The 72089-nt window shown below is 36.4% G+C and overlaps 4 protein-coding genes, 4 long non-coding RNA genes and 1 pseudogene across 11 annotated transcripts in view; 2 read left to right on the forward strand and 7 right to left on the reverse strand.

Moving 5' to 3' along the window:
- Nucleotides 1-10149: 10149 nt before the first annotated feature.
- LOC118479601 (valine N-monooxygenase 1-like) lies at nucleotides 10150-11366 on the reverse strand. Its single transcript, XM_035974209.1, has 2 exons — nucleotides 10925-11366; nucleotides 10150-10782 (listed from the first exon to the last, which is right to left on the reverse strand). The coding sequence occupies exons 1-2, from the start codon at nucleotides 11276-11278 to the stop codon at nucleotides 10150-10152; spliced, it is 987 nt and encodes a 328-aa protein (XP_035830102.1). The 5' UTR covers nucleotides 11279-11366.
- Nucleotides 11367-24113: 12747 nt separating this feature from the next.
- Nucleotides 24114-33952, reverse strand: LOC110891062. The gene is made up of 3 exons (XR_004861016.1): nucleotides 32824-33952; nucleotides 31790-31877; nucleotides 24114-24460 (listed from the first exon to the last, which is right to left on the reverse strand). It is a non-coding gene; the product is annotated as an uncharacterized LOC110891062 (long non-coding RNA).
- On the reverse strand, nucleotides 26215-31765 carry LOC118479844. Its single transcript, XR_004861017.1, has 2 exons — nucleotides 27043-31765; nucleotides 26215-26954 (listed from the first exon to the last, which is right to left on the reverse strand). It is a non-coding gene; the product is annotated as an uncharacterized LOC118479844 (long non-coding RNA).
- Nucleotides 33953-36612: 2660 nt separating the features above from the next.
- LOC118479603 lies at nucleotides 36613-38396 on the reverse strand (annotated as a pseudogene).
- A 2490-nt stretch (nucleotides 38397-40886) lies between these two features.
- Nucleotides 40887-41818, reverse strand: LOC118479845. The gene is made up of 4 exons (XR_004861018.1): nucleotides 41762-41818; nucleotides 41539-41636; nucleotides 41089-41173; nucleotides 40887-40976 (listed from the first exon to the last, which is right to left on the reverse strand). It is a non-coding gene; the product is annotated as an uncharacterized LOC118479845 (long non-coding RNA).
- A 3844-nt stretch (nucleotides 41819-45662) lies between these two features.
- On the forward strand, nucleotides 45663-48250 carry LOC110891063 (RNA pseudouridine synthase 1). The gene is made up of 2 exons (XM_022138725.1): nucleotides 45663-46025; nucleotides 47346-48250. The coding sequence occupies exons 1-2, from the start codon at nucleotides 45695-45697 to the stop codon at nucleotides 47984-47986; spliced, it is 972 nt and encodes a 323-aa protein (XP_021994417.1). The 5' UTR covers nucleotides 45663-45694; the 3' UTR covers nucleotides 47987-48250.
- Nucleotides 48251-52952: 4702 nt separating this feature from the next.
- LOC110887316 (pathogenesis-related leaf protein 4) lies at nucleotides 52953-53791 on the reverse strand. Its single transcript, XM_022135024.2, has one exon. The coding sequence runs from the start codon at nucleotides 53544-53546 to the stop codon at nucleotides 53058-53060; it is 489 nt and encodes a 162-aa protein (XP_021990716.1). The 5' UTR covers nucleotides 53547-53791; the 3' UTR covers nucleotides 52953-53057.
- Nucleotides 53792-54533: 742 nt separating this feature from the next.
- LOC110891064 lies at nucleotides 54534-57467 on the forward strand. Of its 2 annotated transcripts, XR_002564977.2 has the most exons (3): nucleotides 54536-55010; nucleotides 55293-55441; nucleotides 56998-57467. It is a non-coding gene; the product is annotated as an uncharacterized LOC110891064 (long non-coding RNA). The 2 variants fall into 2 exon arrangements; XR_002564976.2 differs by lacking the exon at nucleotides 56998-57467 and having other exon boundaries at nucleotides 54534-55010; nucleotides 55293-55682.
- Nucleotides 57468-66862: 9395 nt separating this feature from the next.
- The window catches only part of LOC110891065 (auxin response factor 1), a 9808-nt gene continuing 4581 nt past the window's right edge, over nucleotides 66863-72089 (reverse strand). For all 3 annotated transcript variants that reach the window (XM_022138728.2, XM_022138727.2, XM_022138726.2), the window contains 13 exons: nucleotides 71790-71880; nucleotides 71292-71404; nucleotides 71084-71179; nucleotides 70952-71008; nucleotides 70707-70859; nucleotides 70540-70624; nucleotides 69169-69259; nucleotides 68922-69086; nucleotides 68691-68810; nucleotides 68542-68617; nucleotides 67871-68464; nucleotides 67584-67774; nucleotides 66863-67270 (listed from right to left, as the gene is read on the reverse strand). In XM_022138728.2, coding sequence (XP_021994420.1) covers nucleotides 67123-67270; nucleotides 67584-67774; nucleotides 67871-68464; nucleotides 68542-68617; nucleotides 68691-68810; nucleotides 68922-69086; nucleotides 69169-69259; nucleotides 70540-70624; nucleotides 70707-70859; nucleotides 70952-71008; nucleotides 71084-71179; nucleotides 71292-71404; nucleotides 71790-71835 — 1935 coding nt within the window. In that variant the 5' untranslated portion in view covers nucleotides 71836-71880 and the 3' untranslated portion in view covers nucleotides 66863-67122. The remainder of the gene's footprint in view (nucleotides 67271-67583; nucleotides 67775-67870; nucleotides 68465-68541; nucleotides 68618-68690; nucleotides 68811-68921; nucleotides 69087-69168; nucleotides 69260-70539; nucleotides 70625-70706; nucleotides 70860-70951; nucleotides 71009-71083; nucleotides 71180-71291; nucleotides 71405-71789; nucleotides 71881-72089) is intronic.

Below are 72089 nucleotides of genomic sequence, written 5' to 3' on the forward strand. Positions count from 1 at the left end.
GGATTTTGTTACTGGCCTGCCTAGATTCCCAGCGTGGGAATGATACTATTTGGGTGATCGTGGATCGACTCACTAAGTCTGCTCACTTCTTGGCTATCAAAGAAACGGATAAGTTCTCTACCTTAGCAAACGTCTACTTGAAAGAAGTTGTTTCGAGGCACGGAGTGCCAACCTCTATTATTTCGGATCGGGATGCACGATTCACTTCAGAACTATGGCAAGCAATGCAAAAAGCTTTTGGCTCACGGCTAGACATGAGCACAGCATATCACCCTCAGACGAATGGGCAGTCTGAGCGCACTATTCAGACGCTAGAAGACATGCTTCGGGCGTGTGTTATCGACTTCGGCAACAGCTGGGAAAAACATCTTCCGTTAGTAGAGTTCTCGTACAATAACAGTTACCACACCAGCATTCAGGCCGCTCCATTCGAGGCATTGTACGGACGTAAATGCCGGTCACCTCTCTGTTGGGCAGAGGTGGGGGGTAGTCAGATCACAAGTCCAGAAATGGTAGTTGATGCTACTGAACGGATTGCACAGATACGACAGCGCATGGCGGCAGCTCGCGACCGTCAGAAAAGTTACGCTGATAAGCGCAGGAAACCGCTCGAGTTCCAAGTTGGGGATCGAGTGCTACTCAAAGTCTCACCCTGGAAGGGTGTGGTTCGTTTTGGTAAACGAGGCAAGCTCAATCCGCGGTATGTTGGACCGTTCGAAACTGAAAGAATAGGCAAAGTAGCCTACAGACTGAACTTACCAGCAGAACTCGGTGCAGTTCACAATGTTTTTCACGTGTCGAATCTGAAGAAATGTCTGTCAGATGAGACCCTCATAGTTCCTTTGAAGGAGCTCACTATCGACGAACAGTTGCATTTCGTCGAGGAACCTGTTGAAATCACGGACCGGGATGTTAAGGTCCTCAAGAACACTAGAATACCTCTTGTGCGAGTTCGTTGGAACTCCCGTCGTGGCCCAGAGTATACCTGGGAACGAGAAGACCAAATGGAACTCAAGTATCCCCAGTTATTCGAAAACCGTGCAACCACTGCTGAGGCTGAAGCTACTACAGAATTTCGAGACGAAATTCCAAATCAACGGGGGGATGATGTGACACCCCAGGAAAACCAGTAAACGATACAACTTAACTAGCTTCCTCAGTAACCGCATGCTAAATTTCGGGACGAAATTTCTTTCAAGTTGGGGATAATGTGACAACTCGAGTTCCCGAGATTCCACTTTCGCATTTATTGCACGTTCACTATTTGTCTAGTTGCTTACTTATACAATTTGTTTGCTTTGTACCTGTATACGTTTTGATTTGATAAAGTTTTACGAATGATTTGACAAATACATGAACTTGGTGATGAAACTGTAAATTGTATGTCTTGTGCATGTTTTATGTAATAGATAATACTTAAGGGTGTTTAGTGTTAATAGTAAAAATAAAACAAAACCCTTAACCCTAATCATTCTCACTAATTTTCATCATACAGCATTTCAATTCATCCTCTATACAACCATTCTTCTTATCATTCTTGGCTATCATCTTTGGCTACACAAGTTCTCTTGCACCAATCTTGATCTTCCTATCCATCTAGAATCAATCTAAGGTCGTGTGTAACGGACCAAACCATTAATTAACACTAGAAGCAATAACATACCGAGCAAACCAAGGTGAGTTCACACTCTTACCAAGGCATGGGATTCCCGGGTTTTGGGAATGGGATTGAAGGAATAGATTTGTACTTACACTGTTACTAGACTATCTACCATCGTCCTCGGATGCACAGGATACATACGTAAAACCTACGTATACTTGTACACATCACTGTCCTCAGGTTGCGAAGGACACTTACGTAAAACCTACGTAAACTTATACTCACTACTGCCTCGGGTTGTGTCAGGCACTTACGTAAAACCTACGTAAACCCCCGCGTACCACTGTCCTTGGTTTGTGAAGGAAACTTACGTAAAACCTACGTAAATCTTGTACGTACTACTGTTCTCGGGATTAAGAAGAACACTTATGGTTACAAATAGTCTAGTGTATATGCAAACGTGGGAAGCCCCCACCAATAGAACATACTATCGGCCCAATAGAGCCACGCGTTACGAAACGAACTTACTATTACGAACTTACTTTCTGTGAACTCGCTCAACTAGTCGTTGACTCTCTGTTACATGCCTTGCAGGTCATTAGGTATACCTGAAGCTTGCACTGGGAGGCGCGGTCGTTGTGGACAAAGATCGTGAATGCTTTGATTAAACATTATGACATTACATACTTTATTTATGTTGTGCTTTTACTTATATGCTTCCGCTAAACGTTGAATCTATACTATGTTTTGAACACCTTTCATATGGATTGGTTTGGTTAAATGACATTACTTTTACTATTTACATTGTTCTATATGATTGGTGGCTTGATCCTGGTCAGTCACGCCTCCAAGCGGTAATACGTCGCGGGTGGATTTTGGGGGTGTGACACGTCCCAAGTGGGGGGGGGTGCCTAGTTGGGTTGTGATGGGTGGTTAGTTGATTTAGTTAGAAATCAAGTGTTTAGTTAGTGGGTTTTGGTGTGTTATGAAGTATATACTGTGTTAGGGTGTTCGGGGACCCTAACTAGCTTAGAAAAATAAAAACAATGTGTTTGACAATATTTTTGTGTTCCGGGTAAAGTCCGGTTGTTCGGTTGGGTGTTGTTCCGTTAAAGTGCTTAATTAATCCGTACTGTGTCTTTTATAATACTTTTTGTGACACAATTAATTCCTGACACTTTGGAGAGTATCTAGGACCATTTTGTCAAGTTTTTGCACATTACTAGCATAATTAAATGCTGAATTTTGTTATTAAGTGCAAAATCCTGCATTTAGAGTGTGTTTTAGGCACTTCCCGGCACTATAACTATCACCTAGTGACGCAGTTTTATGGTACTCACTTCCCTACACTCCCTACTAGTGTAGTATTCTATCTCTGGCTCATACTGGCCTCAAAAACATTGTCTGTCTAGGTGCTGGCACTATTAGCATGTCTCTGGGTTATCCGCTCACTGTGCTAACTGTGCTTTGTGCATCAAGTTTGTCACTAAGGTTTGTGTGTAATAAATAGAGTGACAGTATGAAATGTGATGCATATGTATATATGTAACAGAAATCAGAAAGTAGTTTAATCACAGTTGTAATCAAGCACAGTCATTAAGCACAAATTAAATATTAATTAATTGTGAGGGTTGTCACACTTAAATTGATAGCGATATTAGCATTCATATATTTATATATACAAATAAGTAAAGGAAACAATCCTATATAAACATAAAATAGTTAAAAGATATATAATAAGCGAATCACGCAAGAACTTTTAGAATTGCTCACAAGTTAAGCTCAAATTCTACACATAAATAATACTTGAATGAGTCCAGTTAAAACTTTATTAAGTTGAACAGGCTTAACTCTGCTTTACACTGCTCAAAATCAAGAAATCATGTTAGCAAAGAGAGAGCAAAATGAAAAGAAACATAGTTATAATTACAATTGCTTTGTAATATTTGGTTGTGCTTCAAGCTTCAGGTACCATGCTCGTATTACTAACTTACTTGAATTGGGAAAAAATACAAAATACAGAAAAAAGGTGTAATAATTTATGTTTGATGTTAACACCTCATTATGTTAAGTAAAACTATATCGTTATTGTAATAGTTAGGGGTGTGTTCGAGGAGATTCGATTCGACTTTGACTTTGAGCACTAAGCGAAATCAAAGTTATCGATAAAACAAAAAAGGTTTTTAAAACCATCCGGCTTCTGTTAACTGAGTATTAGTAATGTGGTTCAGTTCAGTTTCGGTTAATAACCGAAGTGTTTTTTGCTTGGGCTAAACTTTTGATAGGAATCAAACCCAACTGAACTAAATGTTAAAATTCACTTAATGTATACAATATGAATTGTGAAAGCCTATAGTGGATACTCAATTTCTCTTCAATGGCCAACTATCAAAACCAAGAAATAGTTACTACTCATCTCATATCTTTGAATATGTTGCCTGGACCGAACTTGTGTACCTTATTTCGTTTAATATGTCAAAATACAAGAACAATCATTCTACACACAAATTAGGTTCTAACATGATAATGTCGCACTGAAACCATTAGAAAAGTGGAGAGACTGATTTGATTAGTTTAAAGATGCAAAATACTGAATAAGGACATTTTAAGTTATATAACAGTTTACCTTTGATCAGTAACATCCATTCAAAACCATGATAGCAACAGCAGAGAAAACCATGTAGTACACCAGATCAACAGCTATATCTACATAAAGAAGATGATCGATATAAAGAAAAGAAAACCCGGTAAACAACCATTATTCATTCATGAGTTAAGAGGCTTTAATTGATGAAAAGATGATTGGTAAATCAAGATTATAAAACTCTTAAACATGAATAATAAAAAATAAATCTTACCTTGTTGATGAGATTAGAGATCAAAGAACATGTTGGCGGCGACTGAGAACTGAAGGGTTTCTTCAAGAGCTGCTTGCATAAGATTCAGTCATATGGAAGAGATTGTTTGTGGTTTAATTTATCTCAATTTCTGCGTCTCCTGGATTCCGACAGATCTGACAAACGTCCTCTTCTCCTTATGCTACTAATTGTGGAAATACTCTCGTTTTGTTGTTTTTTATTTGATTTGTGTTTTTGAAACCCTAATTTTGAGTTTGTTGGGTTTGGATTTGGGTTTGAATTGATATTTGAGAGAGAGAATAATTAAAGCTCTGATGACATTAAATGCAAATTACATATCCCTATAAGTTTTAAATTTCAAATTACCCTCCCATTTTAATGAAACATCAGTGATTTGAATTTAGTGGTTTGAATTTTGAATGAACATCAGTGATTTCATAATTGAATGTGGTTCAGACCTTTGAAATTTGAAAGTGGGACAGTGGTTTGATGGCCGATCTTTGAATTATGATGTCACTATGCTCCCTCTATGGCTGCCACCTCATCGTTGATGACATAAGAAAAGCATTGTTGGACAGCCTCTCTGGTTGACACATCAGCTTTTCTTATGTCATTGGGATTTCTCCTTTTATATAAAGTATAGATAGATATATAAGTAAAGTTGGGTCCCGTGGTTTAACATATAAGCAGATAAAATGAAAATAAAAGAAAATGGAAAATGACGCCTTTACCCTTTATTAAACAAGAACTTTTAATTGAGATTTGTTTTTTTGACTGAAATGACACGTTTCAAGTATGTCAAGGAGGAAATAGATACAATTTTGAAAATGGGCCCAAAATAAAAAAAAGTTGACAAACGATAAGGACGTAAATGTCATTTAAGTCGGTTAAACAATTTCTGCTTAATATTTCTTATAACCATGGCCCAAAATGACAAAAGTTGACAAACGATAAGGACATAAATGTCACTTAACTCGGTTAAACAATTTCTGCTTATTATTTCTTATAACCATATATGCCACACTTTTCTTCTTTTTACGTCTGTACTGTCTTGAGTTCCTCTATTGTTTCTTTTAGGGTAGAATTAAATGCCATTTTAGTTTTTGTGGTTTCGGTCATTTTGACAGTTTAGTCCAAAGGTTTCATTTTTCAGATGTGGTTCCAAAAAGGTTTGACCATTGCCATTTTAGTCCACTAGGTTAATTTCATCCATTTTTTCTGTTAACGAGAAGGACAATTCGGTTATTTTATATGGCCGAATTTACCTTCTAGTTAACAGAATTACATATAAAATGATCAAATTGCTCTTCTTGTTAACAGAAAAAATAGATGAAGTTAACCCAGTGAACTAAAATGGTAACGGTGAAACCTTTTTGAACTCATAGGCGAAAAATGAAAGCTTTAGACTAAAGTGCCAAAATGACCCAATCTTTTAAATGCTAAAATGGCATTTAACTCTTTAAGGTATTTGCATTAATGGATTTTAAATGCTCAATGACCCTTTATTTTAAATGCTCAAGGACTCTTTACTTAGGCTATAGGGTGTGGTTGGAGCCCTCAAGGGGCTTTATCAGTCCACCTCAGCTCCACGTCAGCGTCATGTCACCCTTGAGGCTTTATCACACCCCTCTTAACTTGTATGGTGTGGATGAAGCCCCCTGTTAATAAAAATTAAAAAAAAAAAAGATTTCATTGGGTGAATTTACATGGGCCCCACCTGATAAAGCCCTTTGAGCTCGTTACCATGGTGGCGAGAGTTCAATGGCGGCGCCTGGCGCCGGGGGGCGCTATAGATGCCCAGTGGGGTTAATTTCATCCATTTTTTCTGTTAACGAGAAGGGAAACTCGGTTATTTTATATGGCCGAATTGACCTTCTAGTTAACAGAATTACATATAAAACGATCAAATTGCTCTTGTTGTTAACAGAAAAAATAGATGAAGTTAACCCAGTGAACTAAAATAGTAACGATGAAACCTTTTTGAACTCATTGGCGAAAAATGAAAGCTTTAGACTAAAGTGCCAAAATACCCAAACTTTTAAATGCTAAAATGGCATTTAACTCTTTAAGGTATTTGCATTAATGGATTTTAAATGCTCAATGACCCTTTAGTTAGGTCATTCTGAAAGGAGAGCCATATTGAATGAAACAAATGAGGTACACTTTCTCTTGCAAAGCTTATAATTTGACCAAGCAAATCAAGATAACTATCCTTGTTTTCTTCTAATTGAGTTTGTTGGAGACAAAGTTGCATATGCCCTTTCTCAAGGTCATTGGTAGGAATAACAACAGATCAATTGTTTAAAATAGTTATATTTGCTGTTTGAGAAGAATAATATTTCGTTTGCATCCAACAAGCGTCTTTAATAATATTTTGAGATTTCATTTTACTTTCTATGTAGGTTTTGGATCTTGGTAGAGGTGGACAAATTTGGGAGGAGCTTGCAAGTGCAATTTAGTTATTACTGTAATAACATAGTAGTGTAATCATGTTTCACATATTGATTTTGGTTTTATTTAGAACAAAAAGGAAGCAGAAGTTTTTTTTGTTTATGAAGAATTGCAAGTCGAACCAATCTGACCTGACATATAAGAACTGTTTATTTTTGTTGGTATCATCGTCATCGGAAACCCAGGACCATTCGGAACGGACGGTGTTGTGACCGCACACACAATCGTTTTCAAACAACCCACAATAATCACAGTGCATCATTATGAATCGAACAAAAACAAACTTCTGAATGATAACAAACTAACCGAATATAACTTGATCGAACTTGAAACTTTGAATAACAATAACTTGTAAATACAGAAACTTTACTAACTGAACGAACGAAGAACAAATGGATTTGCAGCCGGCTTTATACGCGATGAACGGGTACGTCTCCAAACGTCACAACGTTTCAACGAAGAGATATGTTGTTCCATGATAACCGCTCATGCGGTTATTTACATTGAAACGTACCGGTTCATAAAGCTCTCGGCCCAACCCGCTTGTTCTCTAATCACTACATAACCTAACTGGACTTTGACATATCGTTCGACCCACTAGACTTGGCCTCCGGCCCAAATACATAATATAGACATAAACAGTTTTGACCCATTATAACTAAAACAAATTAATAAAACGATACCGGCCCGAAAACCGTTTCTTCTTCTCGGATGGACTTGATTAAACTTCGTTCTTCATTCACCGCCCTAAGCAAGAACATCCGAGTCTCCGGCCGTGATCACTCCTTGCGATTGTTGGTGACCTCTATCTTGACCACCACTTCGTCGTCGCTTGATTCGTCGAGCCAACCGCAATTGTTGCTTGAATTTCCAGTCATACCATCTTCCTTTCTCTCACGCTCTTTCTTCATGTAGTCGAAGTACCACTCGACTAGTTCCAAGTAATAGATGTAGGCGACTTTCATCTCGTATGCATCATCCGGTTCGTAACCATACTTGGCCGCAATCACGTCCCACATATTTTTCTCCATCACTTCTTTGAACCCTCAGTTGTGCTTTACAATGCGATGTAACAATATGAGACTAAGGTCTCGGCCACCGATCAGTTCTGGCGGCATTGCTTTCTCACATACGATCCCGAGGAAATCCGTAATGAACCAAACCAAGACTTCTTCGAACGGTGCATCGAAGAACCTTTGGTGTTTCTTTATTTCCTCGTGCAATGTAATAAGATCTCCCGGTTCCACACAACTTTCCATAATCATGTTTCTTTCAATGGCGTCCTCCTCGAGTTGTGAGAGAATTAACGCTCGTTCCCGAAGTGTTTCTCTTGATTGACGCGGGTTATCTTTTTCGCCTTCAATGTAAATCAAAAGCGCCTTTTTCGCTTTCTTGGAATACACAATTTCCTTCTTTTTAGCCTTTGAATTTTCACCGTACACTTTCTTCTTGTTTCTTGCTTTCTCGAATTCCCTTTCGTAGTATTCACCCAAACACTCTTGGAATTCTTTCTTTTCCTTCTTGTAGCCGTTATCAACCCCAAGATTATCGTAGAATGCATTGAGATAATCTTGTTCCAAGTCGACTTCCGACTTGTCTTCATAAATGTCGAACCCTTTCGACCGACAACCAAACATTTTCTTTAACACACACGTATCCCCCATGGTAACTGTTTCTATCCCTTGAAACAAGAGTTGTTCTAGACTTAGAACATTCTTGTCTAGACTTGGTGCATAACTTACGCACGGGATCGTCTTGTCTTTGTCGTCCACCGGCACTCTCACTTCTCCAATACCATGTACAAACGAAAAGTCTTTCCTACTTTCGTTTGTCACAACCCCAAAGTGTCTCTTGAAACACTTAAACATATTCCGGTTTCCCGTCATATGTGTTTTGAACGTAGGATCAACAACCCATATTGAATCCCATTTGCCACCACAAGTATCTTTCACAACATAATCACTTTCAATTGGTAACGGTGATAACTTGATATACTTACTTGGGCAAATTGATGCGATATGACCGAATTCCTTGCATTTGAAACACCGGATCCCCGGTTTCCTCGGCCTACCCACTGGTGCATTTGATTTCTTACCGGACTTCTTCACGAAACCCTTTGGAAACACTTTCCTTCGAAACTTCTTCTTCGGTGATTTCCCGGTTCGCATGGTTGGCTTCCCCTGCGCATACTCATCCTCTTCCGCCGCCCGGCCGCACTTTCCACTACGAACAATAACATCTTCACCGTGATCGGTTTCCACCGATTTTCCTTTGTTTCCACAAACCCGGTTCCCATCTTGATCACAACTCCTTCCGCTTCCTGTTAAACCTTTGGCTCTGATACCAATGTTGGTATCATCGTCATCGGAAACCCAGGACCATTCAGAACGGATGGTGTTGTGACCGCACACACAATCGTTTTCAAACAACCCACAATAATCACAGTGCATCATTATGAATCGAACAAAAACAAACTTCTGAATGATAACAAACTAACCGAATATAACTTGATCGAACTTGAAACTTTGAATAACAATAACTTGTAAATACAGAAACTTTACTAACTGAACGAACGAAGAACAAATGGATTTGCAGCCGGCTTTATACGCGATGAACGGGTACGTCTCCAAACGTCACAACGTTTCAACAAAGAGATATGTTGTTCCATGATAACCGCTCATGCGGTTATTTACATTGAAACGTACCGGTTCATAAAGCTCTCGGCCCAACCCGCTTGTTCTCTAATCACTACATAACCTAACTGGACTTTGACATATCGTTCGACCCACTAGACTTGGCCTCCGGCCCAAATACATAATATAGACATAAACAGTTTTGACCCATTATAACTAAAACAAATTAATAAAACGATACCGGCCCGAAAACCGTTTCTTCTTCTCGGATGGACTTGATTAAACTTCGTTCTTCAATTTTTTCATCTATTAATTTATATCAGTAAGGTTTTAGACATGTTTTTTTTCGCACAGTTTCACTTCGCTTTGTCCATAGTTAAATTAAAATTTGATATATACGATTTGTGTTTGTTTCTTATAATTATTTTTTCATTTAAATTTTTTATTAACCCAAGGACGTGTAGCACATGGGATTCTAACCTAGTAAAGTTATATAAAAATCAAACAACTTTATTTAGGTATATAGGTATGAAGATAAATCTGAATCATAATAAAATGACTGCTCTTAGTTATGGCATCTCATAGTACGTTTAAGATAGCCTTCTCCTTAATATGTAGGGTATATGTACCCTGGCAACCGTGGCTTAGCAATTGCCACAAGCGGTGTAGCCAAGCAAATGTCATCGTGACTTTCAACAAGCTCAACTGATCGCTCATTATCCGGTGCCTCCCAGGTGAAACCCTGGACCATCCTTGCTAACAACATTGTAGTCATGATTGTGCCTAACATTATTCCAGGACAACCACGTTTCCCCGTGCTAAATGAGATCAACCTAAGGTTATTATCTGAAAGAACCACATGTTTTTCTTCCCCATGTAGATGTCGATCTGGGTTAAAGCGCAACGGGTCTGCCCACACATTGGGATTCCTTCCTACCCCATATCGACTCAGTATAACATGGCTACCCTTAGGTATGAAGTAACCAGCAACTGTAGTATCCATCATAGAAACATGTGGCGGAAGAAAAGATACAAACGGGTGCAACCTAAAAGCTTCCTTGATGCATGCCTTTATGTAATTGAGTTGGGGTACATCATGCTCTTCGACTAGCCTTTGGTGACCTACTATATGCTCCAACTCCTCAACTGCTCTCTTCAGGATCATAGGTTCATTGATCATCTCACCAATCGTCCATTCTACCGCATTATACGTGTTATCAATTGTGGCCATCATCAGTTCCTAGAATTTGATAAGTGATAAAGAAAACTTTAGACAAATATAATTATGCAAACGTAAGTAAAACGTGTAAAATCAAAACTATAAAGTCTAAACCACCAAAGAAAATAATCGTGAAAATAGTAATTAATGGCGAGAGACTTACAACAATTTCGGCTTTAATCTCCTCTGGCGTAAGCTTAGGATTTTCAAGTGTGATAAGAACATCAAGTATATCAGATTTTTCCTTTCTATCTCCATTGTTCCACATTTGAATGCGTTCATCGACCAATGGATCCTGATACTTTCGAACATTTTCGATTGCAGTCCGAATTATCTTTTCATGTCCATCAAAGTCTGTCTTCCCTCTTAACCATGGGAAGTAATCAGTGATACAAAACGCATAAAGGTACTTGAGCAAGACAAAAAGTGCAGCAACATGTTCAGTTTCTTCTTCACCTGGCCCTCCATCTTCAGTTCCTTGCCCAAAGAATCGTTTCCCGAAAATAATATTCCTCATTGTGTTTGCAAAGAAATGTTGGCTCAGAGCGCGAACGTTTATTAACGCGCCATCAACTATAGAGTCTTGTTTCTTTATTTGGTTACATATGTACCTGAGAACTTGATCAGCTTCTTCGTCACGTTTAGGTTGAAGCCATTTCTGTATTGGTGGTGAAAGAATATCCCGATTTATAATTCTTTTCATCTTCCTCCATTGTTCTCCATACGGGGACATGACTGCAGTACGGTATCCACCACTTATTAGATAGGCTGAAAGGACATCAGGCCTTGACATGAATATTTCATCTTGTTTCTTGAGGAACTCACATGCTATGTCTGGCGATGAAACCGCAATGACGTGGGTTGATGGCCCTAGACGGAGGCAAAGGATTGGGGTGTCAAACTTGTCCATAAGCTTATCAATCCACCGGAAAGTCGGTTTATTTAGGAGCATTTGGATAGCGCATCCAAAAAACGGCAAAGGTGTTGGACCAGGTGGTAATGGACACGATGAGCGGCTTGTAGATTTCTTGTATAGAAACCTACCAACAAATATGAACATGATGACAAGGAAGATGATGGTTAAAGACATGGTTACTGATCCTGAAGATAAAAGATGTTGAAATATGAATTTGAAAACATGTTTTTGGGATGGTTTAAATAATGCGAAGTACCGGGAAGAAACATGAACATGAAAACTAGATAAAATGTAAACATGAGGATTGGGATAAAATATATGATATCAATCTCAGCAGCACTAGAATAATTTATTTTTGGTAACGTTATGAATTTTGTATCATTTATTTCACATTATTCTCTCTATTAAATTTACTACCATATCCATTTACTAATTCATACATGTATTTTGAAAATTATTATATTATGTATGCAAGCTAAACCCCAACGATAAATAGTGTATCTGTTTTTTTTTTTTTTTCCAACTATGAACTTTAATTAATATAATTAGCAACTTTGTTGACAATTAGGAACTTTACTTAATACAATTAGCAACTTTGTTGAATAGTAATTTTATTTTTGACTTTTTTAAGTTTTGACTAAAAGTTGTTTTTGAATTTTGTTTTTGTTTTATTTTATTTTTATATTTCAGTCACATATGTTTTTAACCTAATAGTTATATTTTTTTAATATATGTCTTTAACATGATAGTTATATTTTTTAATAACTTTCTTTCTTTAGTTTTTTTATAAAAACTAAATATGTGATTGCGTTAAATTTGTTTCTTGACATTCCGATATAAATTTTATTTAAAGAAGATTTGAATTTGAAATAATGATACATTGACAATGGATGTAAAACATGACGTATACAATTTTTATGGTGTTCGATATGCATTGACGATGGATGTAAAACATGGCGTATGGTGTTCGATCGATGTAAAACACGACTTTATTTTTTGAGTTACATAATACAACTTTTGTATAATAAAAGTATTGTAAATGTAAATATTACTACACCAACTCGGTTCGTGACCATACTGTTATTATACCTATATACATTTTAGCAAGAGGAGAATAAATGTTTTATCTTCTAATGACTTTATTATAGTTGCATCCTTTGCACTCTTACATTTCTACCCTGAATTTTAATAGAGTTATCATAATATGTTTTTAGTTCGGAACTTTAATAGAGTTGTTATATGACTGCTAAAGTTTATTTTGCTTTTCGCTTATAAATTTTAAGATACTTTTTTTCCCCAATATAGCGTTAAGACATGCTTATTTTATCTACGATTCAATAACAATTTTATTCGAAAGAGTTAAATATAGTTGATTTTTTTACCATGAGGAACCAAACAACTACCATCTAAACAACATCGGTATCATTAACGTATTTGTTTAACGGTTTTCTTAATGTAGCGGTATGATATTCGCAATAGAGTATTTTCTTGATACCGTAAACTATAGCGAGTGCCGGTACCATAACAAACTGAACCCATACCAGTCGAACAATGTCGATATTGGTATTGGTATTCGTTTTTATAGTTTTTGATCAATGTAAAATACATGTGATATCCTCTTAGGCTAACACTTTTCATTTGCTATATCGAGTGTTGATACCGCACCGTACAAAACTGATATAGACCGAAAGCCCAGAAAAGAGCACGGGTAATCCTGCTAGTTTATAATTATTTTCATTTAACAATATAAAGTGTTTTTAATATTCTTCTAGTTTTTAATGGCTGACTTTTCATTTAATAACATAAATTGTTTGCAACATTCTTTTCTATTTTTTAGAGATATTGGATATAGGTAACTTCAATTTTCATCAATTAGTGGATTGTACTTCTAACTTTTTATTTGTATCAAAACACTCCTAACTTTACACTTATTTTCCTCTCGTACTCCCAAACTAACCAAACCCTAACCTTGCTTGCTGACGCCAGACGCAACGTCACTAATCAAGTGCCACATCAGATGCCACGTCAGCAAAGAGTGCCATGTCAGATGCCACGTCAGCAAAAAAACAAAAAACTAACTGGGTTATGGTTTAGTTAGTTTGGGAGTGTTAGAGGAAAATAAGTTGAATGTTAGGAATGTTGTGGTTTAACTTGAAAATTGAAAGTGCTATTGATCAATTGGTGAAAGTTGAGTTATTCAAAGATAATATCCCATTTTTCAATGGCTAACTTTTCATACAATAGTAATCGGATTTTTTATTGTCCAACTAAAGTCACTCTAGTATTTTTAGATGTTTAAATAAATTTAATTGAGGAAAATAAAACATATGTGAATTGTAATTAATATTTTGTGATTATATTTTTTCTAATTAGACTTAAGTTGACACTTGGTTAACTTATTTCATGTTATTACCTTTTACTTTTACTTTTTTTTGAACAGCAAAAAATCTCACATGTAAACCTATTCTGTTCGGGGCTATGTTCAAGGTCGACTCCTCGATCTTCATGAGGCCATCCGCCATACTGTAAGTGTAGTAATATGTCGGGTAATTGTGGCTTTATCAATTCTGTGAAAAATCCAAGATCTAAAGTCAAAGTCAAAGTTGTTAAGAAATGTTATAAGTTCTGGACAACTTTGTAACTTGAGGGTATTTGTATAATCCTGAAGATAGTCCGGAATACATAATGTATGTGTGTGATAGGATTGTTCCAAGGAAACTCATGGTTTCCCGGAACACATCTAGTTCCGTAGTACTTGTATTATTTTTGGACTATGTGTAGTTGTCTGGAAGTTTGATCTAGCCTATAAATATAGGTTTGTAGGTTAGATTCAATACACTTTTAAATAGACTTTTTGACAGACTTTTGGAGAGTTCTTGGTGAGATTAGTTTAGAGAGGCAGAAAGTGTGGGTTTAGGTCTTTGTGACCTAAACCAGTTGGTGAAGATGATGTATACTCTTTCGGTTATCAATCTGTGATGAATAATATGAAAGAGTTCAATTTACATCTTGTTTCTTCTACACTTTCTTGTTTGTATTATGTTCTACTGATCAAGAAATAAGCAAATATTGAACCAGTCTCTCCCCAAAGATAGTGAATCTTGAACACCTACTCAGAACATCTGTTCAAGAGCATGGCTAACATCTGATGAAGACTTAGAACCGTTGTTCAAGAGTACAAGCATCTGTTAAAGGCTAGCATCTATTGAAGACCAAAGCCCTGATCAAGCCAAGGTCTGTTGAAGAAGACCAAACAGATGTTAGGCCAAACAGATGTTTGGACCACTGCAACAGAGGATAGCTTAGATAATGTTTTCTCAATGCAACAGTACTTATTTTATCAGTGTTTGCAAACATCTGAGAATCTTTTCTGTTAGGAATGTTAGATGTCACTATCAGGGTAACGTCAACCAATCACTGAACAGAGTTTTCATACTTGTATAAATAGATCACACCTGTTAGTGATCTATTTATCACACACACTCACATTTTCTCTTGTACGAACTTATCTGTTCATGTGATCAACTAAGGGGGAGTATGTAAAATCAATCGTTTGTAAAACATTTGAATCTTGATGATTAATGAAAAGCAATTGTTAATAATGACTTCCAGTTTGTGATTATCATTGTGATAATCCATACTTGTTTGCGAACAAAGAAACTCAGTTTCTAACAAAATTACCCCATAAAAACAAGTACTTTATTTTCTTTAATTTGAGTATAGTATTACTATAGTTTTTAGTTAAAAAATTGACATGTTACGTGATTAACAGTGTCTAAGGGTGAGAAAAACTAAATCTTTAACTGAAACCGAAAACAGACGAAACCGAAACCGAACCAAAATCAACCAAAAACTGAATTTGCTGAAAACCGATTAATCGAAACCCGACTTAACAAAACCTGTTATCGATTTTTTTGTACCCTCCTTTAACCATAATTAATCGAAACGAATCAAACCATTCATCTTTTTATATACTTTAGCTTTTATACCTTCAATTCATGTAGTTTATGTTTTATACAAAGTTGGAGAACTCCCTAGTCACTAGTCGGCCGGTGAGGTGGAGACTAACGACTACTCGGGATTACTCGGATCGGGTTTTTTTATATGTAATTTTTAGTTTTATGTATACATATACATATTTTTATAGGTAAATATTTTAAGTAGCTAGGTTTTAACTCTTACTCAACTCATTTTTTTAAGTATACAAGATTAATTGTTGGAATTCACATTGTTTGGTTGGAAACTGGCTGGAATTTAGAGGTTTTGGTCGGAATAAACAGGTTTTTTGCCGGATTCTGGCCGGAATCGCCGATTTTTGGTTGGCCGACTAGGTTCGACTAGGTCCGACTAGGCCTGACTAGCAATTAAGGGACTGATTAACGAAAAATTACTCAGTTACTGGCCGACTAGCGATTAATCGCCGACTAGTCGCCCTCTAGTGGCAATTTTTACAACACTGGTTTTATAAATCCATTTTATACATTTATACTTCTATTTCATGCATTTATACATTTAGAGTGGGGTTCCTGCGGATAGTGTGTTTTTCCTAGAAAGTGTAGGAAGCGATCTGGGCCATCAGATGAGTGTGTTTAATGGTTGAGATCATTTTGTTGGCATTTTGGTAATATACATGTCTTTAAAATAGGCTAATTTAATTGATTAGGGATAAATGTGTCATTTAGGTTGTTTTAAATAAGGAAATAACTACCAATCATAAAACCACCTCCAAAAATGTCACAATTTTTTTCTCTCTCTCTCTCTAATCCCTCACATTTGAAAACACCAAATCATACAAAAAATAACGTTAAATCAGATCTAGATGTGTTCATAGTAGTCTGTTTTAGCGATAAAACACAATGTGACGAACTAGTGACTGACTGCTAAAACACAACATCAAGAATGCCAAAATCATATCAACCAGTAACTAATAAAACACATTATGATGAAACTCTGGAACCAGTAAGTAACTGATAAAAACACATTGAGATAAAACCAGTAACTGATAAAACACAACATCAAGAATGCCAAAATCACATCAGCCAGTAACTGGTAAAACACATTGTGATGAAACGGTAGATAAAATACAAAAGAACATGCCATTCATGAATCATAACTGGTATAACACATTGTGATGAAACCGGTAATTGATAAAACACAACATCAAGAATGCCAAAAATCATATCAACCAGTAACTGATAAAACACATTGTGAAGAAACAGTAACTGAAACCAGTAACTGCTAAAACACATTGTGATGAAACCAGTAACTGATAAAACACAACATCAAGAATGCCGAAATCACATCAACTAGTAAATGATAGAACACATTGTGATGAAACAGTAACTGAAACCAGTAGTTGTTAAAACACATTGTGATGAAACCAGTAACTGATAAAACACAACGTGAACCAGTAACTGATAAAACACAACATCAAGAATGCCAAAAATCATATCAACCAGTAACTGATAAAACACATTGTGATGAAACAGTAACTGAAACCAGTAACTGCTAACACACATTGTGATGAACCCAGTAACTGATAAAACACAACGTGAAGAAATTGTTAATGATTTGAACTTTGTAATTTAAAGTAATTGCCCTTTTAAGATCGTAATGATTTGAAATTGTCAAAGAGATATACGTTTCTATAAATATCTGGATAGTTAGTTTAGGATATATAATGCTAGGTTATAACCTCGTGCATTACACGGGTTGAATAAATAAATTTTATATACTAAATAATAAAATAATTTAGTGAGTCGAAGATTTATTTCCCCTCTTATTTCACTCTCTTTCAGATTATATGTCACACCCCCAAAATCCACCTGCGGATGACACCCGCTTCGAGGGCGTGACTGACCAGGATCCAGCCACCAATTATACTGACTAATTAAATTGATAACAAAAAGTAATACTTACTAACCATAAGATTAGCAAATATCAAGTTCAGAGTTTAAAGTTTCAAGTTTAAACAGTAATAAGTAGCGGAAGCATAAATAAATAGTTTTAAGCATTGTTCATAAGGTAAGCATGATAAATGCCCAACACACGGGCAGACGACCACTACACATCCCAAGCAGCTGCTCCAGTCACTGGCCACCTGCAAAGCATGCAGTAAGGGGTCAACAATAATGCTGAGTGAGTTCACTAGTTGTCCAGTTTTAATTACCAAAAACTTGTTTCACCAGTTAATTTATCCGTTTATACATGCCATGGGGAGCTACCCCAAAAGTTAGCGACTAAACTGTTTTTCCAATACCGAACACTAGGTAACCGTTTGCGTTTCCGCAGGATGCCCCGATGTCAATGTTCTATCATCATTGACGGATGCCTGAGTACATTAGTTCACGACCGATCCCATACCATGGCACGGTGTGAGGTTGGTAAAACCTAAATAGCGCTATCAACTAATAACCCGTTCGCCTGGCCCCGGCGACTAATCGGTATTATGTAGTAGGGACTTGAGTGATAGAGTTGCGTTTAGTGCCGTTGGTTGCATTCCGTATAAACAGTAATTAACTAAAAAGGTTTCCCAACTCAAGGGAAGGTAAAGTAAGTTTGTTCCCAGTAACCAGGGAAGGAATGTAAATGGTATCCCCTTTACAAGGGGATAGGGTTGTTCTAGTCTCGTGTCCCAAACCACCGGGACGCATGCTTTTAAGTTGTGAACTCACCTTGGGTTGCTCGGTAGATGTTTTTACCCGGTCAAGTATGTTGGTCACCACGTCCTAACATGGTTACCAAATATGGGTCAAGTCGGGTACTAGTAAACACATAGTGAGCACGTATGACAATACAAGGCAATCACGTATAACATGCAATACACAAACAGTGGGGTATTGGGCCTAAACAGTAACAGATACACAAGAAATCCAGTTAACAGTAAGCCCAACAGTCAAAAGCCCAATAACCCTAAAACAGTCCAGTCGAGACAAGAGTGACTCGCAACCAAGGTTGCGACTCGCAACCGAGGTCTCGGTTCATCACGTTTTGGTTACGAGTCGCAACCAGAGGTTACGACTCGCAACTAGCGGTTCCGACAAAGCAGCAGTGGTTACGACTCGCAGCCGGACTCGATACGCGTCGATTACGACTCGCAACCGGGAGGTCTCGACAAATCCTGCTGTGGTCTCGAGTCGCAACCAAAGGTTCCGACTCGCAACCGTGATTACGTGCACAGAAATCCTTCTAGAACCTGCAAACAGTACTGGCCAATAGAATTGCAATTTCATGAAATCAGGTTGTACTATGCCACTAAAACATGTTTTCTTGTCTAACCCTTGTCTAAAATGGATCAAACACACATATTTTGAATATACAAACCATCTTCAAACTGTTCATCACAAAATCAAACAATATTCGAACCACATTCATCATTTAAGCACAAAACCATAAGATCAAAGAACACATATTTAACACAATCTGTTTTAACATAATCGGCATTATTATTCTCGGTTCCTAGTCTAGCATGCTTCATCATAAATCACAACTCGTGAGATCAAGCAAATCATGCATATTATTCGGTCAAAATCATTCAAACAAGCATCTAACATTAACCGAATAACAAAACTATTTATCACAAAATCGGATCATTTTCATTAAGACACAAGATTCATTTCAAGCAACCACTTTTATCACCAAACAAGCATTTCATAACTACTACATCAACAATCAAGCACTAACCAATAACAATGCTATCTAACATACCACTATTAATCAACCGAGAACCATATTAACCAACAAAACACTAACCGGTTGATGTAGAGGGTGTGAAGATCCGATGAACCGACTTTCGGATGGTGATCTTGAGCTCGATCCGGGGGCCTTGGTGTCTCCGGTTGGTTCCGAGTAGGAAGAGGAGATGAGAGGAGGTTGATGATCTTAGGGTTTTAGGGTTTAGTGAGAGGAGATGAGAGGAGAGTAGGAAAGTGTTGTAAAAATGGTTAAGGGAGGGGTGGGTTGGTTTATATAGGATCTCGAGTGGGCTTAGGGGTGTTCCGGGTTGGGTTCTCGACCACAAGGCCTTAATCGGCCCAAACCAAACAACCGGCCCCCTTTTGTTGTTCACGGTTCACTCGAGACCGGGTGGTCTCGAGTCGGGTTTGCGGGTCTCGGCTCACATATATATAATACACACTCATGCCTATATATGTATATACATATCATACATACACACAATGCAAGGATCACATAGAACATCAAAACAATACACAACTTTTTCATTTAATATATAAGTCATATATATATATATACAAGTAGGTTGAATACAGGAATGGTTGTCCGGGAAAATCCGAAGTGTCACATTATATACCTATGGGGACACGTAGTGGAATCAATGAAATATTAAATAGTTAGTAATAAGAAGTGAAAATAAAAGAAATAGTTAAGAAATGAAATATTAAAGTATATAAAGTATACTTGTTCTCTCTAAATACTGATTTAACCAGGTTTATAATCCAGGTTCAAACTCTAAATATATAATAAAACTAAGTTATATCTTCATCAAACAAATATATATATATAGAGTAGGGTTCGCACGGAAAGTGTGTTTTTCCTAGAAAGTCTAGGAAGCGACCTGGTCCATCCGATTGATGTGTTTAAGGGTTGAGATTAAATCAATGGCAATCTTGTAATATTTGAGTTTAATTAATTGATTGTTTTAAATGAGTAGGGGCAATTTTGTCATTGGCCGTGTTTTAAATCAATTAGATAACCGCCCAGTTCCTAAATTTAAGCGATTTTCCCCCTCTCTCTCTCTCTCTCCAAACCCATCTTGGAAACCCCAATCCCTACCAAAAATAACTACAATCATGGAAGAAGATAACTTTAGAAACGATGGAGAGCACCGGATCAAATTAAAACACTTCTCCATCTCCACCATCTCCGAGTTCATCATCACCATTCAAATATTGTTCTTATCATCTCCGTTTTCTTGACGATGTGTTTTAACAGCAAGCAAATTAATACAGTTGTGTTTTAGCAGCAAGCAGATTCATACAGTTGTGGTTTAGCATCCAGATTCATACAGATGTGTTTTAACAGCAAGCAGATTCATACAGCTGTGTTTTAGCATTCAGATTCATACATATGTGTTTTAACAGCAAACAGATTCATACAGTTCTGTTTTAACAGCAAGCAGATTCATACAGATGTGTTTTAACAGCAAGCAGATTCATACAGTTGTGTTTTAGCATTCAGATTCATACAGTTATGTTTTAGCATCCAGATTCATACAAATGTGTTTTGATAGCAAGCAGATTCATATAGTTGTGTTTTAGCATTCAGATTCATACAGTTGTGTTTTAATAGCAAACAGATTCATACAGTTGTGTTTTAACAGCAATCAGATTCATACAGTTGTGTTTTAACAACAATCAGATTCATACCTCCTGTGTTTTACCATCTTTATATTGTGGGATCTATAAAAAATTGACTTTAGCCCTGTAAACTGTTAAAACACAACACCAAGAACATGCTGATAAATTCCAGTAATCTTCTGAACAATGGAATATGCGATGTAATGTGACATGGAATTTTAGTTAATGAACACATTGACTTCCAGATTTGAATTCGAAAATAATAAAAATTCCGAAAATCATGGAATTTTAGTTAATGAAGATACATTCCAAAAATAAAATTAAAATGTGAAATTACATGATAGCCCTTCTACTTAAAATCCCTTAATGACACATGTCCAATTCTTATTCCTTCCTAGACTTTCTAGGAAAAATAGACTTTTCACATATATATATATATATATATATATATATATATATACCCATATAGTGGAGGGTTCAAATGAGAAGAAATTCTTTGTAAGAAGAAAAAAGAAGAAATTTCAACCAATAAGAATGCTTCATTAGACTTCATTTAATATTTGTACTTAATGTAACTATAAGGGTATATTGGTAAAGTTACATACATCATTAATTGGTAGTTTCATCTTTAATAACTAATTATATTAAATTTGTAACATATTTTTAAGATATATATTTTCTCAAAAAATAAAAATAAAAATTAATTTATAGTGTAGGATAAATACGAGGCGTGTAGGATAAATTACTAGTTGTGTAGGACAAATTTCAATATGTGTAGGATAAATTTCGAAATGTGTATGTTAACTTTTGATGTGTGTAGGGAAAAAATTTTAGTGTGGAGGATGATAGTCTTAATGACTAATTAATTAGTCAAACATAATAGTAAATGAGATAAGAAAAAAACTATTTAATGTTTTACAATCATACCCTTTTGTTCTTTTTCTTCTCTATAAAATTATATTCTCAAATGAACCTTCCCCTATATATATATATATATATATATATATATATATATATATATTTCAAACTTTGTGGTTTTACAATATTTTCAAAAGTTATTTTAATAGCTTATTATAAAAAAAACACAAATTAACCTTATTAGTTATTACTAAGGATGTTAACAATTCGATTTAAAACCGTGAAACCGATCAAAATAGTCATCGGTTTCATTTCACGGTCGAGTTTGTTATTAACTTTCGATTTATGTATTAAGTTTACTAATATATTACTTCCGGATTCAAATTTAAAATTTTAATTAAAAAAATTAATAATATCTTATTGCAAAAACCGTATGTAGTTACTAAGTATATTTATTTTATTCAACCCATGTAATACACAGGGTTCTAACCTAGTTAATATTATAAATGATAAGTATGCATTAAATTTAAAATAAATAATAATTATCTATAGTTAAGTAAAAGAGATTAAACAAAATAATATTTAGTAGGAGAGTTATCTATAATTAGTTAGAAGAGATTAAATTAATAGTAATTATCCATAAGATATTAAACTAAATAATATTTAATAGGATGATTATCTATAATTAATTATTAATTAAAATAGATTAAATTAAAATAATAATTATCTATAAGAGAAAGCCTAATATGATGACAAGTCCCTAGTATGGTTTCTTTTATTATATGTACTAGGTGGACACCCGCCCGACGGGCGCGAATACATCGTAAACATTGAATGTAAGCCTTCGTTTATATGTAAAATATGATGTGAAATTATTTAATGAATTCACATTCGCGTTATACTTAAGAATACATTAATAACGTTTATATGTAAACCTAACCGAAGTACGAAAAAGCCCCTACGGATTCTGTCATTCCCAACTTGTCGACTAATTAAGTTTAGACACAAGAGAAACATAACGAACCCACAAAACATGTTTACTAACACAAATATTCTTTGTTTATAAATTTAGTCCAAGCCCAAACCTTGTTTACTAAATGTGGTCCAAGTCCAAAACCTGTTTATTAAATCTGGTCCAAGCCCAAGCCCATATGTTGAAAACTAAATATTTGTTCAGTAGCATTGGGTTTTGTAAAAATCATCGACGATTGAATATCTTCATAACCCTTACACAAGTTCTATCGATTCAGAGGGAAGAATCAAAATACCCAGAAAATGAACGGAGATCAATCGATACCGGATAATCATCGCCGAATCCACTACAGTATTCTCTTCACCTTCAATTTCATGTTTTACTATTTTAGTATGTTTGGTTGATTTGATCGAAAAAATTCTTATCATTTGGCTTTCTTTTTACGTTGTATGAGTCAATGTTGTTGATTATTTACATGTAGATTCTGTCGATTTTGTCTATTTATGATACTTAATCGGAAGATTATAACTGTTTTTTGACAGTGACGTTGTTTGGGTATAGATATTAAACATGTTTTGTTGATAGAATTTAGATTTTTAGTGTTTAAGAAATTTAGATTGTAGTATATGTATGTAATATTTGATAAATTAGGACTATGTTAAAAAACTACTTTTTTTAATGTTTGCTTGTTTTGTTTTTGTTCTATGCTATCGTAGTAGTATTAAAACAGAAGGTTTGTTTGTGAAGTTTTTGTGAAAATATTGTTTGTTCTTCGAAGGTTTCTATTACCTACTTTGTTTAATGTTTGCTTGTTTTGTTTTTGTTCTATGCTATCGTAATAGTATCAAAACAGAAGGTTTGTTTGTGAAGTTTTTGATACTATTACGATAGCATAGATTATAATACATCATTTAATTGTTTGTATTTAGTTACATATCTTTATAAAACAATGTTAAAGCCAATATGTGTTAGAACATAAAAATTTTATTACTGTGTTACGAAAAAATTATTAGCTAAGTTTTGATATAGAAATAACCTAACTAATTGATAATATGTTGTCTAAAATGAAAGCATGACCTAATTTTATGTTGTCTAATAATAAAAAGATGACCTAATTTAAATAAGTTAATGTTATTGAACAATTCAATAAAGCCCATATATTTGATCCTATTAACATTAATAATGGGTTAGAGTTTAAAAGGCCATTATTAATATACCAACTGAATTGAAAAATGAAATATTTAGTGTACTACAACTGTAAATAACTCAGTTTCCTTATTAAAAAAAGAAAAGAGATCCATTTATAAAATTTCTTAATAAATAACAAAAAATTTATTTCCAAAAAAAAGAGTGATTATAAATCAAATATTAAAATATTGATTAGTTAAATAACTCTTTAATTAAAATCCTGATTAAATACCTCAAATCCATCTATCGATCATCATCATCATCACACTTCTCAAAAAATCTCCAAATCTCTCTCTCAACTCTCAACACCGCATCATCTTCATCCATCTTCATCTTCATCTTCTTCATCCATCTTCAAATCTTGTGAACCTTACTTTTTCTGTTTTACACCGACCATCATCATCTTCATCCATCTTCATCATCTTCATCCGTCTTCATCATCTTCATCTTCAAAACAGAGGTTTGGATCATCATCTTATCTATATATGTTTTTGATATTTGTGATGTTTTTGTGAAAAAACAGAGGGTTGATTTGGGTATTTTGGTTTCAGTTTTTGATAATGATAATCTGAATGCCGCATGATGATGATGATAATCAGTTATTTGTGAATGTTTTTGTGAAAAAACAGAGTGTTGATTTGGGTATTTTGGTTTCAATTTTTGATAATGATAATCTAAATGTCACATGATGATGATGATGATAATCAGTTTTTTTTGTGAATGTTTTTGTGAAAAAACAGAGGGTTGATGATGATGATAATCATTTTTTGTTAAAAAACAGAGGGTTGATTTGGGTATTTTGGTTTCAGTTTTTGATAATGATATCTGAATGTCGCATGATGATGATGTTGATAATCAGTTTTTCGTGAAAAAACAGAGGGTTGATTTGGGTATTTTGGTTTCAGTTTTTGATAATGATAATCTGAATGCCACATGATGATGATGATGATTTTAAGATTTTTTTGTGAATGGGTTGATTTGGAGTATTTTGGTTTCAGTTTTTCAGGTTTGTTTGTGATGTTTTTGTTGAAAGAAAAGGGGGACATGGTCTCACTGAGTTGTCTCGTTTTTCGTACGCAGGCCAACCCAGTCCCGTTGTTGTAACTAGGACATTCTCGTCACTAGTCATGAAAATCATGCATGTTTTGTAAAACCGGTATGTTTAGTATAATCGTTCGTTAACCATTCAAGTTCATTGAAAATCATTTGCAACATGGTTTATAAATATGTGTTTTCGTTCATCGAAATAGTGTTTTCTTTTGCAAAAACTTGCATGTCTTTCCACCCCCGAAAACATTTATAAAAATATAAAACAGTAAAAAGTGGGGGTTATGAACTCATCTTGACATTCCTGTGCAAAGCTAGCCTAGCGTGATTTCGTAGTGTCATTCCAAGAATGTGAACTCGCTAGCGTGCAACTAGAGCATTCCTAATCAAGGAATAATTATAAGTTTCTAATTAAACAACGTAGTTAAACTACGTGTCCGAGCTCTACCGAATCATTAACTAAACGATTCTATAAAGGTGTCATTATTTTGGTTTAAAATAACCAAATTATTGTTAGTTGATCCCGTTTATAATCAGAATAAAACTAAGTCTCGAGATCGAGATTAAGATATATATTTATATGTATCCAAATATAAATATATACCTGCGATGTCGTGTTGGTCGTCTTATAAGAATATTCAGACTCTAAATAATTGAAAGTAATATAAATAACTATATTTACTTCATAAGATTTCCGAATACTAAACGTTCGAAATAAATATAAAAATTATGTTTAGTTCTTTAGAAGTTTAAAGTCGACGTTTAAGATAAATATAAACCGTTATATTTATTTTGTAAAGATATTCGAAAGTATTCGAATTATCAATGTTTTGAAATATAAATAATCATATTCATTTTGTATAGGTAATTGGGTTTCGATGTTTCTAAACGTTGGAAGTAAATATAATTGATCATATTTATTTTATAGAAATCCTCAAGTTTCGTTAAGTAATAAGTCACCCACAATAAATATATCCGTATATGTATTTTATAATAAAAACTCGGATTTTTCAACAAGTGTCGTTTTTATGACAATATACGTTTCGTAAACCAAGTTTTATTTTTTTTAACGAAAATCGGGCAGAGTTTCCTCTGTTTTTGGAATAACCCGATAATAAAAAGTTGTCGTTATTTTGTCAAAATTCAACAATGTATTCAACAAACAATATATATCTAAAATTTTCGTTAAATGTAAAAGCGTAAATAATCACTAATGTATAAACTATGTTACGGGGGTTCGAGCTCGGTTCGCGTAATCTAAAATCTAAAAATAACGAAATATAATGATCTCGCGACGTTAAAATCTTGTTACCGGGCCTTTGAGTTGACTGTTTTGACTGTCGTTGACCAAGTTTGACCGTTGACTTTTGTTTACCGCAATGGATCCGAACACCGAATCGAAATGTGAACCGGGTTGACCAGTTTTTGCTGTGTTGACTGCTGCTGACCCGAGTTGACTCGGGTTTGACCGAGTCTTTGACTCGCGTTGACTGGTTCTGACCATCTTTGACCGAACCGTTGACCAGTTGACCGTGTCCCGAAACGAGCCCCGAACCAAAACTGAAATGTGACCCGAGACTGAACAAAGACCCGAACCTGTTGAACCATGCCATAACTGAACCAAGTTCACATCTTGAACCGAAACCCAATCTGATCCGACATAGAACCGAACAAGACCCAAAACGTTGAACCAAACTGACCCGCTTAAAACCGAGAACCGAAACTCGAACCACTGTGAATCTAATACTCGAAATGAAGCTTGAACCGATTTGAAACGGAGCTGTCACGGCTCTGGCGGTTGCTGTTGCCATTAATTCCGGAAACCGAGCACCGCCGTCGGCGACCTTCGACCTCACCATCATCATTAATCATCTTCATTATCATCTGTCTTCACCTGAAACAACCCTCAATCGGCCGGAAAATCACTGATCTTTCCAGATCTAGGAGAAGAAGGAAGATGGATGAGAGTTAGAGAGACTTACCGGAGAAGAACATTAAAAATCGCGGCTGCCGGTGTTCGTAACTGCCATCTCTGTTGCTCGTATGGTAAAATAGTGCCCAGAAACGAGTTTAGAGGGTATGATTTAGTGGGGGTACACCAGTGAACCACCGCCGAAAAACCACCTCATCGCCGCCATAGCGGCGGCGCCGCCGTGAACCACCACCGTCCTCCGCCGCGCTCCGGCCAGAGCTCCGGTGGCCGGACCCAAGTAAGAGAGAGAGAATTAAGGGGGTGTCGGCTGAATGTTGAAGCAAAATGAGGGTTTGATTGAGAAGGGGAGTATAAAACTTGCCTTTTATGTATTTTAGTAAATGACCAAAAGGGGTTTGGGGTTTGGTTGCGAGCTCAACAGAGGGGAGGAAGAGTGAATGTTTATTTGAAAATGAGTGAATGATAGTTTTGTAATCTAATAATACAATACGTCTGCCAACATACTCAATTTACTGCCATGCTTGTGCACTTATTTTTCAACCAATCCAATCACAAGGACAAGAGTGTGGTGGTGTGGTCTAGACGTATGGGAGGGATGGATGGTTTGGTAAGACTTGTTTACTTTTATTGTTTGCAAAAGTGAACTTCTAGATATTTAGGCAATTAAACTATTCGGGTGATTAGAGTTTTGTTAACACACTAATCTTGTCTAGTATTACTAGACAAAAATAAAAATTTCATAATAACATATTGTTTCGCAAGAAACCCCAAGTATAGATGTTAAAACGAAATCGAACTTACATTTATGCGATAAACCGAAAGAATACGATACTTTTCTTATCCGTAATAAGTTTGATCTATTTTTTTTTTCGCCGAACGTATAATAATAATAATGGCATAAATTTTAAAGTTCCAGGCATATTGGAACCGTGTCAGCATCCTTTTTTTTTTGTATAGTCTACCGGATAATCCACCAACGCTCGTTTTTTTATACACTTTTATCGCTACACGATAAGGTGATACCAACGACAATAAATGTGAACCCATGCATTTAACTGGACCTTGCTAGACCTTATGGACCCAATTAATTATATAATTAAGTCTAAATGCACGCAATTAACTAAATAAATAGTGATTAAGTCGTACGTATTAACCCGGAAATTTGTCAGTTGTCACATTCTCCCCCTGTTACAGAAATTTCGTCCTCGAAATTTAGACGATGTTATCTCCTCAGAGTTATATCATTCCTAGGTAAGTCCGAGTAATACCAAAGTAAATGACCGCGTAATCGAATCAAGACTTATTCAGATTACGTGAGTGTAAGGACATTCTGCATCAATAAGAAACCAATGGTTCAACTGATTTTGTTCCAGAAATCGGTGCCAAGTGAACGAAGCGTTGTGATACTATCACCAATGTGACTAGGTTTACTAGGTTCAACAAAATAGGAAATTCAACCAGTGGAATTCCAAATGAACGTTCACTAACTGCAAATCAATTTTTGAAACAATAGAATTTACTACCAACGGAATCTAGCGTTGGTTGTTGCATAAGTGAAACTCGAATTCAACAAACTCAAATAAGTAGAATCATAAAAATGAGTTATCAACTCTCGAACCATTAAATGAATAAAATCAACGTGTTGCAAGGATACACCAAAATGGAATACAACCGAACCTGGTGTATCATCGTCTTAATACATAGTTGCATTAAGACTATTTAAATGATTAGCCAAGCAAAGAGCGTACGTAGTTTTGCATGAAATGATCGATCATGATTAGCGCAAGCTACAAGTTTATACCGACACCACAAGGTGTTGTAGTGATTCAAATATTTCAATAACGGTGATCAAACAAGTTCACCGTGGTTGAATTCAACTGAAGGTTCAACGAAGTAAATCTGAATGTTTGTTTCAAACAAATCTCATAGGATTTTCAATTGAAAATGAAACAAGGAAATAATGTTTTCGATCGAAAATGAAAAAGCAATGAATATCACAAAATGTTCGATCGATGCTGAAAGAACCGTTAAGAGGTACACTAAAATACGAAATGAATTTGTGTACCATTATCTTAACACACGAGTGTATTAAGATTGCTTTAATATGACAAATCAACAAAGCAGATTTAATATCAATAAACAAATAGATAAATAATTAAATCCGTACATGATGTGTGTAAACGAGGTTAGCGCAAGCTTCAAATTTGTGAAAATGTCACCACAAGGTGATCGTGATCAAAGAAACGATTCAATGAAGTCAAAGACCAAACAAGCTTGTTATGGTTCAAAGCAAATGAAGTGCTTGTTGGGATTATTTCGAATATGATGGCTTCAATCCATCATATGGAATCTTGAATCGAATATATATAACGAGCAAGTTTAATCAATTGAACTTGGGTTAAGCGCAATTCAACAATGATTACATGTATCAACAAGAAAGTTTTGCCATGGTTACAACGAAAAACCATGTATGTAGCTTGAAAAGAAAGGAGTTTCAACGAGTTTCGTTGACTCGATATCAAAGAGTCAACATTATGCAATAATGTGGTTTAGCTAGATCACAATGCAAGGAGTGAAGATACCGAAATAATATTTGAACTTGATAAAGCAACAATTTCAAGTGAAGCCACATGCTTAACAAATAACGCATGTGTAACATATGAATTCGTCAAGAATGAAGCAAATGAGTATTCGCTATTATGAAAGAAAATTTTCGGGATGCAAGGATCATTAGGGGGAGTAGAAATACCAAAACCTACTCACTATATGCAAATGTCGGAATTTCAACAAAAGAATTTTGAGGACTTTACATGGAATTTCGTGTGATAACTTTTGTTAAGTGACATTACCATGGAATGTCGAACATTGTGTAATTGCCATAAATGAAATAGGGGGATGTGAAGACCTGTGACTTCTTTTGCAGCGCCAACAACTGTGAGTCTCTTTTAGACTAAGTACCGGCCGTTGTGAAATCTTGTTCTAACGTACCTCAGCGAGATTCGTGTCGTTTGCATGATCACGTGGCAAAGTGCTACATTGTAGTTGGAAGTTCTCCCGCTGTCGGGATTAGCATCGTTGCTATCGTGCCCAATCATGTTTTCCCAAGGCCTTGTCTCGAAAGTCGTGTGTGATATACTTTGACGTCCGCTGACGTGTAGTTTAAGTTTCATGTATACTTGTGCACTGGCGTTTCGTTCTGCGTAGAATGTGATGTGCTCCGACATCCATTGACGTATAATTTGAGTTTCATGTATCCTTGTGCACTAGCGTTTTGTTCCGCGTAGGTTACCTGCTCGGGTAAGTGAAATAGCATAGACGACATAATATGATGGCGTTTGCCCGAGTTAATAGTCATAGTTCCTACGTGAGGACCTTTAATGAATTTCGACATAAGTTTTCCAGAGGTCCTAAATGTGTGTTACCACAACTCTCACTGTCTTGCTTTATGTGTGTAATTGTTTCATGTACTGTGTATCGACACAACATTTGTATATGTTTAAAATCAAAACAGTTGACTCATTGTTCTTGGCAACGGTTGGAACCCATATTCGAATCCTATGCGTTCAATACGTATTCAATGTCTTAAAAATCTAAGTCCCCAGAGGGAAAGTGAGGTTAAAGCCTAGGTATCTCTACACAGAAACCTAATTCGCTGAAACCTATAGCTCTGATACCAATCTGTCACACCCCGAAATATCAGAGCTGGCGTGACTGGACCGATATCTTCATTGCACAGCGGAAGCTAATAATGCTAAGACTTCTAGAAAGTGAACGCCACTAAGTACTCAAATTCCCATGGGTTCTCCTATTCCAACCGTTCCATAGCTTTGAAAACGCAACCTGAGAAAGAACATGCGAAAAAGTCAACATAAAGTTGAGCGAGTTCATAGTTTGTTTTGAAAAAGATTTTAAACAAATCCTTTTATTTTTTTTACCGGTTTAAAAGTTGTTGAGAAAGTATAGGAAAATCATTTTCTCGGCATGATATATGAATGTTGTGAGTCTAGCCCATAAGAGTCTTTGTAAGCAAGACCAACTCGTCCTCTTACTTGTACATAAGTTGAAAACGTTACCAAAGTTTGTAAAACCATGTATTTGTGAGTTTGTGTCAAATGAATCTTAAAGACATTTGAAAGTTATAGTGTTGTAAGTTGGTATGAAAAGCGTCTATGAACATGTTGATCATTAATGTTTCGCGAGGACATTAATATATGCGACGACATAGGAGGTACTCAACCCGCGTAGGCAATTTAATTGTCGAACTCTCGACGCTGGACACAACAGCACTCTAAGTGGTCACCCATGGACCGTGAGTGGGGCTCGCCCGTACCCATTAGATCTAACCTTTGTTCCTTGGTCCTCAAAAGGATTAATGGCACCTCAGTTACAGCCTATGCTCACATGATCTAAGAGTTCATTCCATAACTTAATCATACCTAAGTTTGACATGTATTTCCCCCTGAAAGTTGTTAACCGAAACGTTGAAAGAAAAGGGGGACATGGTCTCACTGAGTTGTCTCGTTTTTCGTACGCAGGCCAACCCAGTCCCGTTGTTGTAACTAGGACATTCTCGTCACTAGTCATGAAAATCATGCATGTTTTGTAAAACCGGTATGTTTAGTATAATCGTTCGTAAACCATTCAAGTTCATTGAAAATCATTTGCGACATGGTTTATAAATATGTGTTTTCGTTCATCGAAATAGTGTTTTCTTTTGCAAAAACTTGCATGTCTTTCCACCCCCGAAAACATTTATAAAAATGTAAAACAGTAAAAAGTGGGGGTTATGAACTCACCTTGACATTCCTGTGCAAAGCTAGCCTAGCGTGATTCCGTAGTGTCATTCCAAGAATGTGAACTCGCTAGCGTGCAACTAGAGCATTCCTAATCAAGGAATAATTATAAGTTTCTAATTAAACAACGTAGTTAAACTACGTGTCCGAGCTCTACCGAATCGTTAACTAAACGATTCTATAAAGGTGTCATTATTTTGGTTTAAAATAACCAAATTATTGTTAGTTGATCCCGTTTATAATCAGGATAAAACTAAGTCTCGAGATCGACTTAGTTTTCGAGTGATTAAGATATATATTTATATGTATCCAAATATAAATATATACCTGCGATGTCGTGTTGGTCGTCTTATAAGAATATTCAGACTCTAAATAATTGAAAGTAATATAAATAACTATATTTACTTCATAAGATTTCCGAATACTAAACGTTCGAAATAAATATAAAAATTATATTTAGTTCTTTAGAAGTTTAAAGTCGACGTTTAAGATAAATATAAACCGTTATATTTATTTTGTAAAGATATTCGAAAGTATTCGAATTATCAATGTTTTGAAATATAAATAATCATATTCATTTTGTATAGGTAATTGGGTTTCGATGTTTCTAAACGTTGGAAGTAAATATAATTGATCATATTTATTTTATAGAAATCCTCAAGTTTCGTTAAGTAATAAGTCACCCACAATAAATATATCCGTATATGTATTTTATAATAAAAACTCGGATTTTTCAACAAGTGTCGTTTTTATGACAATATACGTTTCGTAAACCAAGTTTTTTTTTTTTTTTTAACGAAAATCGGGCAGAGTTTCCTCTGTTTTTGGAATAACCCGACAATAAAAAGTTGTCGTTATTTTGTCAAAATTCAACAATGTATTCAACAAACAATATATATCTAAAATTTTCGTTAAATGTAAAAGCGTAAATAATCACTAATGTATAAACTATGTTACGGGGTTCGAGCTCGGTTCGCGTAATCTAAAATCTAAAAATAACGAAATATAATGATCTCGCGACGTTAAAATCTTGTTACCGGGCCTTTGAGTTGACTGTTTTGACTGTCGTTGACCAAGTTTGACCGTTGACTTTTGTTTACCGCAATGGATCCGAACACCGAATCGAAAATGTGAACCGGGTTGACCAGTTTTTGCTGTGTTGACTGCTGCTGACCCGAGTTGACTCGGGTTTGACCGAGTCTTTGACTCGCGTTGACTGGTTCTGACCATCTTTGACCGAACCGTTGACCAGTTGACCGTGTCCCGAAACGAGCCCCGAACCAAAACTGAAATGTGACCCGAGACTGAACAAAGACTCGAACCTGTTGAACCATGCCATAACTGAACCAAGTTCACATCTTGAACCGAAACCCAATCTGATCCGACATAGAACCGAACAAGACCCAAAACGTTGAACCAAACTGACCCGCTTAAAACCGAGACCCGAAACTCGAACCACTGTGAATCTAATACTCGAAATGAAGCTTGAACCGATTTGAAACGGAGCTGTCACGGCTCTGGCGGTTGCTGTTGCCATTAATTCCGGCAACCGAGCGCCGCCGTCGGCGACCTTCGACCTCACCATCATCATTAATGATCTTCATTATCATCTGTCTTCACCTGAAACAACCCTCAATCGGCCGGAAAATCACTGATCTTTCCAGATCTAGGAGAAGAAGGAAGATGGATGAGAGTTAGAGAGACTTACCGGAGAAGAACATTAAAAATCGCGGCTGTCGGTGTTCGTAACTGCCATCTCTGTTGCTCGTATGGTAAAATAGTGCCCAGAAACGAGTTTAGAGGGTATGATTTAGTGGGGGTACACCAGTGAACCACCGCCGAAAACCACCTCATCGCCGCCATAGCGGTGGCGCCGCCGTGAACCACCACCGTCCTCCGCCGCGCTCCGGCCAGAGCTCCGGTGGCCGGACCCAAGTAAGAGAGAGAGAATTAAGGGGGTGTCGGCTGAATGTTGAAGCAAAATGAGGGTTTGATTGAGAAGGGGAGTATAAAACTTGCCTTTTATGTATTTTAGTAAATGACCAAAAGGGGTTTGGGGTTTGGTCGCGAGCTCAACAGAGGGGAGGAAGAGTGAATGTTTATTTGAAAATGAGTGAATGATAGTTTTGTAATCTAATAATACAATACGTCTGCCAACATACTCAATTTACTGCCATGCTTGTGCACTTATTTTTCAACCAATCCAATGACAAGGACAAGAGTGTGGTGGTGTGGTCTAGACATATGGGAGGGATGGATGGTTTGGTAAGACTTGTTTACTTTTATTGTTTGCAAAAGTGAACTTCTAGATATTTAGGCAATTAAACTATTCGGGTGATTAGAGTTTTGTTAACACACTAATCTTGTCTAATGTTACTAGACAAAAATAAAAATTTCATAATAACATATTGTTTCGCAAGAAACCCCAAGTATAGATGTTAAAACGAAATCGAACTTACATTTATGCGATAAACCGAAAGAATACGATACTTTTCTTATCCGTAATAAGTTTGATCTATTTTTTTTTTCGCCGAACGTATAATAATAATAATGGCATAAATTTTAAAGTTCCAGGCATATTGGAACCGTGTCAGCATCCTTTTTTTTTGTATAGTCTACCGGATAATCCACCAACGCTCGTTTTTTTTTTTATACACTTTTATCGCTACACGATAAGGTGATACCAACGACAATAAATGTGAACCCATGCATTTAACTGGACCTTGCTAGACCTTATGGACCCAATTAATTATATAATTAAGTCTAAATGCACGTAATTAACTAAATAAATAGTGATTAAGTCCTACGTATTAACCCGGAAATTTGTCAGTTGTCACATTTGTTCTGTTTTTGTGATGTTTTTTGTGAATGTTTTTGTGAAAAAATAGAGGGTTGATGATGGTGATAATCAATTTTTTGTTAAAAAACAGAGGGTTGATTTGGGTATTTTGGTTTCAGTTTTTGATAATGATATCTGAATGTCGCATGATGATGATGTTGATAATCAGTTTTTTGTGAAAAAACAGAGGGTTGATTTGGGTATTTTAGTTTCAGTTTTTGATAATTTTAATCTGAATGCCGCATGATGATGATAATGATAATCAGTTTTTTGTGAATGGGTTGATTTGGAGTATTTTGGTTTCAGTTTTTCAGGTTTGTTTATGATGTTTTTGTTCTGTTTGTTTGTTTTGTTTTTGTTCTGCTTTGTTATGTTTGTTTGTTTTGTTTGTTTTGCTTTGCAAAAACAGAGGGTTGATTTGTTTTGCTTTGTTCAGGTTTGTTTGTGATGTCTTTTGTGAAAATATTGTACAGAATGGCTGCGGATGTAAAGATACGCAAAACACCAACTACGAAGGCGAGAACACTTGACAACCTCCTAGAAGATGGTGCGGTGCACATAAGGAAGTGATTGATCAAAACGATCAATTGCATATGAATGAATACAACCCCAGTGGCAGATATGTAATTAGCGAGCTCTGGACTTTCAAGGAAAATTGAAGAGCTACACTGGGGTTATATTCATTCATATGAATGAATATAACCCTAGTGGCAGATATGTAATTAGCTACACTGGGGTTATATTCATTCATATCTGCTACATTCCGAAGTGCACCCGTCAGTAAAGATCCACAATTGGTTGTGGTGGTATGACGTTTTGTCTCTGTATTGTATGTTACGGTCTTTTGTTATCGAGTCTGTAAGTTCCGTCAAGTCTACGAAGTTGGTATGAAGTTTTGTCTATGTATTGTATGTATTAAAAGTTTACATTTAATATACAATTTAGGCTTTAATAATTTGTTATATATAGTATACATTTAATTATTAGATTGCATTTATTTAAAAAGAGTTAATTATTAGATTGCATTTATTTTTAGACAATTAATTTAAATTATTAAATCAATAATTTCTTAACAAAAAAGCAAGAAAAGAATTTAGGGGCTCAGTTTGATGTTTCACACAAACCACAGGGACATGGGTAAGTTTAACACACGGGTAAGTTTAATAACCATCGAAATCAAATATTAAAAAAATAGATTATAATACATCATTTAAAATTTAAATTGTTTGTGTTTAGTTACATATCTTTATAAAAGTTTTTGTCTTTTTTACCTGGATGTTGCATTATATCATCACAGGCTCCTACTTTCAAACAATTAAAAGCAGGAAAAAAAAGTAAAGCAAACAGAACCTCATTCACTTGATCAAAACACAATATAAGAAAATGATCAGAAGATCAAAGGGTAAAATGGAGGTTATTACAAGAAACCCTCACACTCTCAACAGAGTTTCATTCACTTGATCAAAACACAATATACCAAACGCCTCAGATTTGTTATCGCAAGTTGTTGTCGAAAACCGCAATGCCTGCAATCAACTTTTCATGTGTCAAATACATACATACTGAATTGCCTTACATAATGAAAGGGTGTAAACTCCCTCAAAGACTTAAGAAAAGAGCCACAAAATGATTCAAAGAACCTTACTTGCAATGGAGGTAGAAGACAAGTGTGTTATTACTCATGTTCAAGATAACCACTTCCGCAATAGAGAGTTTCTTCTTATTACGTGAACCTGTATCATCTAAACCGTTTTGACCCATCCTTTGTGTCTTCCTCTCTTCTTGCTCACATGAACACGAAAGAGGTTAACTTGAACATGAATAATAACACACCTATAAAAAATGTTAAAAAAAGTATGTGTTAATATTATAAGCTTATTAACAAATGAGACCATATTAATTTAAAATTTAACCTTATGATAACCAAGAGGCAATCTTCATATAGTCTGAAACATAAAGCATCCTTGAACATGGGTCATCGGCCAAATCAAATACTAAAAAGCAGATTATATCCCTGCATGAAAAACAAAATCGATAAATTTAAGGAAATTGATTTTGAAAGATGATAACCCAACAGTAGAGGATCTAATTCTACAACTCCGATAAATGCAAGGGTGTTCTTAAATAATGGTTCATAGATGTTTGAAAACCAACAAAGAACGACAAATCTCCCCAGTGTTGCTTCGTTGGACATTTGTCGGTCTTCAAACATCTAGGAAGCCTTATTTGAAAACACCTACCGAAGCTGTAGAATTAGATCCTCCACTATTACGTTATCATCTTTCAATCACCTTATTTGAAAACACACCATCAAAAAAGTAAACCACATTACGGATGAAAACGTTCTGCAATGGGTAGATGCTAGATGTTGCTTTCTCAATTTCTCTACCAGTTGATTCAGGAATGAACTTTTGAACCAACTCCTTTAGATCGCATCTTTGAACTTGTGACACCATGATCTCCCCCATCTTCCTACGGATCTGTAACAATATGAAACAATCAGATTAGACATGACAAACTGCCTCATTGTTGTCATATGCAAACCGGACAAGCTTCATACCTGCTTGATTTTGCTAGATTGTGCATAGCAGGTCCTTTTCACCTGATTAGCACGCTTCTTAGTGAACCCAATGCAAAACATCCTCAATGTGTAGTTGTCGGTTGTCTTAACATCAACATGTACTTCGATCAAAGACTGCCATTTCTTCACAAGCGACCTGAGCTTATCGGTGGTAAAATCCATACCCTGGAAACAAAAAATGCAAATATTAACATTTAAACGCCGTTCATTATATTAAATGTGGGAAAAAATAATGTAAATATTGTATCATACCCAGAAATTGATCAAAACATTCTTCCTTGAACATCTTCAGCTCTCAAGCGGATCTTTCTGTAGGAATGATCTTCATCATTCTGAAGATCAGCCAAAGACACCTCAAACACCCGATGTTTCAATCCCTCGAAAGCAATCTGATATTAGATGACAACATTTAGCTATCAATTTCTAAATAGGGGTGTTATCTTGATTTCATGTTTTTGCCCACTGTCTTGTTATCTTGATTTATATTATTATTCGAATCAAGCCTTACTTGACCTCATATATTCACAATATTCACATTAGTTGGTTAAATGTTTTTAAATCCATTTACTTTGAACATATCCATAAAGTGTATTTTCACTTTAACAGTTCTAACAATATGTTTGGCCACCAAGTATTTTTGCTACTTTAACATTGCAGTTTAGTTTAAATATTAGTGAACTTTGAAATCGATTTTCTATTAAAATGTCGATGTATTGATAACTTTTGTTTTAAAATTTAGGTAAAGCAATCCCATATCTGATGCAATATTAATAGCAATTTTAACCTACACTTTTTTGAAAGGTCTTGTTTAACATACTAATTTTAATATCTTTGGAAAGGTCTTGTTAAGACGAATCCAAAGATAAACCAAATCCACATTACACATAATACGATCTTTATAAAAACTAAATCATTAGTTGAGCAGTGTTGTTCGGCGTAATCGCTGAAATATTTTACAGTTGTAGTTGAGCCAATTTTTATAGACCTTTACCTTAAGAACTTTTAAGTTTAACAACAAGTCTTACCGGTTGTGATTGCGCATTACTGAAACCGTCATCATCCCGTAAAATGTGAAGTACGTAAAGAAAAGAAATCAACTTGACAGCTGTCCACTCGAATCCAATCATCACATATACGATAACCCAATAGATGATAGTCTGAACAAAGATGTACGGAATCTTAATCATCATCTATTAACACAAAATTCATAAGGATCAAATGGTATTGGTTATATAAGTATTGGTTTACTGCTTTCCTTTATCAGTTCTTTATTTCTCCTGTAGTGTCACCAAAAACGTAAATTAGAATGCGCATGTTGGTTATATAAGTATCAACAGATGAAGTCACCATACTTGTACAATTCTGATTTTTTGTAGACTTCTGCAAAGTTAACCCCGAGAGTTGCTTCCTGACCGGTTGAATTTACCTTTAACATCAAAGTTGCATCGATTCTCTTAATTTTAAAAGATTAGATTTACGTTATTTTTAAAGTTAACAAAACTCAAGGAAACATTAAAACTTTTCAATGTTAACTACACTGACCTCAAAGTACTTGAAACATGTTCACTAAACTATAACAAAACTCAAGGAAACATTAAAACTTTTCAATGTTAACTACACTGACCTAAAAGTACTTGAAACATGTTCACTAAACTATAACTAACCATCAGGTAACGCTAATGAATTAATCGTAGGATACAAAGAAAACTTACTCGATAGTACTAAAATTAATGAAACTCCAGCGAACTAAGCACCAACTCTAACCTCAAAGTACACTGACCTCAAAGTACTTGAAACATGTTCACAAAGAAAACTTGTATTTGGAAATTGTTTTGTTATTATTGAAACTGGTAAAAGTGAAATTGCAAAATTCTGATTTTGAAACTTTTAACCACTCTTCATTCAATATTAAATAGTATTACAAAATTCTGATTTTGAAAAATATTAAAAATTAAAAATTATACATTACAATTAACACTTAATAGGATATCTCGTTCTCCCGCCTTCTTCCATGCAATTTCATTATTTGTTTTAATTTGCAGATCAGCAAGCATATCACAGGTCTTCTGATCCTGTTTCAGCAGATGTGTGATAAACTCTTCTGCTTTTTCTTTAAACTCTGATGGAGGAGAACAGACAACTTCATCCAGCAGTGCAATGCTACTCCAGGTTTGCTTATAATATTTATCACTCACCATAGCCACTTTTTTGTTGAGTTCTTCATCTTTTCTCTGTTCTTCGAGTGACCATCTTGAAAATTCAATTTTAAGATCGGCTGTTTCAGACCAGTGGTAGAAGCTTTTGCTTGCCATTTAGAAAGAGTGTTAGTGTTTCTTGGACAGTTTGTTTTAGGGTGAAGGGTTTTTTAAAAATGAAGTGTTGATGTTTTCAAGTAAACTAATCATGATCCTTTATAGTGTGTAAAATGTTTGATAGGGTAAATGAACAGACATGTACTAATTATGATAACCTTTTTTGAAGGTTTAAATTTTGTTATTTGGTTTTCTAGATATTTAATTTTACTTGTTTTCCCATTAAATCATTAAATGTACATGGTTTTTAAATATATATTTATACACGTTTTCCCATTAAATCATTAAATGTACATAGTTTTTAAATATAAATTTTTATTTAATGGTTGCATTTAAATCTGACCTTTGGGCTGTCACAGATTCTATATAATACCATTGCCAATTCTGATGTTGTTTCATCATACCCAGATTCATTCACTGAAAGCAGAAGATCAACTGTTATTGTTTGTTTTAGTTCTTATAAATACATTAAAATGGAGTCATATTCTGAGGATTTCAAGCAACGATTTATTAAACAAATCGAAGAGCAAGTTTTGGCTGATAGGTCTACTCTTCAAGAGTTGATGAGGTGTTTTAACGGACTACAACTTGGTCTGCTGACAAGAGACCAGGTTTCGAGAGACCTGAGGGCGATGCCGAATACTTCCGTTCGTGACCTATGTATTGCGAGTAATATAGAGTGTGGAGACAGAGAACTGGAGTTCATGAGAAAGATCAATGACATACATCGAGAAGTTCAGTGCTCCATGGAGTTGAAGTTAAAGTTTCTTGATTCTTGCTATTAGAGTTTAAGTGTCTGATTAGTTTTCTTTTTTATATGTAATTGTTACTTTTTTAACACTTTATATGGATGATCGTATTAATGTTTCTTATCACAGTTTATTTTTAATTCTTTTTATGAGTTTGAAGATAAAATGGCAATTTTAGTCAAACCTCAGGGACTAAAATGGCAATTTACTCTATAAAAGTTATTTCATGACATACGAGAAGATCTCAACATTGATACGAGATAACATGTTTAATTACGGGCCTATAAAAGTTGTTTGAATTTAATTTATAAATCAAGAAGAAAAATGAATATGATACCTCGGGTTTAATCACATCCGGTTCTGACATTATGCAGCAGTAGCACTACCATTGGCCGATTGTTCATCAAGTTTGACCCCAAACTCCTTTTGGATTTCCTTGAAAGATACAGTAGTAGATCCACGTCGCTCGGCTTTCTGTTGAGACTCATGTTTTCTCCACCCAGTCATATATATCATCTGACCAAAACATGTGACGAAATGCTATAATCAGTGAAAGAACGAAAATAATTGTTTAAATGGAATTATATTTAATAATGAAGATTTTAAAAAAAAAAATCACCTGGAAAATTGCAGGGATGGTGCCATCTTCTGTTGCAAACATGGATTTATAAATAACTGTTGTGGCTAGAGTAGTGTCCTTTTTTAAGAACTAAAGCCATTCGTGCAAAAAAAAATTGAAAAAAAAACATACGTGAAATAAGATGAATGGCTAAAAGATTACAAACAAAGAAGAGAAGAAACGAATAATAAAAACTTCTCACTTTGACTCTATATTTCTATTTACCAGCACATTAGTTTCACCCATTGCACGCAAATGTTTCACCCCTGCCCTAGTCACCAGCTTTCCTGCACCTCACACCAAAAGACAAATTTATGCTTTAAACCCTCCTACCAACTGCAATTACCTTTTTGAGTACAATAGTCAAATGTGAAACTCCAGCTGAAAATCAATACTCGAACTAATAGTTAAGGGTGTGCAAACTTCGGTGCGGTTCGGTTATTAGCCTCAACCGAAACCGAAGTCTTCAGTTAATCTATTTTATTAACCATTCGGTTTTTGGTTACTTGGTCTGGTTTATTGGGTTAATTTGTCAGTTTTTGGTTAGGTTAAGTTCGGCCAGTTTCAGTTAATAAACAAAACCAAGCTTGGTCTAAATTTTTTCTTAGAAATACATGAAATAGAAGTATGAATATAACCACCAAAATAATACCTTGCTGAAATCGGCTCTTTCTTCATCAAAATCACCAGCCTCTATGTAAGCCATTCTTCTTCGATACAATGGTTTATCTTGAACAAGATTAACATCTACTACTTGCACAATAGAAAAACAATCGTCCAGGTGCCTTCAGTTACTATCCATTAAAATCAACCAGCAAAATATGCAAAATATTCTGATCATAGTGTAAAAAAACATAAAAAATAAAGAAACTTACTTTATTAGACGTCTCCATTGACCTTCATGTTCAGGTAGCATGCAACCACATTTAGATTATTTTTCACTAAAAAGGTTAAAAAGAAACAGAGGATTAGGAAGGGGTTGTTAATGCCAGTGTAGTTTAGTTGATAAATAGACCTTTGAGACATATAACTTGTCTTGTTAAATAACATTCAGTCTAGTCCATCGGTTTGGTTAGAATATTTCTTCACTGGAACCAAACCAAACCGAATGAATATTTTCATCAACTTTTACCATAATCTGTTATTGGGTTGGGCTAAACAGACTCAGCCAAAACTTTGGGCTGAATAAAATAACCATTATTTAATTGAAATTTGGTTTATTCTATTCAAACAAATGTCGAAAACCAAACCGAAAACCGAATATGTAATTTGATGAAGCATTTTTTATAGTTACACTTTACTTCACCTTTCAATTTAAAACTGTACAATAAACGCACCTAAATCAAACCATTACAAAACAAACCAAGTTTTTGTAATGCATACCCTCACTAATTGTGTTTAAATCTTCACATTTAAGAGCTTTCTCATTATTGGTATCACTAATGCATACAACCTCCTAAATTACTTTATGAAAAAAAAACTTGTAAGTGTTACTTGAAGGAACATAAGATATTTATGATGATAAATTACTTAATAGTCCTTGTATGTATGTTACATCAGAATAGTACAATATCGTTAGCTCCATCATATGTACTTGATGTCTAAATAGTGGCTTGTAATGACCATCCAACTTGTTCATCTGGCAGCCACTAATGGTATGAAGCTATTGAAGCTGTCATTAACTCTATTTTATAGTTCAGCCATGGTTTGTTAGTATATAGATTATATGTTTATAGATGTAACTTACACTTATGTGACTCTCGAAAGACAAAATAAATGTATTCAACTATTTTCATAGATAGACCCAAATTTAGAAGGTTTTATCCGTATGTGTGTGTGTGTATAAGATTATAACTTTAAAAAGATAAATATGTATACTTGTAATTCGAATCAAATGGAATTGAAAATCATAAAGTCGTATGCGATTCGAATTCGATTACTTAATTCGAACTCGAATCGAAATCAAATTGAGTCGAATTTCAAATCCGAATCAATACTGAACACCCCTAAGTTAAAGGCCACCCATGTATCGATTTGGTTTCATTAATCCCAATTTATGTCATAAGATCTTGCCTAAAAGACTGTATAATGAAAAATATATACCTCAAGTCTCAATTTACTCGAACAAATCAACTCAAGATAGATTTTCAAAACATTTTTTGAAAAGATTCAGGGGTACTTTTGTCAATTTATAACTCAGGTAGACTATGGGCATTTTGTAATATTACAATCTTCCAACAAATATCTTGCTGGGCTAGAAATTGATACATGGGTGGCCTCTAAAGTAGTTTTATACTTGGGTTACTTAAGTAAAAACTTTTGAATTCATCGGTGGTCCATCTATATAAGATCACTGATTTGTATTTAACTGCAGTTTAAATTTGTATTTAACTTACCTCTCTTTGACGTATTGCTGCCTCTTTCATGTGGAAACATATTTTGTATCATGTTCTAAATGTTACGCATAAAAAACTGATGACATGCTCGCAAATCAAATTTTATTATCTGCTCAGCAATTTGGCCTCTAAAGATACTCCTTCTCCTAGAGAAGCGACCTATATGATACAAGTTTTGTAGATGAACATAGTTATGTGTATAATCAAAATTGTTAAAGACCCAACTTATACAACAATGTGAATAACGTTGACTGTATACCTGTTTCTCCAACTCCCAGGCCTGGGCCTCTACTTCTTCACGTTTTTCTTTTACACGGCGAAACTGAAAAAGAAATATAACTAATTTGTCACACAGTTACCTATATGTATATGATATAACCAATAAATAAATCAGATAGATGGACTCGCCTTATCTATAACAATGTCATGTTTTTCTTGTAACATATCAAGCTGCAATTAAGTGTCAAATTAAATTAGCCAACACTTGTAAAATTCGTGTGAATGTAAGCTTAACACTTACATCTTGATCAATATGACAATATGTCCGTTAATTATCATAACAATCAATAACAAATTCATTTTATAATTTTGAAAAGACATTCATACTTCATCGCGATGTGCAGATGCCTCATGTTGATCTCCCATATCTTTGCTGTGTCCACTGTCTGGTGTAAACCTACAAAATTACAATCAATCAATAAATAAATACTCCCTTAATTATTTTAGCAAGTATAAAACGAAATATCTCTTAAGCTCACTTTCATTTACGTATAGGTTATGGAACTGCCCTGCTTTCTGGCTTGCAGTTCATAACTTGCAGCCTTCATTCCATCTTATGCAACTGGTTTATACAACTTTTTCACCATTTTCCTGCATTCTGCATACATCATATCAATTTTGTCATCACATGCAAGGAAAGGAAAACTTTCAATCAATGCTTCTTGATCACTCCAAAGAATGTGTCTTTACTTTAGTATTGTCCTCAAAAGAGTATGGTCATGTAACGAAACAAAGGATTCAGTATTTATCAAGCAATTGGAAGACCTCAAAAGAGTATGATTATGTAATTATGTAATGAAACGAAGGATAAAACGATTACCTGGTTCTCTATTCTTGAAGCTTGATAATAAGAATCAATGGTCCGTTGAGAGTGAATTCTAAGTATTCGAAATCTCATAAAACTTTCAAAATGCACATCAAAACACCCTCCAGATCAGTAATGCCTCAATCTTGCATTTGATTTATATGTACATACATATAAACATAAAAACTCATTTAATGGATTTGTACTTTTAACCTCAAAGTATGGGCAAACACAAAATCATTTAAACTGCAGAATCAAAGAACCTGATTTTATTACTAAACTGCACATTTAAACTGCAGAATCATAAAGACTCGCCTAGATGAAGAACCCCAATCTAAAAACATTATTTGATAATAAACCAAACAATTAACCTCAAATCACCGCACGAATATTGAGATGGAATCTACATTTGGCGTTGCAGAGTATGGAGATGCAGGCTTAGAAACCCTCAACACTCACTGATTCTCAATTCACTTTCATGTTTCTGAATCCTCTCTTCAGCTATAAGAGAGCATCTTCTTCTTCTATAACCGTAGTCTAATCCGCAGATGGTTGAATCATCATCTAGTGAGAGAGAAAGAGAGCATATGAATTTGAAATGTGAGGGTTTGGAGATGTGAATTTCATACAGATCGTAGAGAGAGAGAGAGAGAGAGGGGATATAGAGAGTGAAATCAGTTTGAATTTGATGATGATATTCAGAATCATTAAATGCAATAACCTTTCCCCATACAATTCAAATTTCCCCCCAATCTACTTATTATTATTTAATTTCGAAAATTGCAAACTAAATACAATATCTATTAATCTTTAACATTTTAATTGATATATTTATGACATCATCAAATCCTATGTGGCATGCCTCTATGATTGACAAGTACCCAAATTTACATCATCCTTACTTCTCCTCTTATAGATAAGTAGATAGATTCCAAAATTAAATTAATAATCAAATTACCATCATGCCCTTTTGAATAAAAAAACTAAAAACACATGTCAACTCCCTATTGCTTCCTAGACCTTCTATTAAACTTAGGTTTTCTAGCCAGCTCCCACTCTATACATTTATTTCATGTATTTATATCTCAATATTATGTATTGTTAAACAAAATTTGCTAACTAAAAAACCAAATAATTAATAAAATAGACTCAAACTAAAAACAATCAATTAACCGAATAAACCAAACCAATTAACTAACCAACCAAGAAATCCACACCCTAAAAGTTAGTTTAAGTTAACGTAAAAGGGACATTTAGCAAAATATAATAATATAAAATAAATAATAAACCTTCCAAACCAAAATTGTGTAATCCATCGTGTGACCGTAATGCCCGTCTGCCCCCTGCCCTCAATTCCGTCGATCTCCCCACCATCAACCACCGTCTTCCGGTCTCCATTCATGGCGGCCCACCACCACTGCGATTCTATGGATAACTATCCGGTGCCACTGTCCCCACCATTGCCGCTCATATCGAAAGACATAGAGCTGAACAGAGCCATGTCTGCTTCTTCTAAATCGAGCCTCTTTTCTCTGTCTAGAAGTGATGTGCTTCACGAAGACGAGTGGCTCATTGCTTTGAACAAACCCCAGGGGGTTTATTGTGAGACCATTTTGAGTTCTGTTCAGAGTCTCGTCAACGATTGTGTTTGTCGATCAGGTGAACATTTATTTTGCCTTTTGACTGTTTTGAAATTGGTCAGATTGATTATGATTTGGTTGGAGGATGATCCACCATGTAGGCGTCACGTAGGATGGATGTGAGGATGGGCAAAGGGGACGAAAGTAAGGAAATGGGGGATGAACCTAATATATATATATATATATATATATATATATATATATATAAGTTGTATGTATAGGTGTGTGAGAGAGGGGGAGGACCGTCCTAAACGGCCTGGTGGAGACGTGGAGGACGCCGGAGCTGGGGGGCGAGATGGGAGGCGGTGCGGCGCCGATCCGGGACGTCCCTAGGACGATGCCCATACCGTAAAGCCTTATAGTTAGCTGTATCAAAACATGCGGATTTGGACTTGTAGTCCTACGTTGTTTACTTTGTTATCTGATGGTATTATATATGTTTCGGATTTGGTTCATGAATGGATGTCATTGTTTTTGATTTTCTCTTTTAGCGAAATCGATATTGTTTTAGATGCTTGATTTTAATCCTGGGATTTGAGATTAGAGTTAAAAAGGCTCAATTAGTGATCTTACTTTTCAGTTTCATGTTGTTAGGTTAATCACTTTATACCAATGCCATACCCGATGACAGGTTATGGTTTAGTATATCTGAATGATAGAATCCCCCGGCTCAATTAGCCTGATAACCATTTAGCATTGAACAATATAAACATTCAAAACTAGTATATTTGAATCCCGAAATATACTAGTTTTACGGAGACGTAGGAATGTAGGATACAGATTTTAGGGGAGTTGTATGGAGCTGTCCTGGCTTGTCCAACTTCATATACTTACCGTGTAGGTGTTTCATGACGCTTTTCTGTCTTTCCTTTTCTTTTTCTTTTTTTTCTCTTCTACTGCTAGTTTGCCCTCGGTGATCTCACCCTCCTCGGGCCCCACCTTACAATGGGGACTTTACTGGGTATATTTGTTTATTTGTAATTTCTTAATTCCTAAGATCAAGAATGGACACTGTTCTTGCCATAGAGGGGGTACTAGATGATGCTTTGTTTTCTTATGCATATAATGTATGCGCTTCAATGCATGCTCCGTTCTTGAAGATTGAACCTAAATGGGTTGCATCTAGGATGTGAAAAATGCCAAGGATATTGTGTGTTAGTTCTATTTTTAGGGACCGTGCTTTCAAAATCATTATTTAAGGGTCCTTGTTTTATCATATAAGAAGAGACATGGGGGGGAGTTGGGGGGGGGGGGATTCTTTTTACATTCCTTTTACTTGCAGTTTGAGCTACTGTACACCATTGAAAACAATTTTTGGTAATCATGTCTTTATTTATAGGTACCCAGTCCAAGAAGACGGAGTTCCATCTTGCAAATAGACTTGATCGGGATACAAGTGGTGTGATATTAGTCACAAAATTACATAAAGTGGCTGCAAAGCTTGTTAAGGCTTTCACAGATCACAAAGTGAGAAAAACATACATTGCTAGTTGTGTTGGGCAGGCTCCAAAATGGAAAAAGATGACTATTAAATCAGGTCATGGTCGGTCAAAGTTTGGAGCTTGGCGCGTGTATGCTGCGAAAGATGTGGGCAGGACGTTACCAGGTGGATCTTCCGTTAGAGACATGGAAACTTTATTTGAAGTGTTATCAATCAATGGTGACCAATGTAACCAAGAGTCGAGCGAAATAGATATTGTGGTTGAAGAGAAATCATCGGTTGAACTTGTGGGAAATAAAGTTGCGGTTTTGGTGAGGGCGTATCCTAGAAGTGGAAGGACACATCAAATTCGGTTGCATTGTCAATATCTTGGGATTCCTGTAAAAGGAGATGTGAAATATGAGGGTGTTTATGAGTGGAATGGGAGAGTTTATGATGGTCATCAACTTCATGCCGAGAGTTTGTCTTTTGAGCATCCTGTGACGGGTTCTTCTATCGTCATTAACGCGCCTTTGCCATCATGGGCTACTCAAGGTTGATGGTGTCATCCTCTTCTAAGTCAGACCGGTTATCGCGTATGCGAAACATGGATTCAAGGCTTTCCGGTACTGTCTATTGGCACTCTCTTCATATTAGAGTTAGACATATTTTTATTTGTGCACTTGCAAGTTTTTATTTAATTATCACTTAGGGCTGTGATAGTTAATCCGTAGAGTGGATCAAGCTCCAAGAATTCAAGAAGAGAGGACAATATTTGAGGCAATTTTCTCTATATTAATTCAATGCAAAGAACATAATTTAAATATGCAGTGGGTCAAGGGTTCATCACCCATGATCCTTATTTCCAGCCATTACTTCCTAACATGCACCACTACTTCTATCGTGACAAAATGTAAACATGCAGTACCAAAAAGAAACGTGCAAAAATAACTGAAATAATTAAACATGCAATCAACTGGGCTCATTCAACTAATCGGGCTGGCTTCTTGCTGTCGCGTTTGGGCCTTCCCTGCTGTACTGGTTCAGGTAACTGATGGGCCTGGCCCGTATCAGGCTGCTTAACCAGCCTCCTAGGAGTTAAAACTCCTTTATAGAATCAAGCCCAAGTTGGAGTCCCCTTTCTCCACATGTCATCACTAGTATGTAGGCCGGCTTTGAGAATTCATGTACCCTGTTCGAGGTAGAAAAAATGTGCCCTTAGGCCTTAATGAAATATATAATGTAAACTAATTTTATTACAACCATTAACGCCTAAATAATTGACAAAATTTCTAACAAATTAAGTTAACGTCTAAATAATTAAAATTTATAAGTTGGTATTTTACTAAAAAACATCCTTTTTATAAATATTTAAAGTTTATATTTAAATTTTATAAAAGAAATGAAGTTTTATATAGTTTATAAAATTTTAATATATAAGTTAAAAAAGAAAAAAAACTAAAGGAGTAAACTTGACTTTTTGTAAAGTTAAACAAAACATATAATTAATTCCAAATCTGTTTTGTAAATAATTATAATTGCAGGGACCATTTGTGTGAATCACGAAACAAAAAAATAGCCGCCTTTCTGATGTCTTCTCCGGCGGTTTCGTTGGAATTCCGGCAACTTCAAAGGTCTTTAATCCACTCGTTTTAACCAACCATTTTATATGATAACACTTATCTCCATCTTTATCTTAACTACCATTTGAGTTTAATCCCTTAAAACGTTGAGAATCATGCTCAATCCGATAACCCATAACACCCGAAAAGCCATACTCCGGCCAAAGCTCCACTCGCATCACTCTGAACATCTTCGGTAAAACGTGCCTTTCGAAATCTCGGACCCTGGCCGGTGGTCCTCCCCGCACACCCTCAGGGCCGCCCATGCTAGTATGTAGCTTGTAACTACAGTTGTACAATGGACGGGTTGGGTAACTGGTCAAAAAAATTATTTTTTTTTTTTCATTTTTTATATATTTAAGCTTGTAACTAGAGGTTGTAAAATGGATGGGTCGGGTAACTTGTTAACATGATTTATTTTTTCTACAGCTGCCAAGATTTCTTTTATCTATGTTTTTTTAATTATTAAAGTAGTTACTAGAATTAACTGTTTGAATAAATCGATTTAGATGGTTGAAAATATTTGAGTAACAATTTGGGTGACTTTCAACTCATTGTAAATGCTTGACTTCTTTTATTATTTGGGTAAGTTTTAAAATTTATTAACTGGAGATGTTCACAATAGGCGGATACTGATTGTTGAGAAACATTTATCCTTGTGGTAAAGCCAACCGCCATTTAAAGTGTTCTTAGCATTGTGGCTTTGAAATCGTTGGCCTATTTGTTAATTGGATTTAAAGAATGCTTTCCTCCACGAGAAACTCAACGGCACGGTCTATAAGGCTCAACCTATAGCGTTTCTAAATGCACAATTTTCAATTCTTGTGTAGGGTTAAAACAAAACTGTTGTGAATGTTCGGTATTCGTATTTCACCATGGGTAGGACACAACCTATATCTTGCTCTATGTCAATGTAATTTTATTGGTTACCTCTTTTGATGAACTATGACATCCATTCATGAACCTTTTGGCAAATGTGTTCGCCATGAAGGAACTTGGCCTTATCCGTTATTTCCTTGATGTGGCAGTCCCTCTGTATCCTATCAGTCCTTATGTTTAGGCCAACAAAACTATGATGTTGGGATCCTTGAGCGTGCGGGTGTGGCTACTTGGAATCCCTCAGTCACCCCGGTTGATAGCAATCACCAAATGAGTTCTTCACATGAAACTCCTCTTGATACCACAACTGAATATTGACAACTTTGTGGGGCTCTGAAGTATCTCACATTTACGACGCCTGACTATTGCAGTTTAGAAGGTCTGCATGCACCCGGATTCACCCATGTGGCTACCCTTAGATGCATTTTGCATTACATTCAAGGGACTATTAATTTTGGACTCACCATATATCGGTCGGATACTCGTTCCCTCGTTTCATACATCGACATTGATTGGGCCGGGTGCTCGGATACACAATGATCAATCTCAGGTTACCGCGTTTACATGGGAGGCAATTTCTTTTCATGGTCTTCCAACAGACAGCCTATGTTATCATGTTCCAGTACGGAAGCGGAATATAGGAGCGTTGCAAATGTGGTGCCTGAAACTTCTTGGGTGCAAAACCAACTAGGCTAGCTACATTGCTCTCCATCGAAAGCAACGCTTGTTAATTGCGACAATGTAATCGTGATTTATTTATCAACAAACCCGGTCCACCACCAAAGAACGAAGCATATCGAGATGGACATTTATTCCATACACGTGAAGGTCACTCGGGGAGAAGTCCAGGGTCTCAATATTCCATCACGCTTCTAGAATGCTGATATATTCACAAAGGGTCTTCCACGTGTGTTATATGAAGATTTCAGATCCAATCTCAACATTTGGCCTCCTCCCATTCCAATTGCGGGGGGTATTAGCAATATATTGTGATATCTTGTATTGTTAGAAACATATTTGGTAGTCAATGTTGAATATTAACCAAATATAGATTTGGCCCTCTTGTACTATATATATTACGGTTGAGAATGTGAATAACATAAGAAGATTTGTCGCCAAAAATGAAACATGCCACTTCCTCTCCTATTTATTAGTAGTTTTTCTTAACGGCAATACCAAGCACTATATAAAAGCTCAAAAGGACTTCTTATCAAAGGGGCTAAGAAGACCACACTACAAAAAGAAACAACAATAACAGCAAAACAGGTGCAACTATTACATTACATTGGAATAACAAAATTGCACTAATCTTCCTGACATACTCCTCCGTACTTTGATCTATGTATGTAACCATTCAAATGAGATTTTGTAAATGCAGTACGTGATGACTGATGATTATCAGTCTCTCACAGAGTTGATAGCAACAGTTAAGTGGGAGTCTGTAAGTGTAATAACCTGCAAGTAACTACGGCTTTATCAATTCTGGTCAACAAAGGTGTGGATTAAACCCTCACAAGGCATGAGGGATTAAACCCTGACATGTCCATGGGGGATTAAACCCGACAAATACCAGATTAAACCCTCACAAGGTGGCATGAAATTGAGGGTTTAGTAAAAATGGATTAGGATCAAATACAAAGGATCCTAATTGTAAGAAGTGTAAGAAAGATTTATAGAGTGACAAGTGTCCAATAACCTAAAACTAAACCCACTACACAAAAAAACCCCACTACAAAAAAAAAAAAAAAAAAAAAAAAAAAAAACTTAAACATCCACCACCACCAATTAGAAGCATTTGTAGAATAACTTGACCCTAGTGGGTTTAGTTTTAGGTTATTGGACACTTGTAACTCTATAAATTCTTCTTATACTTCTTACAATTAGAAGCATTTGTAGAATAACTTGACCCTAGTAAAAAGTGTAAGTTGTCAGGATTTATGTGTTTCTAGCCTATACATTTGTTATGTTAGGTTAGATTAAAAAATTCATTGAAGTACAGAGAGTTTTAGAGAGAGAAAGTGTAGGTTTAGATCTTGGTAACCTAAATCAGTATGATAATCTCTGATGATTAATGAAAGAGTTACATCTTACTATCTTCTCTACTTTCTTGTATGCTTTATGTTTATGTCTCTATCAAGTGCAATGTTTGTGGTGTTATTGATCCAGTGGGTTTTGGGGACTTTCAGATATAATTTATTAGTAGTTGTTTGTTTAAATATTTAGTTAAATTTGAATATTATTTTTATCTCTTTACTCCTTTTCAATTCATTTCAGTTTATTTCAATAGCAATTGCTAATTATAAGAACATATATATTCAAGTTAGCCAACGTTAAAAGATGAAGTCGAAGAGTTACTTGTTGGATGGTTGGTTCAAGCTCATATGATTAAGCAATCTAGTTAAAATTTAGTATATCACAAGATTTATTAAGGGGTAGGGATGGTCATCACTCATCACTCACTCACAACTTCCAATCAAGTTCCGCCATGTCATCAAGCATTATTCCATCACTAGAGATGGATTTTAGTGGAAATGTCCATCACTCACCACCAAACCCAACAATTTCCCTCAAAACCAACAATTTCTCTCACCACCCAAGACCCTATCACGCGTCAAAAATACCACGCCTTCTAAAATTGACGCGTTATTAAATTGAGTGGCGGTGGTGTAAAAAATTCCACCCCGGGTCCCATGGCCGGCCCCGAGGGTGGGCGGGGAGGACCACCGGCCAAGGCCCGATATTTCGAAGGGCACGTTATTTTTAAAAAAATCCTATATGTATATGTAAAAAAAATTAATAGGGTATACTCATACAAACACCAACATATGCCCACTTACAAAACTATTTTTATGGTTTAGATTAGTTATTAGCTCATTGCATTAGGTTTAGACCTTTAGTGAGCCCAATACCCAACTTCGTTAAGGCCTAAGGGTTTTTTTGAGCTCGAACAGGGTATACGAATTCTCAGGGCCGGCCCTGCCGGGTCCCCTTATAACGTGATGTTTTGTAACCTGCAAATTATAAATTAATGTTTAAAACTCGTTTTTATTTCTTATCACTTGAAAATACATGCAATTCATAATGCAATGTTTATTCATAAGTTGTATTTATTAGCAACAACATATATTAACTAGTAAGGAGACTGGCCAATGTAGTTTCCTCGAGGATAACAGCTGCAAATAACGAACCACCAACCATTATTAGTGCACTGAACCCTAGCACACCCAAGTTGAACCGAATTACGCCACACTACTTGAGTATAGTGTCCACAGACATGTCCGCTAGCACACGTATTTGTCGTATAATCATAATAAGTTTTCTCGGCTACCCATAAGTTAACAGCTACAGTACCAGTGAAGGTTCCACTACCCTCGGCAAGGTTCTCGCCATAAGGTCCACCAGAGTGGACAAGGTTGCAGTCCCCTATCCTCTGGTTAGCATAGTTCTGAGCATAAGCAGCAACAGTGGCGTTCCATACCATGTTTCCGACGCCAACTTGGGCACGTGCCGCATTGTGAGCATCTAAGTAATCTTGCTGGGAATTTTGTGCATGGGTGATGTGAAATTTGGCGAGAGTGATGAAACAGATAAGTGCAAATGAGACTTTGGATGACCCCATAACTAGCTAGAAGAAGGTTAATAATTGGTACGTGTCTGATGATGCATCGCTAAAAGGCTATTTATAGAATGTTATGTGCTATTATAATAACTATTTAATTGACATGTGGAAAGGTCAGTAAGTTAAGCGTACTAATCTAAGCAAAGTCAATTACAAATCTTTCCCTTTGCGCATTAGTGCATTATGGCCTTTGCTTCAATTCGTAAAATTACACAAGTTGGTGGCAGATTCATTCCCCATTTGGCAACTGCTACTTTTGCTCACTTGAAAATATACAAAACAAATATAAGTAGTTTTTATAAGAGAAATTTACGAAAATAGCCAAGAAAATGTTTGACTTACCAAAATGGCCAGCTCATGCGTCGATGGAGTAGGGCATCGCTGATTACAAGAGAGCTTATGCGTCTGCAGGGCTCATTCATGCGTCCGCCAATGTATAAGTGACACGTGTCTCAGTGACATCATGCGTCTGTGACTCATAAAATTTACTTTTAGAAGCTTTGAGGCATCCCAATGCGTCCGTGACTCATCCCATCATCCCATGCGTCTGTTTGAGGCATCTCATGCGTCCGTGACTCATCCCATGCGTCCGTGACTCATCCCATGCATCCCATTTTCGTACTTGCTGCTTCATCCATACACGCATCCATTTAAAGAACTAAGGACACATAAGAGGGATGATGCCCCATTCCAACGACGCATAGAGCTAGCTATTTTGGTAAGTCAACTTTATTCTTGGCCATTTTCGTAAATTCCTCCTTTTATAATATGGGTGATAAAAGGTATGGTTTGGATAACAGGTATGGATGCAACGTATGTAGATTCTCTGTATTAAAACCTATACATTAAAACCTACAAATTAGCATTAATTTTGAGCTTAGGTTGATTGTACACTTAGCTTTGGGTGATTTTCAAAAAAAAAAAAAAAAAATTGGAATATGTGGTTGTGCTTTATACACATGTCTAGGCGGTGGATGATTCATTACCATCTAAATATATGATTTGTGAGAAAACCCTCTTCCTATTTGGACCATATTTCCTCCTTGCTCCGTTCACCGAAGTTAAGAACGACGCGCTCCTATGAACCAAGAGAGATAGAGAGGCTAAGAGAGAGAAAGTGCATATACAGAGAAAGACACAGGGAGATTGAGAGGCATAGGGTGGAGGTACGCGGCGGCGTTTAGGGTTCTGATGAAGTCACTTGATTCGGGCCAAGAAACATCTCTGGTGACTCAATATAGGGTTCCGACCAAGAGAACCAGGGTTCCGACGGTAGCTGTGACGAAAAACTTGGCAGCGGCATCAACAGAAACAGATTACGGCGAAAGCTAGGGTTCCGAGGAAGATCTGGTAACCCCCCCCCCCCCCCCCGCATGCTCCTTTTCGGTTAGATCGACGATCAATGATGTCTCATAGGTTGAATTTTATTGGACCGGCGAATATGCGACTTTCAGTTAAACTCTGGTGAGAATATTTAGAGGCCATGAGCCCCCTGCCGTGCTGTTCATATTGTTACTTTTAGAGGCTATGTAAAGTTTCTGAAAGCCATTATCACACTCACATAAATGAGTACATAGAGAGAGAGAGAGAGAGAGAGAGTTGGGGAGAGATTTATCACATATGATTAGGTTATTAGATCCATTTGCATTTTGTTATAGAACTGTTTATTAGTGATAATCTCGCTATATTATTGTTTTAGAAGTGAATTTTGTGTTGTTGGTTACTGATCGAAAGTTCTTTTGTTAGATATGCGGCGTGCTCTCCTCCTCCCGTAACGAAGATGTCACTTTGAGGCCTTGTACAACGGTAGTGTAGCTGCAGCATCCGCTGGAGCATTCTTGGGGTAGTTCTATGCGCCTTCTTTACACTTTCTCCACCATTGAAGAGTTCTGGAGGTAGTTGTTTATATTTAATTTGTTGTTGTTTGTTTCTTGATGTAATTATTTGTGTTATGATATAAACTTAATTTAATAGTTAATTTTATTTTAAGAGTTGTTGAATCAAGTTTTTGATTTGAGGTAATTTGTTAATGTTGAAAAAGTTTGTATTGATGGTGCACACAACCTGTTTGATAAATTGCTTTAGAGAGCACATGAAAAACAATTCAGCAGTGGTAACAAAAACTCCTTGGTCAAATCACTTATTTGTCAATGGAATTGTCAGTGGCATACTGTTATATTGATATTGTTAAACCGTACGTTTTTAGATTTTGATTGTTGTACTGAATCATTCAGGATTTGTTGTTTTTCTTTGGTATCGATAGTTCATTTTGATTAAGTTTTGTGGGCGATTTTCATTGTTTGGCCTATGTTTTAAAGCGATTGCTATGCTGGTATTCTTTTTGTGGAAGAAACAACAAATCAGCTCTCGACTTTCATTTGATGTTGGATATGAGCTATGTTGTCAAAGACGCAAGGCGCAGGCGAGGCGCATCGGCCTCGCCCGGAGCCTAGGTGCAAGGCGCAAAAAAAACGTGGGCTTTTTTTAAGAAAAGCGCACATAGAGAAAAAAAAATATAAAAAATATGTTATGCTTTGAAAATAAATAAGATTCCACATATAAAATTAAAAAAAAAAACTATTATATATGCCATTTAAGATCATGTAACTAATAGTTAGTAGCAAAAGTTTAGGACTTATATGTTGTAAGTTTAGGGTGTGTGAATAAAAGTCTCAAAAGGTGGTAAACACTTTGTCCCACATTGGTGTGGGAACAAAGTGAGTGGTTGTTTATAAGGTAAAGCCTTTACTACTCCATTGTAGCTTTATGATATGTTTTACCACAAGTCCTACCCGCGCGCAGGGGGGGGTGTAAAAATGAGTTTCTGAGCTGGAATTTGGTTGAACTCGTGCGTGCCCGCACGAATGCAGCTCCGAAAACCCCGGGCCCGCGTGAGGCAGTTTTTGCACGCACTCGGTTTCGTTTTTAATGGTCATTTGTATTGTTTTGCCTTTTTCCTGCGCCTTAATTAACAATGTTTTTTGCGCCTAGGTGCGCGCGCTTTTTGCGCCTCGGCACCGGTTTTTCAAAAAAAATCCCATTTTTGCGCCTAGGCTACCACCAGGCGCTATAGGTGCGCCTCGCTGCGCCCAGGGCGCCTAGGCGCGCGCTTTTTGTGCTTTTGACAACATAGGATATGAGGTCTAAAACACAGGTAAGAAACAACAAATTAGCACTCGACTTCCATTTGATGTTGGATATGAGGTCTAAAAACAGGTAGCGTAAATTTTATTGTTACTCTGTTTTTGATTATTTGCTTGGGTATGTTGCCACCCTGGCCCTTCTGTTTAAATGAGTCTTAGGGTTTCTGTGTACCTTCGATTACAAATAGTATTCAATGTAATATCGAATACCTACGAGGATTTCATTCTTATATTTAGCATAAACCTAGATCATATAGAAGACAAAGCAAAACATATAATGATTATAATGAATTTGTGTCAATAACCAGGGATCAATGGTTGCAAATGTTATTTGGTGAAGGTTCCGGAGAAAGATAAAGATTTGATTTTTACTTCAATTTCATTTTGGTGAAGGAAAATATAGAGAAAAAAGATTGCAGAATGATTGCCCGTATAAAAAGAGTATCATGTGCATATGATTCGTTTTTAATGAATTCGTTAGTCTAGGTATTTATGGGCAAAGTGCATATGGTTTACTGGTTTAGAGATAAATCGAGGCATGTATCTTAGATGCCCCTGATATGATTTAGAATGCTGATATATTCACAAAGGGTCTTCCACGTGTGTTATATGAAGATTTCAGATCCTATCTCAACATTCGGCCTCCTCCCATTTCGATTGCGTGTGGGTATTAGAAATATATTGTGATATCCTGTATTGTTAGAAACATATTTGGTAGTCAATGTGAAATATATATTACGGTTGAGAATGTGAATAACATAAGAAGATTGCTTTACCATACTTTGAGTTTGTATTATGTGAGGGTTGGTAAAAGTTGTCAAGGGTAAAAACAGTTTAGAAACCGTTTCCATCTCCTATTTATTAGTAATTTTTTCTTAACGGCAACACCAAGCACTATATAAAAGCTCAAAAGGACTTCTTGTCAAAGGGGCTAAGAAGACCACGCTACAAAAAGAAACAACAATAACAGCTTAACAGGTACAACTATTACAATGGAATAACAAAATTGCACCAATCTTCCTGACATACTCCTCCGTACTTTGATCTATATATGTAACCATGCAAATGAGATTTTTTAAATGTAGTACGTGATGACTGATGATTATCAGTCTCTCACAGAATTAATAGCAAAGTTAAGGGGGAGTCTGTAAGTGCAATCACCTGCAAGTAACTGCGGCTTTATTAATTCTGGTCAAAAAAGGTGTGGATTAAACCCTCACAAGGCGAGGGATTTAACCCTGACATGTCCATGGGGGATAAAACCCTCACAACCTATGAGGGATTAAACCCGAAAAATGCCAGATCAAACCCTCACAAGGTGGCATAAAATTGTCAGGGTTTAGTAAAAAGTGTAAGTTGCCACGGTTTAGGTATTTCTAGCCTATACATTTGTTATGTTAGGTTAGATTAAAAAAATTCATTGAAGTAAGATTCAATTCAGAGAGTTTTATATAGAGAAAGTGTGGGTTTAGGTCTTGGTAACCTAAACCAGTTTGTAAAGATGTGTACTCTTTTGGTTTATGATAATCTGTGATGATTAATGAAAGAGTAAGCTTACATCTTACCATTTTCTCTACTTTCTTGTATGCTTTATGTTTATGTCTCTATCAATTGCAATGTTTGTGGTGTTTGTAATCGATTAGGGGGTCCCGGGGACTTTCAGATATAATTTATTAGTAGTTGTTTGTTTAAACATTTAGTTAAATTTGAATATTATTTTTATCTCTTTACACGTTTTCAATTCATTTCAGTTTATTTCAATAGCAATTGCTAATTATGTGAACGTATATTTTCAAGTTAGCCAAAGTTAAAAGATGAAGTCGAAGAGTTACTTGTTGGATGGTTGGTTCAAGCTCATATGATTAAGCGTTTTACTTAAAATTTAGTATATCATAAAGATTTATTATAACATGATGTTTTGTAACCTGCAAATTATAAATTAATGTTTCAAACTCATTTTTATTTCTTATCACCTGGAAATACATGCAATTCATAATGCAATGTTTATTCATAAGTTGTATTTGTGAGCAACAACATACATGTCTGCTAGCACACGTATTTGTCGTATAATCATAATAAGTTTTCTCGGCTACCCATAAGTTAACATCAGTACCAGTGAAGGTTCCACTACCGTCTGCAAGGTTATCGCCATAAGGTCATGTTTCCAACGAGAACTGGGCACGTGCCACAGTGGCGGATTTCAGGAATTTTTTCCACTGGGTTCCTTTTGGTAAATTTTCACTAATTTTTCCAAATCATACAATGTTCTCGCTATTTTTTTCTAATTTTTTCAAACCTAATGGGTTCCTGGGAACCCACAAATATGGGCTAGATCCGCCCCTGACGTGCCACATTGTGAGCATCTAAGTAATCTTGCTGGAGTTTTGTGCATGGGTGATGTGAAATTTGGCGAGAGTGATGAAACAGATAAGTGCAAATGAGAGTTTGAATGACCCCATAACTAGCTAGAAGGTTAATAATTGGTACGTGTTGGATGATGCATAGCTAAAAGGCTATTTATAGAATGTTATGTGCTATTATATTTAATTGGCATGTGGAAAGGTCAGTAAGTTTAAGCCTACTATTCTAAGCAAAGTCAATTACAAAACTTTCCCTTTGCGCATTACTGCATTATGGCCTTTGCTTCAATTCTTAAAATCACACAAGTTGGTGGCAGATTCATTCCCCAATTGGCAACTAGTAGTTGGAACCCGAAGAATGGCGAATAAAGAGACCCAAATCTGTGGTCCCCTTCATGTACCGGAGTATCCGTTTTACTGCCGACCAATGATTTTCTGTTGGAGAATGCATGAATTGACATACATGGTTAACAGCAAAAGCAATATATGGGCGAGATAGAGTAGCATACTGTAAGGCGCCAACGACTTGACGATATTTCACCGGATCGGAGAGAAGTGGGCTGTCATCAATGGTCAACACTTGGGACGTGCTCATTGGAGTATTTATCGGTTTGCAAGTAGAGAGGCCGAAACATTGAAGGACATCTAGAATATATTTTTGTTGTGATAGAACGATGTCTTTCTTATGATAAACCACTCCAATTCCCAAAAAAGAATGAAGCTTTCCAAGGTCTTTGATGGCAAATATGGAACTCAGGCGGTGAACAAGGCCATGCAGAGTCGTTGTTGCCCGTAATTATAATGTCGTCTACATAAACAAGAACATAAACAAGAGTGCCACTGGAGTTAAAGATAAACAGTGAGGGATCAGTTTTTGATAGCCAAGTTCAACTAGAGCTCCTGATAAGCGATTAAACCAGGCCCGAGGAGATTGCTTGAGCCCATAAAGAGATTTGTGAAGAAGGCACACATGATTTGGTTTTTGTGGTCAACAAAACCAGGTGGTTGTTTCATGTAAATAGTTTCTTTTAAATCCCCATATAAGAAAGCGTTTTGCATGTCGAACCGATGTAAAGACCAGTTGCATGTCACGGAAAAAGACAAGAGAACCCGAAGAGTAGTTGCCTTTATTACCAGACTGAATGTCTCATGATAATCAAGACCGGGTTGTTGAGTAAAACCCTTTGCAACAAGGGTGACATTGCCTTGTGCTTCTTTCTTTAACCTGTACACCCACTTACAATCAATAACATTAGTGTTGTTGACATAGGGAACTAAAGGCCATGTTCCGTTCTTATGTAAAGCTTGAAACTCCTCAAACATGGCATGACGCCACTTCGGGGATTTGTTGGCAACGGTAAAGGATGAAGGCTCAATGGAAGATGAAGAACATGTAGCCGTAAGTAAAAGCCGATGGATCATATCGAGTGGTTTGTTTAGGATTTTGTCGAAGGTGAGAAGGTCGAGGCCGAGTGGGGGGGGGGGGATAGGAGCTGACAGGGGCGGATCCAGCATGGTACAAGGGGAAACCCATGCTACGGCTTGGCGCTCCGGCGGTAGTGTAAAATTAGTGTAATTTTTGGAAAAATTTGACGTTTTTCGATTTCGTTACCGCTTTTTTATAAAACGTTACGGCTTGGCGGATTTTCTAGATCCGCCACTGGGAGCTGAGTTGGGTGACGTTTTTTGTGATGGTGATGACTGATGTGGGGAAGGAGGTGACTTTGGTGGTGGTTGCTGGGAAGAAAAAACTGCATCAGCAGTTTGTTTGTCCGAAGTGGTGGAAGAATAAGAAGGGTCTAGTGAAGAAAGGTGAGGAGGGCTTGGCGGTTCGTTTTGTGCGGAGTCAGTGGGAAGAGATGGAGCTGGTGTAGGGTAAACAGAAACATATGGGGTAGACACGGGAATGGATGATTGAGGAGCGGGAGTTTGGAAAGGAAAGACATCCTCATTGAATCGAACATGCCTTGCGATATATATATGTTCAGTAACTGGAGCAAAGCAACGATAGCCATGATGATTCGTGCTATAACCAAGAAAGACACAAGGGAGAGAGCGGAAGTCCATTTTGTGACGCTCATATGGGTGAAGATAGGGAAAACATTCACACCCAAATACTTGAAGAAACGAGTGATCTGGTTTGCGTTTAAAAATGTGCTGGAAAGGAGATTTGTTGGAGGATATTTTGGATGGTAACCAATTTAGGAGGTACACGGCGGTTTCGAAAGCAAAGTGCCAAAAACATTATGGAAGATGAGACTGGGCTAGAAGAGTAAGCCCGGTTTCCACAACGTGACGATGACGATGTTCCACAATGCCATTTTGTTCACTAGTGTAGGGACATGAACGTGGATGAATAATGCCATATTTAGAGAAAAATGGAGATAAGTTACGAAATTCTCCTCCCCAATCAATTTGGACACGCTTCAGTTTAGTATGAAATTGTCTTTCTACCATGGTTACAAAGTTGGTAAAGGTGACATATACATCAGATTTATTTTTAAGCGGAAAATACCACATATAACGCGAGTGGTGATCAACACATAATAGGAAAAACCGATATCCATCAAGAGAAACAGTACGAGAGGGTCCCCAAACATCACAAAATATCAAATCCAAAATATTATTGCTTTGAAACTTAGAATTATCCATAGGAAGTTTGGAAGATTTTCCCAACTGACATGGAATACATAGTGTTGAGCATAATTTATTTGAAATCGGTAAAGAACAATTCAAAATAACAGACTGGAGACGTTGATGCCAAATTTTTTAGGGTGCTTTGGTTGCTGAAAAGACTTGTTTGGAAATTGATTTAAGCTGAGGTAGATGGACGGAATAAAGGCCTTGATTACTTGGACCCATGAGAAGGATAGTGTGTGAAAACTCGTCCTTCACAACAAAGAAAAATGCATGAAATTCAAAATAGACGTTATTATCAACACAAAATTGTTTAACAGATAATAGATTCTTGTGAATGTTAGGTACGTGAAGAATATTATTAAGATTAAAAGTTTTATTTGGTGAAAAATATTTGGATGATCCAATATGTAGGATGGGCAAAGGAGTATCGTCGCCAACGTGTAGTGCATCATTACCTTGATATACTTCGGAGTTGTCAAGATTCGACAAGTCAGGGAGGCATGGCTATTAGCACCGGTGTCAGGGAACCACGTAGCTCCTGAGGTTGAACCCGTTTCTAAAAAACTTGCAAAATTAGCCTGAGACTAAGCCTAGGTGGACTGAGGACCAGATTGGTTTGGACATTGTGAGGGTAGATGTCCTATGCCATATCGGTTATAGTGACCATACACCATATTATGTGTTGAAGCCCAAGAAAACTGTCTATTGGAAGCAGATTGTGTATTATCCCTGGTTCGATTTTGACTGCCTCGGTAATTACCCCGAGAGCTTCCCCGACGATTGCCTCGATGGTTCGGCGATCGGGTGGCATAGAAGGCCTAAGGTTGTTGGGCCGGCGGTGTAACCGGGTTCAACTGGTATCCCATTTGGGCTGCTAACAGGTGCAACTGTTGTAAGTTTGCAAGTTGTTGAGGGGAAATGGTGTTTGTAGGCTATTGATTTGTGGTAGCAGCAAACAATTGAGGCAATGAGGCAGGGGTAATAGGGTGTGCTTTGTTGATCATATAGTCATGATCAGATAATAAGCCAGGCAGTTCATTAAACGTGATTGGTGGGTGTCGACCTAGAAGATTGGATTTTAAACCATTGTATTCATCTCTTAATCCAGATATTGTGAGCATAACTAGGTCCTTATCTTTCATAGGTTCGCCAATATTTGATAAAGCAGAGGCATATTCCATAGCTCGGGTCAAATATGTAATTGGGGTTTCATCCCCTTTCATCATTATTCTGAGCAATTGAGTTTTTAAAGTGTGTTCACGAGAGGCTGTGTTGGGTGCATAAGCACGTTCTAAAGAAAGCCAAAGATCACAAGAAGTGTCACCTTGAACATGCTGATATGATGCTTCAGAAATTGTTGATAAGATTATCATCCGGACATGGGCATCGTTTGCAATCCACCGGGAATAACTGGGGTTATCAGTGGTGGAAGAAGCTTCACCTTCTTTAGATGCTGGAATGATTACAGTTGGTTCTGGGCAAGGAATGGTGCCATCCACATAATCGAATAGATTATTTGTAAACAAGAAAGGTTCAATCATGGCTTTCCAACACCCATAGTTTGTTGGGGTTAGGCTAAAAGCAAATTTGTGTGTGTTATGGGCTGTTTTCTCAGCAATGGTGAAGGCAACCAAGGTTGCATGATTGAAAGAGGCTGGCCGGAAAAGAAAAAAAAAGCAGGTTACCGGCGAAGGGAAGGGGAACAGTTGAGCTCCTGGCTCTTGATACACATTCAACCCTCTTAACAATAATAAACATGACAGACTTTCGGTTTAACATTTGAGAACTTCTATCTAATTCTCTCTCAGTAATTACAAACCGGATGTTTCCCTGTAACACATGCAGCCACATCGCCGAGGTTTCCCTATAACACATGAAGCCACATTGCTGAAAGCTATACACAGTCGTTAGACCGCTTGGAACAAGGGAGAGATCAAGAGGTATAGGGAGAGTCGCCAGAAGTTGTGACACCCCAGGAAAACCAGGAAAACCACGCAACTTAACTAGCTTCCTCAGTAACCACGTGCTAAATTTCAGGACGAAATTTTCTTAAAAGGGGGAGAATGTGACAACCCTCATAATTACATGTATCCGTACGATTAATTAATGTTAATTAAAGTGCTTGATGACTGTGCTGAATTACTTAACTGCTTTCTGATTACTGCGTCATACTTACATGTGCTTGTTAACATACTAGTCTTGTGCAGAAAATTGACTAAATAGTCCTGTATGCTTTCCTAAGTGTTGGGAATTAAAAGTGTTACAAAAAGATATATATAGGACACTATACGTAATAACTTAGCACTTTAACGGAACGGTATCCAACCGAACAACCGGACATTACCCGGAACACTAAAATATTGCAAGAAGCATTGTTTTTATTTTTCTGAGCTAGTTATGGTTCCCGAACACTTAAACCTTCTACATAAAGTATCCTACACATTAAACACTAGATCTTACACTTTAACCCTCCACTAAATCACCTACTTACCCAACAAATTACAACTTACCCCCCCCCCTCATTGTTCACGGCACCAAGGGGCCCACACCCAAAGATTTGTTTAAATCTTCTTCCAAATCTTCCAAAATATTCACCTTGGATTTGTTGAGATTTGATTGGATATGTGTGTGTACTAGAGGGAACACTAAACCTTTTGGGTAATAACATTGTGTTTAATAAGAACAAGTATCTTCATCATCACAACTCACCACCGCACTCTCCTCCCATCCCCTCCATAAACTCGGCCGAAACACCCCCTTACACCACCACAATTTTCAATCATCCATCTTCCAATCCAAGTGTACTTCAAGGTGTAGCAAGGTCATCAACGAGGCTCGGTGCTCACGGAACTTGAAGGACCACCTCCGTTTGCTATTATCCATCACATTTTCACTAGTGTTCTTCCCTAGCTTTAAGCTAGTTGTAAGACCTCTTTAAACTCTTGATACTTCATGTTTTTAGTGGTTAATAGATATGTCTTGACGAAATCATATAAACACTAAGAGATCGTGCACATAAATCTTGAGCATAAAGCTTTACATAATATGAAAATGGATGAAACAAGATGAAATAATGCTAGTATGATGTTGTCTTGAATGTGTTGATGGTTACTTGTTGATTCTTAGTAATATGATGATTAATCATCATATGGAACTTGTTAAATCATGATTAGAAAACATGAGTTAACAAGTTAGGAGGTGATTAGGGGTTTACCTAAAATGATCACCTCCATATTTAAACATGAACTTGAACATAAAAGGATTTCTTGTAAAATAACAAACAAAGTGAACTAGTAATCTTGTAGGTCCAAGACTTGTGAATGATTTTTCTAAAGGAACCAAGTTTGAAAAGATTATTCTTGAAAGGTCATGATTTTTAGTAAACCTACACTATTTTTAGTGACAACATGAGTGTAGAAATATTTTTGGAACAAGAAGATGTGGTAAATAAATATTTTTGTAAAATATGTTCACAAGTTGTGAACATCCAAAAATCCCGAGAATGAGCTTTTAAATAAAGTAGACACCCTTTGGAGGGTAACTAAACCCACTAAACGCCATACCAAGTTACTACGCGTTTTTATGAAACATCAAGTTCATGTTGGTTTTTAAATGGAATAGTTTGCTCTTGGTAAATTGTTGTTGATTGTTGAATAATTTTCGGAAAAGAAAATGATATGCTTGTTAGCATGGACACCTTCATTTACAAAGGAAACTATGGCGAAATTTTCTAAAAATTCCAACACTTAGAAATTATTTTTCTAACAAGTGTTCGCAAATACGTTTTAACCTTGTTTTTCAAAATAAACTTTGCCATGAGTTTTGTTACAAAAATACAAAGTATCGGAGGTTGATTTTTACAAGTAAAATGGATAAATATATGTTTAGAATATATATTTTATACTAGAACACTTGTGTGGATACTTGATTATTTTGTGAGATAGTTATATATTATTTGAGGGTAAAATAATATAACTTAACATTAGAATTGTGTGGTACGTGATAGAAGTAATGAGTAGATAAATCGTACGTAGGATACATGTTATGCATGCACGAGAAAATGATTGTTATCTGTACCTTATTAGGACGTGCTTGATTTCTGATTATTAGAGTAACTAATCTAACCGAGTAAACCAAGGTGAGTTCACACACTTTCTAAGGCATGGGATTCCCGATGGTTGGGAATGGGTTAAAGAATTAAAACGGAACCTACATATCCTCCTTGGGTAGGATATGTACCGCCATCCTCCATGGGTAGGATGCCAATATTAATCCTGCGTATTCTCCTTGGGTAGAATACGTACGTTCGTCCTCCTTGGGTAGGACAACAACCTTAAAACTTACTAGACAAAACTCTAACATTAAGTCCCTCATTTTATATCGACTTAATCGCCGAGGCCAATGACGAGCGGGTCATTAGTTAATAGCGCTATTAGGTTTAACAAACCTCACACTGTGCCAGTCGGACGGGTGTGTACTAATGGACTATGGCAAACTGTCAATGATGATAGACATTGACGTAGGGCACAACTTACTTTCGTTAGTAGTCGATATGGTAACGGTCTAGTGGTTCACATGGGGAAGCCCCCACTGATTATGGATATGGTTTGGGAAAGAAGGAATTGGTTAATCATGTTTTCAACTATGGGGTAACCCCCACGGCAAGTAAGCCAACTAAACAAACACTATTTTTTGAAACAACTTAAAACGAACACCCAACTGTGAACTCGCTCAACTTTGTTGTTGACTCCTTGTTACATGCCTTCCAGGTCGTTAGGTATCTATGGAGCTTGCACGAGGAGGCGTGATTGTTGTGGGACATGGACTGTCGAGTCCCATGTTAAACATTTAAACTTATGAACTTATTACTTATGTTTTGGGGTTTTACCTTTAATGCTTCCGCTATTTTATTTGAACTTGGTTAACTAGCTTTTGATTACCAATTATATTGTGTGGTTGGATTTTATCTATCTTAAATACATTGTTCAATATGATTGGTGACTTGATCCTGGTCATGTCACGCCTCCAAGCGGTGATACTCACGATGGTATGGTTGGTGTTTAATTTTTTTTTTTTTTTTTTTTTTTTTTGAACTTCTACTTATTTTTTATTCGTTATTGTTTCTCTTAATAAAAAAAGGTATAATAGTCATTTTAGTTAGTGAAAATTAACAAACCTCAATTAAAATCCTTTTATTCTCATTCTAACATATTAATAAATATGCATTATGGAACCATTTTATGGAACCAACAAACAGCTCAAAACAAGCAGATCAGAGAACGTAAACTTGAACATAAAACATCCATACCACTGAGATAATAAAATCAAGCGGTGTAAATGGGCCCAGCTCATATCAAGCGGCTGTCCCACAGTCCAAAAAGAAGGTTATATCACTCTTCCAAAATAGTAATAATTCGGGTCAACTCGAAACATTTAGCAACCCGAGCCCCCCTCGTTCGATGAGGACTGCTCTTCGGTGATAACCTGGGCATTATTTTCGGGAAGTTTTTTTTTCGGGGTAAGCCTCTTCGCTTCTTCAGTAGTATATATAAAGATCTTTCGCACCATGTCGCAGAACTCACTGCACAATGTACATACAACCAAAAATTATACAATTTACACACCAATAAGGGTGGCAAAATTTGCAGATTGGGTAACAGGTCAAAGGGGCCTGGGTTGAAACGGGTAATTTGTTAGCGTGGGTCGAAATGGGTTGGGATGACCCACTAACAGATGGTCAACTTTTTGTTAATTTTTTTTGTTTTACTGAAAAATATATTCATATAGCAATCTCTTATAGCTTCACTAATTTCATGCTTCTTTAATTTTATTATTTTCTTTCCATTTTTCTTATCTGAGGCTAGGAGGTAATCATGGTGATGAAATGTACTTACTTCCATGGATCATCACCGACCATCATAATGTCATCCTCATCGTCCGTGTATACAACCTGCCATTTCTTAGGAACAACACGAAGTTCACCTTCAATTTCAAACATATTTTCCAGTTTCTCCAATAAATCCTCATAACAACCGAACTGTGTCAAATCGACAGCCCTACCAACAGCAATCCCTTGCATATGAACCTGCAAAAAAATAATAATAATGCTCCTTAACATACATTTAACAATATATTTCATATCAGATCTTTTTTTCCAATGCATTAAGTAGCATATCCATACTTTGGTACAGCTGCGGGTTTGTCTGGTATGCAACAATTCCTGAGATCTCATGCTAGATTTTTCAGGATCACAACTTGCTGAAGGAATATCAGAACGCCAATCAGATTCTGTATCAAGAACGAAGACTGGTCTTTGTTCAACCACTGCTCTAGACATAGCCACCGGTGAAGTTTCATCCACAGTTGAGTGTTCAAGCAACTCGATTCCAAATAGCCTGTAGCCATTAGTCGGTCTCTTCTCACTGCTTTCTTTCTCAGCAATTGGCTCAAACGATTCCGTCACCGATTCCCGTAAGTTAGACCAATGGATACCACCACCCTTGATAGAAGATGAGCCATTATTTGATGGATACATATCATGTGCACGTTGTGGATCACAATACTGGAAGTCTGAAGGACGGTCAACAGGCGATTTCCACATCCCGAGTGCAGAAAGATCTGGCACAGAAGAAGGTAAAACGGGGAGCCGGGCCCGCTTAATCCTTTGTGGAGGTTGTGAGTTTGATGGGTTCGGTGATGATGCCACAAGTGGTTCTAGTTCCCAAGGAGAAACTCTATCTGGGCGTATTATTGATGACGGTTCGTCCCATTGAACCTGAAGTAAATAGCAGCAGCATGATATACGTTTAACATGAAGTTAATTGATGTTAGAACTACGGAGAATGTAAGAACCTTTAGGGATCTCCATTCAGAATCCATCCATTTTGATGATGCAGTATCGCCAACGCCAACTATGGTCCCACTAAACCTGCATGAACAAGTTACACGACACGTTTATTTATCACATTCCTCGAGCACTTTAAATAATGAGCCATGTCTACCTTCTTTCAGGAACCTCTTCACCCTCAAATCTCATCTTGAACCTCATTCCAACCGACAGCTTATGATTTCGAGCTTCGAGATACTTGTTAAGGCTGACAATGAACTCAGATCGACTGGTCCTGTTCATTTAAACAGCAGACTTACTTACGACTCACTTTTAACACATTAACAAAAGCGGGTTAAACATATTAGAGGAACACAGCTCAAAACAAACTATGTTTAATGAATACCTTGGTTTATAAAAGACTGAAAAAAGGGTCCCGGTTGCAATTGCATGGGAGGCAGTAGCCAGCACGCCAAGATGCATGCTATGACTTGATATTACAGATGATGGCATGTTGTTCAAAAGTCTCATAAGCCTCCTTACTCCAACGTGTAGCTCTCCATTTCCCCCCCTAATGTCACACTGTTAACTCTAGACATTCTATATATGTAATGTAATTAATGACAGGTCGAGTTATTCCTTATACAACTTACCTTAGAAAGATAAACGCATCGCCAGCAACCAACTTTTTTGCGCTAACAAAGACGCTCCACCCAGTAGTCAGCAAGTGACGCCGAGGTTGCCCTGGGATATATAAACACACAACATCAGTCAAGACTCAAGGTCCGACCGAATAGAAAAAACTCGCATGAGGAATTCAACATTTGTTGATTAAAATCTTTGCTCATTTTGTATCACTGATGACAACAGATTGTTTGGGTATTAGAATGCTTAAGGTTATTCGATATTGTTGATACGTTTTAGTTCCTAACTGCAATATGTTGATAGAATTGAAGGTCTGCTTAGAAGTAACATAAGCCATGCAATCAGTTAGGGGTGTGCACGGTTCGCTTTTATGGTAAAACCGAAATGTTCGGTTTTCGGTTTTTGATAGCCGTCCGGTTTCGGTCTTTTCGGTTTTAGCAACGGTTCGGTTCAGTTTTCGGTTTTTGGAACAGAATTACTGAAGGGTCTAAAAATAAAAAGTATAATCCAACATTTAAGAATCTTTCTTAGATGTTTACATTTAAGTATATTATATATAACCGTTTTAGTTAATACTGTTCACTTCAAACAAACCTAACCTTCTTCTAATCTTATATTATGTTTCTCCAAAGTTTTTATTAAGACATTTCTTTTTTGAACTTTGAAATTCATTTTATTTTTATGCTCAACTTTGTTATTTCTTGTAGGCAATGGATATTAATTTCAAAGATAAATAAAACATGTTAACAATTTAACATCATTATCATCACCATCATACTCAATAAATCCCACCAATAGCAAAGCTAAGGTAGGGTCAGAGGACGGTAAGATGTAGACAACCTTACCCCCGTACGAATAGAGAAGCTGCTTCCAGTGAGACCCCCGGCTCAATAGTAGTTTTGCATCAAGCCTTGGACATAAGGCACATAACACTCAACAATTGAGACAAAGGCCGATTAGTGCGTGTACCCCTTGTCTTTCGGCCATCAACGCCACCACATGATGCATGATTAACCATCCCATTCTTTTAACGTTATTTTCACGAAATTAGTAAAATAACGTTAATATTAGGGCACTTTCACTTTTGCCCCCCGAGCGCCCACACATGTATCCATTATATGTGCATACTGCAAGCGGGGCATTACTTTAACATTCAAGAATAAAATTAATAATTCCTAAATCGATATATGACAAACATTAAAAAAATGATTTTTTAGGTTATTCGGTTCGGTTTTTTTCTGTTTTCATAAAAGGCAAACCGTAAATTTCAGTTCGGTTAAATCGCTTTTCAGTTTCGGTTCGGTTTCTCCCACCCCTACAATCAGATCAGTCATGGTGCTACAGTGCAATATTTATGGAAACAAGTGACAAAGTGTAACCTCGAAATATATGACGAAAACGCCATTCATTGCCATGAAGATCACTAGCAACTAGTTCCTGCCAGGGTGGCTGTTGAGACATGTCCTGACCACAAAACGCATAGTTAGATTAATAAAAACAAAAAACAAAGGCAGACACGAGCTCATAAAAGCTAAATCAAGCTTACGAGTGGAGGCAAACAGTCATCAGCGTGTCTACGAAGAACAGAGAATCCACCATGTGTGCTTGTGTCAGATGCAGTAAGTGTTTTGCAGAACGAATGAACAGTGCAACTAGGAGGTTCCGGGAGTGGAGGGTCTGGGCTTGTTACATCACTTTGCTGATTCATAAAAGAAAATAAGCATAAGAAACCAACGACTGCGCAGCATGTATTTTAAACTAAAAAGAACAATATGCTTCATATATGCTCACATCTCGTTCAGGCAACAGAGTGATTTGTGCATATACTTCATCGGTTTCTGGTTCAGCCTGGAAACAAATCAAGATTCATTAGAAAGGCACCATTATGATGCATCAGACGTATGGCCCCAGCTACAAACTTACCCGCAGCTGAACATTCATCACTTTGCAGAGTATTTTCGCTGGTAAGTCAAACGATGGGAGCTGCTGGTCTAATCCCTGATGCATGGAGGCCTCAAGCTGAAATAAATAACCAAAACTCACTGTCATCGAAGGCACATATAAATGCTTAAAATTGCGCATAACAAGGATATAGTGAAATTGTTGAGCAAAAGAATAAGAGATAAGAAACCTGTTCCATGTGCCCTTGAGGAAAGTAATAAACCCTTTCTCCTTCACGGGGAACATTGACAAGAGGTCCAGCACAGGCGTGCCACAGTTCTTTGTATAACTCATCAACTGATCCTGCAAAGCATAACTATTTTATTACCAATATAGGTTACATGTTGAAGAACTAAAGTGTAAAAGGTGTGCAACTAGCAATATTATGGAGAGATCGTTCCAGGCATAATCAGATTGGTGTGTGTTTGTGTGTGGCAAACAAGACAACAACAACCATACCCAGTAAATCCCACAAATAGCAAAGCTACTTATAGGGTCTGGGGAGGGTGGGATGTAGACAGACCTTGCCTCTAACCCTAGGGATAGAGAGGCTGCTTCCAGAGAGACCCTCGGCTCCAAAGCAAACAGCATACCAACACACCAAGTCAAAGAATATAGAAAAAAACAAGTCACCAATACCAAGAATCTCTAGGCCCATACCGGCTTAAAGGATTAAACAGATTATAACCTGATTGAGGCCCTCCAGCATAATGAGCAGCAGCAATATGTGCCATGAAGAAAACAATATGATATACAAAGCACCGTCCTGTATTCAGTAGCTGTAACAAAAACAAACACAACCAATACCCAGAATGGTAATCAGTGTGCAATCAATGGAACTCTTTGAGGATTAATCAATGGCTAGTTAACAAAACGGGATGTCTTCTTCCCAACCTAAAACGTAGGCATGAGCTAAATAAAGTAATGAATCTGTTCGAATCTGCTTCCCAACCTAAAACGTAGGCAGCATTGCAGGAAAAGCCGTTTT

The sequence above is a fragment of the Helianthus annuus genome, chromosome 6, assembly GCF_002127325.2.
Source record: "Helianthus annuus cultivar XRQ/B chromosome 6, HanXRQr2.0-SUNRISE, whole genome shotgun sequence".
NCBI classification, from domain to species: domain Eukaryota; kingdom Viridiplantae; phylum Streptophyta; class Magnoliopsida; order Asterales; family Asteraceae; genus Helianthus; species Helianthus annuus.

Coding starts and splice junctions, on each gene's coding strand:
- LOC118479601 (XM_035974209.1), bottom strand. CDS start 11,278: ATGAGGAATATTATTTTCGGGAAACGATTCTTTGGGCAAGGAACTGAA. Junction 10,783..10,924: donor AGATTAAAGCCGAAATTGTT/GTAAGTCTCTCG, acceptor ATCAAATTCTAG/GAACTGATGATGGCCACAAT.
- LOC110891063 (XM_022138725.1), top strand. CDS start 45,695: ATGCCCGTCTGCCCCCTGCCCTCAATTCCGTCGATCTCCCCACCATCA. Junction 46,026..47,345: donor CGATTGTGTTTGTCGATCAG/GTGAACATTTAT, acceptor CTTTATTTATAG/GTACCCAGTCCAAGAAGACG.
- LOC110887316 (XM_022135024.2), bottom strand. CDS start 53,546: ATGGGGTCATCCAAAGTCTCATTTGCACTTATCTGTTTCATCACTCTC.